General features: G+C 40.9%; 9 protein-coding genes across 9 annotated transcripts; 4 read left to right on the plus strand and 5 right to left on the minus strand.

Annotated features, from left to right (window-relative positions):
* Positions 1–2,298: 2,298 nt before the first annotated feature.
* MELLADRAFT_93086 (uncharacterized protein) lies at positions 2,299–4,934 on the minus strand (the record flags this gene model as incomplete). The annotated part of the gene is made up of 6 exons (XM_007416060.1): positions 2,299–2,521; positions 2,610–2,875; positions 2,940–3,436; positions 3,510–3,794; positions 3,863–3,973; positions 4,028–4,934. 6 exons carry the CDS (start codon positions 4,932–4,934, stop codon positions 2,299–2,301), a joined length of 2,289 nt encoding a protein of 762 aa, XP_007416122.1.
* A 1,057-nt stretch (positions 4,935–5,991) lies between these two features.
* On the plus strand, positions 5,992–6,831 carry MELLADRAFT_67641 (uncharacterized protein; the record flags this gene model as incomplete). Its single annotated transcript, XM_007415997.1, has 3 exons — positions 5,992–6,022; positions 6,108–6,212; positions 6,239–6,831. 3 exons carry the CDS (start codon positions 5,992–5,994, stop codon positions 6,829–6,831), a joined length of 729 nt encoding a protein of 242 aa, XP_007416059.1.
* A 17,380-nt stretch (positions 6,832–24,211) lies between these two features.
* MELLADRAFT_93089 (uncharacterized protein) lies at positions 24,212–25,561 on the minus strand (the record flags this gene model as incomplete). The annotated part of the gene is made up of 6 exons (XM_007416059.1): positions 24,212–24,539; positions 24,606–24,727; positions 24,789–24,941; positions 25,007–25,206; positions 25,282–25,429; positions 25,493–25,561. 6 exons carry the CDS (start codon positions 25,559–25,561, stop codon positions 24,212–24,214), a joined length of 1,020 nt encoding a protein of 339 aa, XP_007416121.1.
* Positions 25,562–33,461: 7,900 nt separating this feature from the next.
* Positions 33,462–34,724, minus strand: MELLADRAFT_67642 (uncharacterized protein; the record flags this gene model as incomplete). The annotated part of the gene is made up of 1 exon (XM_007416058.1): positions 33,462–34,724. One exon carries the CDS (start codon positions 34,722–34,724, stop codon positions 33,462–33,464), a length of 1,263 nt encoding a protein of 420 aa, XP_007416120.1.
* A 14,830-nt stretch (positions 34,725–49,554) lies between these two features.
* MELLADRAFT_39614 (uncharacterized protein) lies at positions 49,555–50,714 on the minus strand (the record flags this gene model as incomplete). Its single annotated transcript, XM_007416057.1, has 5 exons — positions 49,555–49,898; positions 49,966–50,027; positions 50,101–50,214; positions 50,295–50,507; positions 50,611–50,714. The coding sequence occupies 5 exons, from the start codon at positions 50,712–50,714 to the stop codon at positions 49,555–49,557; spliced, it is 837 nt and encodes a 278-aa protein (XP_007416119.1).
* Positions 50,715–50,968: 254 nt separating this feature from the next.
* Positions 50,969–52,244, plus strand: MELLADRAFT_67644 (uncharacterized protein; the record flags this gene model as incomplete). Its single annotated transcript, XM_007415998.1, has 5 exons — positions 50,969–51,183; positions 51,250–51,311; positions 51,453–51,915; positions 52,010–52,097; positions 52,167–52,244. The coding sequence occupies 5 exons, from the start codon at positions 50,969–50,971 to the stop codon at positions 52,242–52,244; spliced, it is 906 nt and encodes a 301-aa protein (XP_007416060.1).
* Positions 52,245–56,053: 3,809 nt separating this feature from the next.
* Positions 56,054–59,564, minus strand: MELLADRAFT_50335 (uncharacterized protein; the record flags this gene model as incomplete). Its single annotated transcript, XM_007416056.1, has 11 exons — positions 56,054–56,364; positions 56,443–56,574; positions 56,670–56,816; positions 56,896–57,156; positions 57,224–57,330; positions 57,407–57,425; positions 57,508–57,846; positions 57,967–58,239; positions 58,308–58,699; positions 58,767–58,969; positions 59,083–59,564. The coding sequence occupies 11 exons, from the start codon at positions 59,562–59,564 to the stop codon at positions 56,155–56,157; spliced, it is 2,565 nt and encodes an 854-aa protein (XP_007416118.1).
* A 2,236-nt stretch (positions 59,565–61,800) lies between these two features.
* Positions 61,801–63,772, plus strand: MELLADRAFT_117990 (uncharacterized protein; the record flags this gene model as incomplete). The annotated part of the gene is made up of 10 exons (XM_007415999.1): positions 61,801–61,853; positions 61,948–61,969; positions 62,038–62,065; positions 62,146–62,292; positions 62,357–62,461; positions 62,573–62,617; positions 62,696–62,759; positions 62,846–63,041; positions 63,138–63,498; positions 63,576–63,772. 10 exons carry the CDS (start codon positions 61,832–61,834, stop codon positions 63,621–63,623), a joined length of 1,038 nt encoding a protein of 345 aa, XP_007416061.1.
* A 1,346-nt stretch (positions 63,773–65,118) lies between these two features.
* On the plus strand, positions 65,119–65,751 carry MELLADRAFT_93094 (uncharacterized protein; the record flags this gene model as incomplete). The annotated part of the gene is made up of 1 exon (XM_007416000.1): positions 65,119–65,751. The coding sequence occupies one exon, from the start codon at positions 65,119–65,121 to the stop codon at positions 65,749–65,751; it is 633 nt and encodes a 210-aa protein (XP_007416062.1).
* Between the last annotated feature and the right edge of the window lie 6,027 nt (positions 65,752–71,778).

Raw genomic sequence — 71,778 nt, forward strand, 5'->3', positions numbered from 1 at the left:
ACACCATCAAGGCTGGCTATGGAACGGACCCCTTTTGTATGCGAGTTAACAAGACCTTACCGCAGCGGGAAGGCACAGAATGGCGCAAAGAGCTAATGTTCATTGACGGTAGACTTGTCATTCCGGATGTCAGAGGTTTGCGCAAACAACTCATTCAACAAACTCACTTAGCGTTAGGACATTTAGGAACCCTCAAGACACTGGCACAATTACGCGCTCAATTCTTTTGGCCTGATATGACAAACGATGTGAAGTCATTAATATCAACATGTGACAGTTGTCAACGATCAAAAGCACGTACCTCGCTACCGTCGGGAAAACTTCAAGCCACAGATGTGCCAAAACTCCCAATGGACGACATGTGCCTGGATTTCATCGGACCTTTCCCCAAAGTCAGAGGATACGACATGATTCTCTCCTGCACTTGTCGACTAACGGGCTTTGTACGGGCCATTCCAACTCGTCAAACGGACACCGCAGAAAAAACGGCTCAACGCTTATTCAGTGCATGGTTAGCAATTTTCGGTGCTCCAAAGAGCATGATAGGTGACAGAGACAAAACCTGGACATCACGTTTTTGGCAAGAATTACACCGTTTACTACAGATCAAAGTTAACCTCACTACAGCATACCACCCACAGGCAGACGGCCGTAGCGAAAAATCAAACAAGACAATAGTGCAGATCTTGAGGCAAATGGTGGAGAGTTGACACGGCCGCTGGTTCTCGTCATTACCGGCAGTGGAATTTGCTATGAACAGTGCATTGAACATCGCCACAGGGGTCTCACCGTTTGAGTTTGTCTTTGGTAGGAAACCTCCACTATTCCCAGTCACCGGAAGCTTACAGTCAACTGGCCCGGAGGTATCTAAGTGGATAGAAGACCGACAATCAATGTGGGCCCAATACCGGGACAAACTATGGTCCAGCCGAATCAGTCAGGCAGTACATTATAATAGCCGGCATGGGAGTGGTGCAGTGTTAGAATTAGGAGACTGGGTACTGGTGGACAGCAAAGACCGACAACAGGTGGTAGGCGGCAATGGAAGACCAACCTCAAAGTTACGACCCCGCTTCGACGGACCTTACGAGATCAAAGAAATCTTAAACGGGGGCCGCAATTTCAGGTTGAAGCTTGACAATAACGACAAATCTCATGACGTTTTCCACATATCAAAGCTGAAAAAGTACCAATGGAGGGAGGAGGAGTGCGATGCAAAGGTGTCAAAGTAAGTTCCTCCCATAAGTATGGCCTGCCGGGCAACTACGCCAAATAAATTGTGTATAAAACATTACCTTGGCCACACATGTGAGCACCGATTGGGCGTCTGGCTTGTTTTGTTTTTACCACAGACACCACTGGCGAAAACAATCATCTTCAAATACTTCAAGATCTCACAGCAAGTCACATCAAGATGCAAGCAGTTTTATTTATTCAATTATTTCTTCTATTCATTTCTTTTTTTTGGGGGTTACATAATCTTTTGGATAAATCTTCAAGGGTAAATCAAGGTGGATATTATTCAGGTTTCTTCCGTGTTTTCTATTTTTTTCTTCTTTTCTTTTCTTTTCAAATTTCTCTACAATTTTTTCAATTCCAAATTTCAAGATGTCTTGTGAATTTTAGGGGCGAGTTATGCCAATTTTTCTTTTCTTTTTTCTTTTGAATCAGGTTATGGTGTTTGAAAACTCTTTTTCTTAGGAGGGGAGGGATGTAAGGTATTACATATAGGATCATGGCTTAGGTGTATGGGTTTAGATAGGTAGTTGGATTACTTGTACTCGAAGATGCCCTAGCTCCATGAAGACTCTTCTTCACCAAATACTCTTCGGATGGAGCTAGGTGAGCTTTCATCTCTTATTTCGATTTCTCTTATTTCTTTCTCTTAGAGCGTGTCTGATGTATGTTTGTGTGTTGACCGAATACTCTTCGGATGGAGCTAGCTAGTTGTCTTATCTAGGAATAAAGTTGGGTTATAGATTACATCTGGAGCTCAGCTCCCGTCGCGCCTCTCTTAGTGAAGACTTGACTCTCTTGAGTCTTACAATTTTCTCATTGAATATCACATATACTTTTATTTTATCACGCCTTATTTTTGTCAATCCAGCACATACTTGACTACATACATATCCATCACCACGTATCCATACGCCCTTTTGGAAAATGACAGAACAGGAAACAAACACAATTATTGATTTACGAAAAAGGACAAGCTGCTTCTGAACAAACGGTATGTAAGGTTTGTGTCATTTGGAATCATTGCTTGGGTTTAACCACCGAATGACCCACTTGCTTGAGTCAAACAGCCCCATCTGAAACACTGTTGTCCAAACTTACATCATGACCACCTTGCATTTGTTGCATACTAAGCAACCCCATGGCTGTACCCCGTGGTCTGTGTAATTCTGGATTGACAGGAAGCAAACCCAGTGCTTCACATAATGGTGAACATACATGAGAATTGGCAAAATGCCATACACCCTTCTCGCTTGTGTTTTCTGCTGACCACCACATCTTTGGACTGTTCAGAAGAGATAGGGGAGAAAGTGAAAAAATTCATCTCAGCTCATCCAACCAATGTAAGTCTAAGTCAATATATGATGACATACTTGCTGTCCACCATCTGGAAGCCTGAGAGCAGATTTCCGTCGGCAGAGATTTCACTCAATAAAGCTTCACCTTTGTACAAATGAAAAGTCCAGTGAGACCAAGCATGCAAGGCCTGAAACAGCGGATCATTCTCTGTGTAGGTGAGTTTTGATGTTGGGCTAACATATTTCTTGGGTGACTTGTTGTCCGCTGTCTCAATCATCCATAAATCATTAGGCAAAGGTGATGACCACAAATTCTTAGAAACTATGAGGAGTTGAACAACCTAGAAGCAGAACACAATAAGTGACCCCATATGAAATGTAGTGTTAGTCATTTTCAAAACTGACCTCTAACTCTTTTAAAAGCTGAGCTAAAGGCGGAGGCACCTCAGCCTTTCCGGCTACAAAACTTTGGAAGTCGGAGAGAAGTTTGGCAGCCTGGACAATCATCTGGAACTCTTCCATATAGTTCAAAAGCTTGGTCCCTTTCAAGTGTCGTCTCGCCACAATATTGATTATAGAACCTTCAAATAAGATTTGTCCACCATGCCGGTCTTCCAGCCCACTTGAAGGGAATAGGTTACCTTTGTCAACATGGAAGATTGCTCGCCATGGTTTGATTGATATTCCCACTGCTTTCAAACTCTTGAACGTCGGGTCACAGTGAGCAGGACACTCAAGGCTTAGGTCCGGATCTTGTGTCACGGGTTGCAAATGTAACGCAAGCAAGACCACGTTCTTCCCAAGCAGGGCTTGTGTGGAGTTTGCCCAGGTAGTTGAGATTGGAATAGCAATCTCCCCCAAGAAACGTAGGTCGGGGGTACCGTTATCAGCAGATTGTAGGTCTACAGTAAAGCAAGAAACATCAAAATTCATATTAATTTGATTTTTTAATGTTTCAGACAAATCAAAACATACCAGACCCAAAGATGCGTGAAATAAATGACATATCTTGCACAACAGGCCGGTTGACAATCATGCCTTCTAATTCTCCAGTCACAGGGGCATCAGTAATGGAACCCCAGAATGGTAGGGTGTCATTTGATGGGTCGAACCACCAGGATGGAATCTTAGATCCCTGGGATGTGACACTTAGATTGCTGGTGGCCTTTGATCGGAGCTGATATGGTGTATCAGTTTCTTGAAGGGATAGTCGAAGAGCATCTTGTACCCGCTCAAATTCATTGTCGTCCTCATAGACACCTGAATAGAATAGAATGTAATAGATGTCATCTTAATTACGTAAAGATTCATCAAGACGTCAAACTTACTTGAACTTTCACTCATTGCTGCCGTTGATTTACCAAAGTCTTCTGGCTGGTCTTCAAGGTATCCGTGCAACGAGAGACCCAAAGAGAATGCAGTCAACCAATTGAAATCGGCTTATGTGACCATTTTTAAATACAACGCCGGAGTGAATATTAGACTAATGAGACATTTTGGAGCAGGACCCCGTTGAGCCTTGTGGTTGGCCAATTGACTGAAATGGGCTTGAATTTGTTCATATGACATGTGATCTCTTCCAATACCAAATGAAACGTATGTGTTGGAAAATTCAGTTGGTATAGGAAAGATGTGATGCTGGCGACCCAGTTCTGCTGAGGGGAAATCTATACCAACGCAATATTGTGTAACGTCTGCCCAGGCAGCTCTAGCAAAAGGGCCTGGCCACCTTTTGTCCGAAACAGTGATCAAGTTTGAGTATGTTCTGACTCCATTGTCTTGTGGACATTTGATTGGGACAGTAGAAATGACAAGTTGAGCGGTGACATTCAGTGTATGAGTAGCCAGACCGGAGAAGCCGCCTGGTGTTGCTTTGGCGCCACCCCCTCTATGGAGACTGCTGGAACCGACTTTATTGGATTCTGCACTGTCCAAACGTCGTTGGCGTCCCCAGATGTTTGACTGTTGTTCACTCACGAGGTCAGGGTGTTGTACATCAGGAGGACCCAGATTTGACAGACGGAATTGAGTTAAATTATTCATGCGAGGCGGTTCAATGTAGGTTTCGGATGCCCGAGGACTTTTAGCACTAAGGTTTGATCCTAACTGGGAGGATGGATCCACATTACATCGGGGAAATCTTTGCGGAGCTGGCGAGTTTCCAAGGTCTTTGGCTAAGCATGGGCAACAGACAGGCGGTGAACCAGTGAGCTGTGGATATCCGATTGAACATGAGTCACAGTGAACAAGCTTGACCCCTGGAGTGTCACGCGCTGCAATACAGTAACCACAGAATGTGGTGCAGAGGCCTGGTATCAACCGGCTGCAAGAAGAGCAATCAAGCTTTCCGGGTGGGGGTGGGTCCCAGGCGTTGGCAATGTGAGGTGACAAGGTGTTCATGGTTTGAAGTGAGATGCACAATTTTCTAGAATCACTTTTGAAAAGCTCATTGTCTACAATTTATCATCAGGGCAAAATGTGGTCAAATTTTTTGTAAGCATCCTGGCTTGAAAGATGCATTCCATAAGGGGAAGAATGGTTTTAAGGGGTAGTTTGGTCAGCAGCTCAAACATGATTTTGGAATGCTTGATCACACTGCCTAGTGGACCTTTTCGGAAAGACAGAACAGTGCGGTTGTGAATTGGATACTTTGGTAGCAATACAAATGAAACACTGGGGATTTGTTTGTAGACATCTCAGATAACAGGATTCCGACACATCCAAATATGAAATTACATGATCTTGATATGTGATGTTATGATCACAAACCTAATGACCAGGATGAACATTGGATCACATTCAAAAATTCATTGATTTTGATATGTTCCCTTTTGATGAGCAAATCAAACCATATCACCACAGCCCACAAAGCGGAAAAGTGCCAGGCTGAAAGCGTGCATGCAGCCTTTGGTGTACCTTTCTACGCAAGGGTCCCGTATCATCAGTGAACTGAAAATTACAATGCGCTCATTGATCAAAATACATAAAACCGGGATAGTCCATTAAGAGTGCAGCTGGGGTTTAAAAATTTGAATTGAATCTGGTCAAGGCGTAGACCTCAGTGAACTGAAAATTACGATGAGCTCATGTATCAAAACAAAGAAAACTGGAATAGTCAATTGAGAGAGGAGTCAAGGTTTTACGCATTGAATCTGCTCAAGGCGTAGATAATGCCTTGGCTACTCATAATGATATGAGAGCAAAAACATGAGGGGCCGAAAAAGGCTGGACATGTGACAAAAAATTGATGGCAAGCAGGAAAAGTATTATATAAGTGTCCAAGTCCATGGGCAAACATCGATATTATATTCTATTCACACAGACCATTTTTACTCCATCATCAAATACCAACCTTTCTATTTTCAGCCCCTTGTCCAGAACCTTTTTTTTGAGATCTTATTGTACTTGTCTTCAACAGCTTTTCTTTTGATTATCCCATCCACATACTGGCTCCTTGATGGCGGCCTTTGAAGACGAATCAAATACAAGTGAGTATTTAATTGTGCTTGTTTTTTTTTGAATTAATTGACATTTTAACGACTCATGAATGAATTTGTTTTGACTTGTCTTCAGCCCAGACAAATCCGATATGGGAACTTCCGTTCTTGCACTTTGATGAACAAGGAAACCAAGTGGAAGTTATCAAGGATAAAACTCTTGAAGACTGTGTGGGATACAGTGAGTTCACACCTCATTTTTGAAAGATAAGCCACCTCAACTGATGTTCTGCGGTGATTTCTTGTGTGGTTGGGACCCGGTGGTTGTGGAAGATCATCCAGAACCACCTTTGTCCATAGGCTGGACTGATTGTGAAGTCAACCCACCCATGGACATTGTGGCACAGAGACCCGACAACAGATTTGCTTTGATGATTCTCCTGCTCAACGATGACTACAATGGTGTGGATCCAACTTACGAGTTCTACCATACAAGAGTGGATTTCAGAGTCAATGAACATGAGCTCATCCATAGATACGATTTCCGCGCAAGATACTCAGCCCAACTTATTTTTGATGAAAACACAGTCTTGGAAGTAGTTGCTCAAAAGACTTTCACCGGCAAAGGTATCACCGTGAATCTTCCCCATTATTGCCGAACAGCTCAGGTTTTGCTTCTGGCCACTTGGCTGGTAGCCAAATTCAAGGAAGAAATGCAATACATGAATTTGACCAGTCCTCAACGCAAATTGCTGCAGTGTTTACGAGTTCATCCTGCTAACTACCACGAAAATAATGTGTGTCCATCAAACTCACAGTGCTTACTCTCCGTAGGTTCTGTCACACTGTGTAATGTATGAAAAAAATCCAAATGAACATTCTATCCTTGCACGTGATATTTTTATGATTGAAGAGTGTTTGGATGTACCAGCATCGACCATCAAGAGCATCATCTTGATTTTAAGGCTATAAAGAATGACACTATTACACTATGCCAGATTGCAAATTTACCGCTGAGTTTAGAAAATTAGGCAAACATAGAAAATTATACACACAGCAGAAGGGGTCAGAAACATATGAAAAAATAAGGGTTGCAAAGCCCTGCATGTGCCTATCATTTTGCATATTTTTTCATGTTTTTATGGCAGCAGTGTATATCAGGTCAGAAACCCAGCTTTTGTCCAAAACTGGCACTTATTTAGTCACTACTCTTGTGGAATTTTGGTTCACCATATGTAATTTCTTTGCATTCTGAATGCTGAATGTTTGATTTACAATGTATACATTGGAATGGGCCGTATGCATCCAAAAATGACTAAGGTACAGCAATTACAGTCCCCATCAACAAAGCAAGAGAAGCTTATAAATCGTTGCCGCAATGGTTTTAGCACCTAAATGAAAATTGTAGATCCTAATTTGTTAACACATGTAGTTTGACCTTTAGTCCATTATCAACGTCTGAAACAATTAATAAGAGATAATCAGGTGTATCTCAACACATGGCTGTGGGTCAAGAATCTGCATATGGCTCTTGATTGAGACTTGATTTACCTGAGATTACAGATCAGTCAATTATTAGTTTGCTTATTGCAACCTGATGGCTAAGGACTGAACATTCATAATCTATGTCATTTGGCTTCAATTTGATTGAAATTGACATTGAATCTGAAGTCAAATTTGATACAGTCAGCCCATGCAAATGCATACTCACGCAGATGTGTAATACACCAACGTGCATAAGGCCTGGTATGGGCTAAATTTCCAATCATTGCATAATTGAATAATACAAATACAGATGTGGTGGCTGTGCTGTATAGAGCCATGAGCTGGCCCCGGGCTTCAAGGGATCTGAAAGCCAAAATCTTGATTGGGGCAGTTGTATGTTACACCCATTATATCATTGCAGTTGTAATTTACATCAATTCTATCATTCCTCAACTTGATCCAGCGTGGCCATTACCTGTTCATAATGCATCACTTTGTGCTCCATGACTATACTTTTTTCAAGTGAGTTCATTGGACATAATGCATAATTGTATACATCATGGTCATAACACATGAGTTTATGCATTATAACAAAACCCCTCAAAATGAATAGTTGGTCAAAATGCATAGAAAAAACCATCTTCCCAATTCATGCATTGGCACGGGTTCAACTGTAGAAGTGGAACCATAAATCAAGGTATTCTTGTTTTATCATACTTCACAACAGGATGAATCATCAAAAGACCAAAGTGTTTGTTGAAACCTATAACAAATATCTTCAATGAAGTTATGTCCAAGGCTTCATCTGGAATCACTGTAAGATGTTTAGTTATATTGCTTTGATATAATGTGTTTGGGCTTGAAGATTCAGAACCAAAATGGAGAAACAAAATACAACTGCACCATATAAAACAAACTGGCATGTCTAGTCAGGATCAATATATGCTAAGAGTTTTGAAGATAGGTTGGAGCTAACTTCTTTTTGAGGTGATGAGTTCTGGGAGCTCTGCTACTCAATTATTCAATTGAACTAAACAAATAATTTGACTCTTTGAAGGTGTAAGATCGTATCATAGATGAAGACAATTATTAGATAGGGACTGGGTTTTCCAAATCAAAATGTGGTTGATCTGACACATTATAAAGAACATCTGATGGATTTGTGTTTGAGTTTCATCAGCATTTGCTTGAATCCTCTTTGTTTACTGTTGTTCTTGAGACACACATAATTTTTTAATTCGATTATTTGAAACTTTCTGTGCCCGAGACCACTCCACTAAACTTTAAGATAACCAAAGAGGTCAACTTGATTCATATATCAAGTTGAACTCTGATTTCAAAAATAGGAAAGGTTCCAACTAAATAATGGAATCAAAACCAATGTGGATTAGCCTTGGTCCACTTTTCTTTAAAATGGTTGTTGTTGTGAATTTTTAGTGATGATGTGCATAGGTAGATTGAGTTTGTCCCATTGTAGTTTTTTCTGATCAATTGACAATCAACTTAAAAATGTAAAAACAATCTAGTCTAGCTTCAAACTACTATAATTCTGAACCAATTTCCAGCCCTCATACTGCAACATTGATTGCAGATGAGTGACGAGGCACGAGGCATTGATCCCATCCATTCCGAGTTGTGAAAGCTCCTAAGGTATGGGCTCAGCTAGTCTTACAAAAGACAGATTCGGCCCTAGAGTGAGTACAAAACCATACCAGGTCCCCAGCAGACCTGCTCTGGATTATAACATAATCCAGGCCGCAGAAGTATCTCCCAGAGAAGAGTCTTGCTCTATCGCAAAGTTCATCGAACTCTGAATCACCTTGACTACTTCCGCTACTCTCATCCTCACGCTCCTAGTCATACCTCTAGGATTATTTTCCCTTGACGTGTGAGAAGGTAGCCCCTTTTTCAAACTCTTAATAAATCTTGTGATCTAGCCGTAGGAACCAAGGCTTGCAAGCTGAGATCACTCCTGAACCGACACCACCAAGTTTGGATGAAGAAGAACAACAACAATTTGAAATTGAGACCAAAGAAGAGGAACAAGCAAGAAGAGATAGAGAAGATAGGGAACAAGCATTAGAAGAGATGAGATTGAAGAAACAACAAAGAAAGAAACATACAGAATTCATGCAAGAAAATCAATAAATTAATCAAGAGAATGACATGAGCAACATCATCTTGAATGACTTCAAAGAAATGAGTCATTCTGATAAATCATTGTCATCAATAGAAGAAGTACCTAGACAAGAACAAAGTAAGCATTCAAGATTCATCTTTGTTATCATTATCATACGACCCTTTGAAACTTGTGATACAATCCAAGCCATGCAAGCAAAGAGTTCAACTATGTTGATAGGACGTGATATAATCCGTCGGAAATGTGATATATTCCATTCTTATAAACGTGATCTATTCCGTTTGATCAAGTTGTTTATAAATGTGATATAATCCGTTGTTAGAATTCACATAGAAGATGTTTGAAACTTCATTCAAGTTATTGTATCCTCCAAAAATTTGAATCTATCCGAGTTATGCCTCAGTCTTCTGGAAGATGTGAAGCTGAATCTGATCTGAAAAAAATGTTATAATAGAAATTTCTGTAGAAGTTGCAAAAATGGCACTTGCTATGGGAAATACAAACATAGTTGAAAGGTTTTTGAAACCTATAGAATCTCCAATTGAAGTAGGATCAAAACTCGATGTGAACCCTCTAAAAGGTTATAAAGAAGGACAAGTATCAGATTCCAGTTTAAGATCTTTTACCATTTATTGGCACGAACACCTCAAATAGATGGACATAAATTTTCCACTTACAATATTTAATGATTGGTGGATTGAAATGGATCAGAATGTGGCGGTGTAGAACTCCTACGCTGTGGAGCGTAGGCAGAGCCTCGAGGGGAAGAAACAACCCAAGGGGAATAAACCGCCAAGAGCCGTAACCAAAGCGCCGTTAAGCTGCCCTCAAATTTTTCAATGAGACACTTCTTCAAACCCTACTACCACCCAAATAAGCTTTCCAACCTTGAATATCCAATCTACAAGCTTTTGTTCCGCTTTAAGAATTCCCGTAAAGGTCCTACAGTTCAAAAACAGATGTAAACAAGCTGTTTTTTACTATGTTCCCCAATGCAGGTCTCCAAAAAGCTTCCTGCAGCAAGTAAAAATAATAATAATAATACTTTGAAAATCCTCCAAAACCTTGTTCTTCAACTTCTACTAATCCCAAAACTACCCTACACACCCTATCCAACTTTAAACCCAGCAATTTGCACCTGTAGCAGTGCAAAAGGTACCCTAATACCCTAGGACAAAACCCCTAGGTGGCTAAGTGAGATAAGTAAAAAAATAAAAGGATCCCACTATTTAGAGCCCTCGGAGCAGTATCCGGCGCCCCCTCTCGGGTCGGACACCAGGCTACAAACAATTTAGCTGCCCCTTTTTTCAAACAGGGCTCCTTGTTTGAAAAAATCGGGCTTCCTCCTCAAATAAAATTGCCCCCTACTCATCCTCCAATGTCCATTGACCTCGCCGTTTTGTTTTGTACACGCTACGTATATGTACAGTCCAAGTATAAGGATAGAAGCTAAGAAACTATGTCGAGGGGAGAGCAGAGTTTCTCAGTTCACTATAGCGTCCGATGAGCCACTATTGCACTTGAGTACACAAGACCATGGCATATATGTATCCTAAACTCAAGGAAGGTATACATAGATTTAGGGGGTTCATACAACATAAGGAAGAATTGAGGGAGAGACACAACATCAGATATAGGAATCAGAACTAGAAAGCTAAAAGAGCTAGAAAGTCGAAACGAACGAGTAGGACAGGAGAGCTACAAAAACAAACACGAAAGGCAACACAAGTATAGAGTAGAGTGTACAACATAAGAGACAGACTAGTGACTGTGAGGCCACAAATTCAATTGTGCTCGATACTTGCACTTGACATCGTCTCCCATTCCTATCTAACCTACTCTTTGTGCCCCGTTGCTTGTTAGCTCTTCGTCTATGATCTCGCTCATTGCACCTTGAAGGTTTAGAAATGCGTAAAAAACAGCAAATCAGTTTTAAAGCCTCTCAATTCAAGTGGAATGAAATGCGGATGATTTGAGCAGTTTTTTTGTACAGAGCAAGACCCAGTCTCACAAGCAATAAAGGGGCTGATAGCGCTACCATATGAGCATGACGAAAGGCAATTGATGAGTGATGTTCATTGAATAGTCCTTCATGGTATACTACATACGCACAGGAAGTAAAGATGAAGATATCTGTCAGCTTCAGCGATACATGGGAGGATATGGGAGGTGAGGGTTAGATCCCGAAGAGCAGCCACTGGAAGGTGGTCCAATGTCACATTGTATTTCAGTACTCGGAAGCTTGTGACTTTTTCCGAAAGGTTCCAACTAGCCGTACGTTCCAATTGAAGTATGCTTCTTCCCGTAGCTCTTTGATTGGGTTGTAGAGCTCTTTGATTTTGTTGTTGAATCCATTCATCATCTTGGTCATGATTTGAGTTAGACCATTTGATTGAGCTTCCTAATGATAGGGACCTTAGTTCGCTCATCATAGAATCTGTTTCATTCAACGTAGGATGGTCCAATTTTTTGGAGGGGGAGTTCGGATTGCGTTCACCGGTATCCGACGGTTGTTAATGAGGCATAGAGAAGGGGATTTGATGATTAAATGAAGAATGAGGTGAAATATGGGTGATTGAGCGATTGGGTGATATTTTGAGCTTCAGAGACGGAAGTTGCTATTATGGGTATGTGTCCCTTACTTGAGGAGCCAATGTCTGTGCAGTGATGGGGCCGGTCCGGGCGCGAAAGAACTTGGGCGCCCTTTTATTTGTTTTAATAAAGTTTTGTTGCCCCATCAAGGATGGAAGGGCACCAAACAGGTCAATTAAGAATTAATCAGGGGCTCTATTTGCGAGTTTGCGCCCTCTTAGAGAGCCCTTGAGGAGCCCCCAAGGTCCGACTGTGCGAAATATAGGCTGAAAATAGTCGGGTGTCAGCGGGTCACACGGGTTTTGGTGAAAACCCGGGGGGCTCCGGATATCAGCCGAGGGGGCGCTAAATAGTGGGATCCAAATAAAAATAATAATCCAAATTTCAAAATCCCCAGTATAAGGGTTTCAAAAAAAATCTTCGATAACGCTCTTCTTCAACCCTTATATTCAAAATAAAGGTAAGACCTTTATTTTCTTTTCTTGTTCTCTCTACCAATGCGATAAAATAAAAACTAACACTCGAGTATGCTTTTTTTCATTATTACTTCCTCTATCTTAGACTCCGATCGATTAAAAAAGAAACTCTAACGAAAGCTCAAAGCTTCGATTCCTTCCAAATCGATAGGACTTGATAATGATCAAAAAGAAAAAAAGAAACTTTCAAAAACCTCTTCCTACGATAAGACAAGATCCTCACACACAAAACCAAGAGAAACAACCTTTATACCCAGCACTCGATCCTCCTACAACCTATCTAAACCTAATGTAAGTTCCATCTTTTGTTTCTACTAGGCAATTAGGCGGCGGGCGCCGCCCTGGTTTAAAAATTTTCATTACAACTAAATTCTTATAGGACTAATTATAATTTATCTTAGGTCTAATGTATATAAATTTATGGATCACTTTCATGTGCTTTCTCTTACATCTGTAATGACACTCCATCCATATTAGGCCCACTCTGATTTAACATGGCTTTGCAGGTTTGTTGAAATTTAAACTTTCATTAATTTCAATCACATTAGATATATATTACACTCATAGTGTTCAGTAGAACAATGGTGAGTCTGTCTCATTTACATATTATCTATGTCCGCACTTTTTTTAAATTTCGAATTTTTGCCACTGTATGACGCACACATGCCAATTTATGAAAACAAAATTTTTGGGATAAATCAAGATAAAAAAATTAATTGAACACAAATTGTCATTCATTTCAAGTATTCATTCACTTTCATAAGTGTTCATAGTAACATTTAATTTTTTTCGCTTGATCTCCACTTCCTGTTCATAGCACTTAACAACTTCTTTCTTATAATTCTCCCATTCCTCATTAGTTTTTCCCTCTTTCATTTTAAGCAGCCCCTCAATTCGATTCAATAATGCTGCATTGATCTGAAGTGAACACCCAAATCGAGTAATCGGTGAATCTTTTGGCTTGATAGGATTCCATCCTTCATCGTATGTAGTTGATCGCGATGTGTGATGAATCTCATCCAAAGCCCAGATGCTCTCAATTACCCCATCACAATCATCTAATGCTAGTTCAGCATGATATTGATCTAGTATAAATTTAGTTCCAACTGTATCGCCAAGATAATCAGATAACTCCACCCAGTGCAATTCCCCCGTAGTTCGATTAATTCAAGCAAAAATTGCATAAGTGTAGACACTTGCATCTTGGTCGTCATGAGGATTGTTGTTGAAGCCGTCTCGCGTGACAACTACACTTGATGTGAACACATTTGCATTTGGTGACTTTGACCATGTGGTATCCGCGAAAGAAGGTATCTCATACTGCATTGCTAAATCCTGATTCGATTGAAACGCACCTAAGCAGAGTTCTGACATCCATTCAGCTAGAATCTCGTTGATGAGGGCCAGGTCAAACATCCGTTCTTCATCCTCTAGAATCAATTGTTCATTCTTGCTAGTTTTCGCATTCAAAGCAGTTACTCCTAATTGGAAGCCATCATATTAGTCAGCAAGAATTATTTAAATAAAACGATTGGCAGTATTGAAAGACAAAGACTCAACCCATTTTTCGGCCCTTATCCGATCCAGGACGAAATCCCGCCGATCGCATTTCACCCCAGTCAATCAAACCCTGCACTGCCCCGTTTGTTTTGACCTCCCCTCTAGCTAGTGTATGTTGGTACAGATTTTGGATAACAAATTGCATGTCGTCCTTTGTCTCGGAAGACATTTCCGAGAACGGAGTGAATCGATTTACTTGAAGGACTTTCCAAGTATCTGCATCAAGCAAAACTGAATTGCCAAACGTAATTCGTAGCCAAGCCTTTTTTGGTAAGGCGTTCAAATCGTGTCGCTTAAGGAGGTATATATGGCAATCGATTGGTATCCCAAAAGTTTTACTCAGCTGTGTACGAAGCGATTTGAAGGCAATGTCTCTAAATTCATCTCGATGTGGATGATTCCCTAGTTTGCGTTTAAGCCTAAGTGCACCTCTACTCTTATCCCGTTTCCGATTGTAAAGCGTACTACTGGAAGACCTTTTTTTCTTTCCTTTCTGTTTAGGCATGATTTTAGTTTGGGCTGTTCATAACGATAGAAGTTAGTCAGCTAATCAGACAAATCAGTTGAAAACTCTCCAGCATCCGACCCTGAATACAATAATAGTTACAGACTGATGAATAAAAAAGTTCAAGACTACGGTTCTCTCCCACCTCTGGAATACAGATCCTGTTATCTCGAACTTTTTTGATCACAGTTGTATAGCTAATAATTGACTATTCTGATTGCTGACTGTTTCGATAGTAGACTGGAGGGATGGAACATACCTTAAAAATATTTTTATCTCCGTCACAATTTACTTTTGAGTTTTTTACTGTCGATTTGATTTTGATCCTAAACACCATGCAAATCAATCAAAACTCATGTTAGTTTATATTTTATTCAAAAGGCCAATGAAAGATTTTGACATGAGCAAAGCTATTTAGCATAATCTTTAAGTAACGATTTGAGAGACACGATCAAAACTATTTAATACAATAGAAGTTTTAAATTCTCAAAACTTTATGATCATGGTTGTCGAGTATTTACTTATGAGTGTTGGATCACATACCAATAACCCATGAAACCAAAACAAATCTACAAACGTGACATATATAAAAAATAACATACTTGAGAATAAATGGTTTTTTATTGAATTCGATTGGTTCTATCGTCACTTCAAAATCGATTCGAATTCTATATGAAGGATTATTAGTCTCTCTTTTTATATAATTAGTATAGGTGAAAGACTAATGTAGTTGATTATCCGATACTTACACAGTCTTTGTTAAAAGTTGAAATTATAATAGTCACTGGCCGAAATGAATGAACGAAGTTTTATGGGAAATTGATCTATTTGGTCTCAAGTTACACTTTGATTCGAGTCGTCACAATTACTAATAGTTAAATATCTGAATAACTGATAACCAAGTCGTAAAAAGAGTATTATCGAGGAGCAATGCGTTCCGAATTACATTTGGTTGATCAAATTTGATTTCAATTTTCACTTGTCGATGAGCTTAAACCTAGGTTAATTAGGACCAATTATGAAAAGGCAGTTCCGCAGTAAAACCTGTACAATAAATCTTTAAAAAGAGCTTGAGAGGAAGCGGTACCGTAACCCTAACCTTTTTCTTTAGGTTAAATTCTGCACTGTGCAACCGCTAGAATTACTGCTGTTGATTTTACAATTTTGTAGGTAATGTTTAATTTGAGTACTTATACGGTACAACAAAGGCATTGATTTATTTCATTTCAAATATAATCAATGTATGGTTTACTTTAACAATTGTTTCAGCTTGGTTATTCCCGAGTTTTTGTTTTTCGAAAGTATTGCAAAACCAAAGTGAGTTATTATTGCTTTGGACAAATGCTTTAGTGAACAAATCCACATTTATTTTGTAATTCCTCGAATTATAGTGTAGGTTAATATATTTATTTATGTAAAATAGACTTAAATTAGTTATTCAAACGCAGACAAAGAGATTTGTTCATCACGTAATTAATTATTGATTGTAACAGATATTTTTCTGAAAGTAAAGTCCAATCATAAATAATTTGTTCAAATTTGTTTGTATACAATCAAACACTTGATTCGAATTGGCTTAGGGAAAGTATTATTATGATGTGTCAAATAGTTGTTGTTGGCAAGCTTCAGGTTGGATGGATACAACTTGCGCAGCGTATTGTTTGGGTACAACAACTATAGTATCAGGCTATTGACATTGACAACTATGTCTAAAACACGTTCTAATGGCTGATAGGTTTCAATAATAAAAGAATGGTGTTTAATAACGAATGGTGTTTTATAACGAGTGACTTAAACATATTGTGAATGTAAAAATTTTGTCATTATGTTAACAAAAAGAAAAAAGTAATAACTACTGGGTTTAAGTAGCCAAACCTATCTCTTCTAAATTTCAAGTCAATTGAACTTCAGGATGATTTAAAATTCGAGAAGAGTCACTGTTCAAATTAAGTATGAAGCGAGTAAGCATTCAGATCTAAATCAATTTAAATCAAGAAATTCAACAACAAATAATATTGAAAGACTTTGAATCAAACTTACATAGAATCATTTCATTAAATAATCGATTTGAATAAGAGAGATTGATACTATGAAAGATATGAGCAAATGTTATGGAAAATTTTTAGTTTAGATTTCTTTTTTACATAATTGGAGAGATTAATAAAGACTTACAGAGATTATATGCATTAAATCATTTGGATTTAATTGAGCAAAATCGGATGGAAGACGATGTTGTTAGTTGTTAATTCGTCCGATTCAGAAACAATTGAAACATGAACGTTTGAAGCACTTGTGCAACGCGAAAGGGCCACATACAACTGGCCATGAGAAAAGACCGATTTTGGGAGTAACACCGAGACCTTATCAAGACTTTGACCTTGAGATTTATTGATTGTCATACAAAAAGCAGGAGTTATTGGAAATTGATAGCGAAAGAATGGAATTGGACATTCCTCATTCCCTTCGTGTTTCAATTTGATTTTGGGTAGACTAATAACTGTACCTTTTAATTCACCTGTTAAGATCCTACATTGTAAAGCATTTTGATGACAATCAGTGATGAGCAATCTGGTTCCATTGCAAAGGCCCGTTTCTAAATTTAAATTACGCAACACCATCACTGAGGCCCCAACCTTTAATTTCAGCTTGTGCGATGGAAACCCAGGGAAGTTGAATGTGTTCAAAACATCAACTGTCACTGCATCGAAAAAAGTCTCATCTACCATATCTATTGACGTCGAAACATGGAACTCCCCTGGTAATGAACCCAAGACTGTTTCATTGATAATATTAACAGTAGCGTTAAGGGGCGTAATCATACATCTTTGCGAATATAACTCTGTCAAGCCAATCCAATCACGGTTGTGAATCATGTTGATCGCCGGATTGTATTCAGCATTTAAGATTTCAGGGTCAAATAGAAATGGTGGTCGAACAATAGTGACATTACAATACATCAACTGTACCATTTGTGTATAATCTTGTTGGAGATCGCCAGAGCCTAATTCTAACAGCCATTTCCCAAATGCAACGTTAATTAGGTTTGGACGTGCTGCTGAACCTCCAAGACGGATATTGACTGTCAATGCGAATTTCTCGATGTGATTCCAAAGGAAAGAGGCCTTTAGACTCGCCGCAGCTTGTTCCATGAGGTTTGATCTTCTCACAATTGGCAATGTTTGCCTGAAGTCCCCGGCGAACAAAACCACTTTGCCTCCAAATGGTAAATCTACTCCAGTTAAATCTCTCAAGGTACGGTCAACACACTCGATGGCATGCCGATGCTGCATTGCCACTTTGTCCCAAACGATGAACTGAACTTCCTGCAGTTGACGTCCGAGAGCTTCCAATGAAGTCACAGTACAAGAAGAATCTTCATAGACTGGTATGGGGATCTTGAATGCACTATGTGCAGTTCTTCCATTCAGAAGCAATAACGAAGATATTCCTGCAGCCGAGCAAGCTATGAATCGAACACCAGTTGAGTTACAATAATGAAGGATACAATTTAAGACAAAAGTCTTGCCTGTCCCACCGGGCCCATCTAAGAAAGCTAAATAAGGTGCTCCTTGATTAATTGATTCCAATATTTGATTGATGATAGTTCGTTGTTCTTCAGTAGCCACATTGAGCATCGCTTCATGTTTTCTTGCGCTTTCTTCCGGGTCGGTGATGTTAACACGATCATTCCTAGCTTCATCAGGTAATCTCAGTTCAAGCAGTAATTGTTCATTTACGGGAGACAAACCAACTCCAGCTAATGTTTTTTCCATTCCTGATAAAATCTTCTGCATCAAGAATAAAGCATAATTTTGAATCTGTGGTTCAGTAGGCTGGATGTGTGGATTTAATCGAATAATCCGGCGTTCACAATCGTCAGAAAGGTGGCCAATATGATCATCCCAAAGTTGTTGTGGATTGTCCGGTCCGCTTTGAGTGAGTATGATTCCCAGCATACGTCGCAATTGATCACCCGTTTTCCAAGTCACAGCCTCATTTAAACTCGAATGGTAATGATGATCACCGTGCAAGAGCCCAAGTCGATCTGCCGCCTCTCTGAAGGTATTGCATAGAACTCCCTCTACAGTCTGCAGATCGGAAAAAGATGTAGGGCCACGAACATGAGAGAGGAGTAAACGCAAATAATATACATCTCCATGTTTGATATTTGCGAAGTAAACTCTACCGATTGATATAACTTTATTTTGGCAAGGCGTAAACCGTTTAGTTTTCTTATTCCACCTAAAGTACTTCGCGACTTCTTGATACTTTAGAGATCGGGCCGTTTCGTTTGATCCGCGAAGGGGAACGTTTTCTCAACAAAGGCGAAAGAATTCTGTAAGCGTGGTTCTCTCCGCTCTGCCAGTCTCCATAGTTGCTCTAATTCCTAACTCATTAAGATAATACACTACTTGCTCATTCTCTAGATGCATAGCAAGACGCTGTATTGCAGGATATCGGCCTGCAATTGGAAACTTCAACAGGCGCCAAATGGCTAAATCAAAAAGAACATAAATCAGTGTATGTTCAAACAAATCAAGATGGAAAAAGGCAAAGCAAGAACTAACCTTCTGGAGCACTCAAAAAGCGTGCATTTACATAAGCTATAATCTCATCGACTCGTTCTTCATCTTCTAAATTAGCAATCGTTCGGTCATGTCCTTTTAAGATATATTTGAAAAGGTATTTAATTGCTCTGATGCTAATGGCTACTTCTACGTTAATATGGCAACCATACTTCAATATCAAAAAGCGGTTGTATGGAACTACAGAGCCATTGTCGTAGCGGTAACCAGCTTTGGCAAAAAATCGTCCATTATTGGGACGCTTATAGGTAGGGTAAGAGTTGTCATGAACATTGGTTGTTTCAAGGAAAGGGCGTGGGTATCCGGGTCTACATTCTGAACCTGTCCAACACTTGTAGTTTTGACATGGTCCATGAAGCATGAACTGGGTTACTAAATCACACATGAGAGGCTCGCTTTCGGGATCTGGAAGTTGAGCAGAGATAATAGAATCCACTTCTTCAGCCGTTTCGGGTCTTGAATCTCGGTCCAGGAATAGAATTAAGTGTACATGAGGGAGCCCTCGTTTTTGGAATTCAATTGAATAAACATGGGCTACACACTTTCTGAATCTTTCTCGTTTTGTTACGTCTTCAAGTAAAGTAAGGAATTTGAGATAAAAGACACGTGCAACTACATCGGGTCGATCCTCTGGCGTTTGTCCGGGATCCAGTGCCTCTAGAACTTCAGGCCATTGAGGGTTGGCCGTCATTGTGATGAAAAGACTTGGATTACCAAATTCAACTACCAAGCTCATCGTGTCCTGATATAATTGTTGGAGATGACGCGGTCCTCCTATAAACGTAGATGGTAATACTACTCTCCTGCCTATTATATCCTCTTGAAACTCATTCCCCAATGCCTCAATTGCCCCACTGTAAAGTGCTGCTCGAATTTCTTTTTGATGATAACGCAGGTATTGAAGGCGAGAGTGTTCGACACATAAATACATATCGACAACGAATTCTTGAAATAGTCGTCCAGCAGCAAGGATCACCGAGAAAGCAGGGCGTTTGAATAATAAATAGGCAAACCACTCTAGATTGCTGATGTCTCCTGTAACATCTGGCAGAAAGAGTTAAGTGAATGCAAAAGAGAAATTCACAAATCAATCGATTCAACATTGTTTGATTTCCACTCGAACTCAGAGAAAGCAGATGACTTACTTTGTTCATTAGAGTTTTGGTATGCTTCAGACCAAGTTTGCGATCCATATAAGAATAACAAAGGATACCTCAACGCGAAGTAACCAGTGTGTAATTCTGAAATACGCTGCAAATCACCTGATTGACGTTGTAATATGATATCACGTGGATGCGCACCAATTTGTCCATCGCCATCGACTATGGCAGCCACTTCATTTGCAGTTGGCCTGTTGTAACGTCGATGATCAGTTCCGGCGGCCGTGATAGTCTTGATCCTTAGGGTCCGAGTACTCCTTTCATCGCAAATAGCAGAAGCCGAACGGAAAACTTGAGCATACGGATTGTGTTCATTCAAGAAATTCTGAAACTGCATCAAAATTCTTGGCTCTAGTTCCTTGCGACAACGTCGGATACGAAGATTAGCCTCGTCTTCATCATTTCCACCGTAGGAAAGATTTGAGCGAAGCCTGGTTCTTCTGTCGGCAATGGGATCAAAGATCCAATTAGATCAGATAATTGCCCTGAGACTCGAAATACGTATATACCTCGTTTTCCTGCAACCGTCTTATCAATTTTGGCCCCAAGCGAGGTGAATGATAGAGCATTATTATATTTTTGAATAAGAATTCGGAAGTCTTGCGCCTCTACAAATCCAAATCAAATTAAATCAACTTCATAAATCATTCAGCAATACGTCTACACAATTTGCAAACCTTGATCTAAGCCACTTAACAAAGCCCTATAGAATTCCGGAATTTGCTCGCCAACGTCGTCAGGGAAGTATCGGAGTGGTAAATCTACAGCCCTTGCTGACAGCAATTTGATTACGTCGCAGTTATATGATTTGCATCCTTCTGACAACGTTCAATTCGCCATCTGAATGCCTTGCAAGCTGCACATTGATCGTTTTGTCGTCCAATATTTAAGGGGATTTCATTCGGGAAACGACGTAATAAACTCTCTTCTGAGCCAAGAACCTCGATCGGAATTGCAGGTCCCCGTACACGAGCCCTTGGTGGCATATTAAGCTGATTTTCACTTGAGTAATTGACCGAAGAAATCAAATCCAAGATTTATTTCAATCCAAAGTGGTTTTTGAGTGACTTCGCCTTTTATAGAAATGATTTATATTTTAACGACGAATTGCAGCATAAATCAAGAAACAATCCGAGGTTCCAAAATCAATCGCAATTCAATCAAGAAAGCAATAGAAGAGACTTACAATCTTAGACCAAAAAAGTTTTGAACGAAGCACATCAACCATAATTCAAAGAGAAAATTGGATACAATTCAAAATTCAATCTATTTTGAAAGCAAAAGAACAAGAGAAACATACCGAGTTGAAAAAAACTTTCTTTTGTAGCTGACTGAATTTTAAAATAAATTGGAAAACAGAATGAAAGATTCTGCAAATTAAGCATCTTAAAAACCTCTAAACAAAAACGACATCAAGAAAACTTACGAGCTAAGTAAGACTTGTCTAATTTGAATTCGCAATAGGATGAGTTTTTGAAAATTAATCACCTCGTTCAGGTGTGAAAAAGGTGGGTCTGTTTTAAAAACAGTGCGAATGATTAAGTAACTACCAAATTAAAGGGCCGCTATAAATTTGTACTTATTCTAATTTTTTCTGGTATTTCTGAGCGAGCGTCAAACCTGAATCGAAACTGCGAGACGGCCAGTTTATATCTAGATCAGTTATAAACAATAAATATAATAAATATGATAATATTTATTATTGTGATTGGCACTAATCTGGTCAGCTCTCGTTTTGAAATTTTGTCCATACGTTTGTTGATATAGATACGCCGAATCACAGTTTTAACGTGAATCTAGTCGCTTGGGTGCTTCCTAGTTGTGAGCTTGCTGTTCATGATGTAACCAAGCTTATACTTGAAGCTGTTTTCGTTTAATTCTAAGTATTCAAATACATAAAAGTTGAATTCAAAAGCGAGACCAATGTCGGAATTCCTGAAGAGACCAATAATAAGTATGTTCATCAGCGCTGCACGACTGTTATCGGCAAATCAAATGGAGTGATAAACCAATTATATTCTTCAAGTTGTTTATATTTTTCAAATTGATTATTGTCCGTCACTGTCGCACATTCACGAGTTGTTATCATTTGTTACAACGCCGTCCGTACGTCAATTGTCTCCGGTATGTCCCTACAGGCGGTAGTCGAGAAGTTCGTCGCAAATTGGGGTCAATCCTTTTGAAGGACAAACTTCAGGTTGATAAAGCACGCCAGGCGAGAATTATGCGATTGCCAATGCAGCATGATAAATCAAATCAGGTGATTGATTTGCTAGCGATTTCGTGTAATGCTTGTCGTCAAATTCTTATTGATATTGGACCTCGCGCTCTTCCCAAGGTGGGTTATTGAAATCGGTAAAGTAGTAATGCGGTTGAATTGAATGGATAAAATCCGAATCATAGATTCTGTATCAAATTTCCAGTTAGATAGATGTGCTTAATGTGACATATACAACTTAGGCCAGGTTGAGTTTCACAGCATTACACAAATATTATACTTAAATTACACAAATTGGAATATTGTGATCTCCAACGCGTGCTATTGCATTCGGATACTTTCTTAGTAGTTCTTTATTTTGATGCTTCAAACACAATCTTCCTTAAATTGTATATTCTCACGTCATATAGTTTCTGGACTAACATCATGAAGGCCCAATCTTGAGTTGATTCAACGGATGTTCCGCATGTGCTTTTAATTGTTTCATGATTTTTACCAAGCCAATGATCTGAACAGTCATCAAAATAATGTACAATTATGTAATATGTGTAATTTCTTAATTTTTCTAAGCAAACCTATGAAATTTTTCATGGGAGAGTTTTTTGGAGAATAAGTGGTTAAAATTTATTGTGGTATTTCAACATTAAAAAAACATGTCTCTTTGATTTGGACCTATACCAAAAGATTTCTCAATTTAAGCAGTCAAAGTAGTGTAATTGGGTCTATGTGAAGTTTAAGCAGTAAGCAGACGTGGACGCAGCTCATCATTTATTAAGTAAACCCATTATAATTTGAACAACAATGGAATCTGGTTTAGATAGAATATGGAAAGTAAATCAAAAGAAATCAATTTTTTATTTTCTAAGTTAAACATTTTTCATGTATAAATCAATCAAATTTTGTTTATTTCTAATATGAGAAGCCAAATGGAGAATTACAACTTTTTAGTTTTTTGGTGATGATTTTATCAGGTGAATGATGGTAAAGTTGAAAGCCCAATTTCTGAGTAAAAATAAAAGAAAGATGAATTTTTGAGATTTTGGAGTCATTTTTTCTTTAGTGTCAACTTAGTATTCAATCAATACTTGTTTTTGAATTGGGTTAAATAAGCAAATTGTAGAGACGCAAAGACCAATCATCTAAAGCAAAGAACAATTGACATCTTGAACATGTTACACTGTGAAAATAATGTATTTTTCCAAGGTGAAAAATGATTGACATTAATGCACAAAATGATTAATAATGCAGAATTAATGCAGAAAAATGCAGAATTAATGCAGAATTAATGCATTTTTAATCATTTTGTGAAATAAATGTAATCATTTTTCACCTTGGAAAAATACATTATATTTGCAGTGTTAGGAATCAAGGGTCAAAAAGGGGACGGTTTTTTTTGATCTAAGTTGAATAATACCGTTTGATCACCAATAGTTGCCAGGCAGCTGAGAATCCTTCACTAAATACAAAGCAATTCACGATATGTTGTCTAATAGGAGCTATGATAAGTGATTTGTTTGATCAACCTTCAGATGCAATGTCAAGTACTTTGTCGTTCATAGCACTTCGACGAGCGCGTGGAGCGCGAGGTCGTTTGGCTGGCGGAGCTGCTACTGGGCTTTTGGGTTTGGGAGTTACCTTAGATTTATTCTTTTTGGTTAGCGCCGGAGTGTCTTCTTCATATGATTCATCTGATGCTTTGTTCTTTGAGGGAGAAGCATTCGATTTGCTCGATGCTGAGGAAAACGAAGTTTCAGTGAAGTCTGAGGGGCCAAAGGGGATGCTCGCTTGCGAATCAGATGTGACCAATGGGGATTTGAATGCCGAGTTCACTGCTCTTGGATTGAATCTAAAATGACATGTATTTATATTTGACTAAGAATTCGGCGTCTAGACAGCAAAGATCATGACTAACTTGACAGGCTTGTGTGGGTTAACTTGGGAAGAGGTGTTACCACTCGTGGTTGCTTTATTCCCAGTCGTAGTTGACATTTCTGACTCATCAATATGTCCAGAAGTAGTGGAAACGCGGTTCACCTTTGGAAATAATTCAAATTAGTTTACAACATTAGTCTGGAAAACTGTAAGAAAACCTTACAATGACCACGTAACAATTAGTTTGCTCGTTGAAATCTTTGATGTACCCATGGAACAAGCATTCACGGCCAACCTTTATAACTTTGTATGTACCAGCAAGGTGAGGGAAAGGGCGGATTCGATATTCTATTTGGCTGGTTTTTGGAAGCTTTGTCTGCGTAGATAAAGACAATGCAGGTAAATATTAAAAAGGCCTGAAAACATGTCAAAAGAACTAACTTCAGGGTGATAGTCTGAATGCTCTACAGTCACAATTGTAGTAACTTTATCTTTACTTGGGTTCTTCGGAATTAAATGTTGGATTGAATCCTCCACGATCTCGGTTTTTTTAAGGACACGTCCTAAGGCAGTCATCCCTACAGTGTCGACTAAAGAATGAGGAAAGCCTTCTCCATTAGTTACAATTCCACGATCTGATGCTTCGAAGAATAGTTGATCGTTCCTAGTATCCAAAGAATTTCAAGGGAAAAATGCTCCTCTCAAATAGTAAATACTCTTGGCAGTTAGCTTGACGTTCTTTCCACTATACCCGATCGCTTTGATCTCGTATGAAAAACTTCGGTTGTGATTTGCTCCATTACAAGGAATGGATAAAATGTAAGTCCGATATTGGCTTTCGCGTTGTGTTAATTCGGGCGTGATCTAAAACGATGAATAAAGATCAGTAAATGTTAGTACAAATAACCAAAGATTCGTGGGACATACTTTTTCTTCAATTTCGAAATTCCCAGCAAGATAAATCCCATGTCCAGTAATACTATCTTCATCAGACATAATAGTTATAGATCAATCTGAAAATGATAAAACAATAATTAAAATACGGAATTCCTTTGAAAGATCCAAATTCAAAAGCAATTGAGGCAAAAATCAATCTGTAGTGAGAAAGTCCATCTTGAACTTGGATTAATTTTAGATGAATTAAATGTTGTTAAGCGCAAATATTTAAGTACGGTTAAGGCACTAATCAAGCAGAAGTCAATCGAAAATTAATCAGTGAATACGAATTAAGAACAGGTCAAACACAAACTCACCATCTCGAGTGCAATAAATAGAACAGATATATATATCGTTATATAGACAGATAGATAGATATAGATAAATAGACAGGAAAGATATAAAACAAACCTGTGATTCTGAGTACCGAGTTTTGAAGAGTTTTATTAATATGATGAGTGAGCAAGTTAAGCCTTGAGTGAAGATCAATTTTTGTAAAAGTAATTCGGTATTCAAAAGATCAGTAAGTATCAATCAACACTTACAATATAATTTGGGTAATAAAAAGTTTGAACGAAATGGTATGCAATATTAGTTCGTTGATAACTATTATTTAATGAGTTTGATCATTAGTACGCACAATGTTGAATCAATTTTGAATACAATGAGGTGTGTCTCAGTTTTTGGGTGACGAAAGATTGTGTGGACATTTCGTCGTGGATCTTATATGTAGATTTCTTTATTATCACCGCTGTCGACACCAAGCGAAACAAAACTGCTGTTCGATTATTAGCGCGTCGATTCATGATGATTGATGTTGATTGAATTGATTGAATTCAGTGTGAATGTCCTCAAAGGATTTTCAATCGATTCATTATGATTTTCTAGTGACTTAGTGCATATGGCTTCATGGGTATACATCGCCTAGATATAACAATATATACGTTTGATTTGAAATGAATTTCTCGTTCATTCTGATATTTTGTGAAATAATATAATGATAATGATAGATACAGTAGTATCAACGCGTGTAGGCTTCAAGAAGGCAATCAGTTGAATCTTGAAGTTTCCACAATGATAAATCTTGATTGCCATCTGATATAAAAACGCTTTGTATGAAGATAAAAAAAGATGATGTGCGTGAATAAATTCGAATTTCAGTGGTGTTGTACAGATTTTGTGTTCGGTAGGGAACCTTGGTTTTGACAGTTGATGATTGAGGTTTTGAAAAGATACCTGCAAAAAGAAAGACGCAGGCGATGAATGTTGATTTGCCTTCTTAAGGAAGATTTAATTTGTTGAATTTCCTGTGTTGACGCGAAACGGAATCATTTGAAGACATCATCAGTCAGAAGATCTCAAAATCAATCGCTTACAATTTTCCAAATACTAATAAATGATAATGGGATTATAAGTTACAATAAACAGAGGAATCAGGCGAACCCGTCTATCGGCTGAGACAGAATTTATAGATTCAGGAAGCGATGTAAAAGCATTACCATCTTCAATATTGTCGTGAAAACAACTACGTCGATAGTAGTCCTTGTGCTTTGAGATACTTCGGAATACGGGGGTATTAGTATGAAATCAGTAACAAAGACGTACTAAAACATAAGTCATCTGATTGAAATTCATGGACAAACCTTTCGTCGATATCAAATGCAACGATTAGCATTGGTGTAGTCTAGTGGGTTTTGACCTATTCACATCTGATTGCAATTGTGAAAGGTATAATAACGAAGAAGTTTGATAGGTTGATTTGCGCAAATTCATTTTGGTACCGAATGTAAGTTGTTAAAATTTGCACTGTATCAGAACTTGTATGTCATCAGACTAAGTCGTGCATGACATTTATACTTGATCTGATATACAGGAACTTGATTTTCAAATGTAAGGTAATTTTTGTATCATGGATTTTGCTTTGTTTATTTTTTTTTCTTTTGGACAAATGATAATTTATTAAAAACCCCATTGAAATATTGAACGTAACAGAAGAGTGTCTATTTGACAGTTAATCTCAAATTTGGTCATATCCGATTGTGAGAACTTTGCTGAGTGTTATTGATTACACATACCTGTAGAATAACGCAATATAGATGCAAAATAAAAACATATCGATTTAGCTGGGTAGGTACAAAAGCATGAGTCGAAACAAACAAACACGTTGCACACAGATTTTTATAAGTTGAATTCTGATAGTCTAGGCACAATCACGTCTCTCAAACAAAATGATCATTCTACAGGGCGATCACGTTACGTGAGGCAGTATAACATTTATAAGTTTTACAAAGTAAATGATGTTGCTTGTCATTAAAGCTTTACTATGATATTGGTGTATTGACAATTAAGTGCTTTGGTTTTGGGCCCAAGTATTGCATTGCTGTTCAATATAATCATTATAAGTATGGGCTTGGGCCAAAGTAAAATGTAGGAATTGCTCACCAAAATTTGTTCGTAAGTCATTCTAGGTCTGAAATGGCAGGATAAATTTTGCGCTTGAAAGGCTGCAATCAATTCAGGATCTCGAATTGTTGACGTGTTGGGGGCTATAAAAATGATGTGTTTGAGCTTCATGGGCCTGATAGCGGGATTGTCGCTCATTGATGCCAAGATCCCCTTCCAGTTCGCTTTTGATTGGACATAATTGGTGATAAAAATTTCGATTGTTTGGAAAAATGGGCATTGCAACCACTCAAGATCGGCAGATCCAATGTGAGAATAAGAACAGCGTAGTATGCGAAGTCGCGGGAACGTGTAGAGAGCTAGTATTTCTGCGATTCGGCCTGGAAATGCATCTATTGACAACACTTCGATTGAATTCCAAAGAGCGAAGAGCACTGATCCGCCTTCGTTCTGGTTGTTGGATGAGGAGTATTCTAAGAATTTGATGTCCTTCCCCGCGGAACGGCAAAAGTTGATCACCGCGTGCATATTCGATTCATCTCCAGCAAAGAACAAATGTTTTAGATTGGGCAGCAAACCAGGATTGATATATAGATTGTTGAGCGAAAGAAAATTGATTGAGAGTGATTCTAAAGAGGGGACTACGTTGAGGAGAGCAATCAAAGAGTCGGAATCGTGTTTGATGCGACGGGCAATAATAGATTCGGACCCATTATCATGGCGGCGAGAGAGGATTGAGGAAAGAATGAGGACCTTGAGATTTGAGGCGCTTTTTGCAGCTTTGAGTATTTGTTTGGAAAACCCAACTGCACCAACAAATGCGAGTTTCAATTCAGTTAAATTGGGAAGACATAAGCCAAGAATTTGTTCAATTTCGAATATATTGACAACCGGCGATGGGTAACGATCGGGATGTATATTCACATGGACACAGTGATTTCCTGAATAGATTTCGGTAGAATTCGAATATAGTATGTGTCCAATGCTCAATCTTTGCAATTGGTGCATACCGAGATTAATAAAAGATAGATTTTGTTTTTTTAACAAGTTCAAAACCATGAACGGCCACCGTAAGTCAAGTTCTTGAAACACATAGCTCTTAATGGCATTATTCCATTCCTTATTGAGAAGGCGTAATTTCAATAGAGAGAGGAGGGATACATGGTTGACGTAATGACGATCGGCCGTGTTAATGAAATGAGCAGGAGTTGTAGCAAGATCCTGGTAGAAATAATGCAAAATGATGTCAAGAATTTCGACTGGTAAGTGAATAGGTTTCTGCATTGTTGAGGAACTTGTAGGGACAAAGCGTACGTGACCTTAATGATTGACATTGTGAACTACCTATTTTATAAGTCCAGACTGAAATAAAAAACGAAACTTGGAAGTAAATTCCCCATTGAATTTTTCGTGTGAATTGGGGTGTGTAAAAAGGATGAGCTGCAAGTCAGACCTTGTTACGTTGAAAAGCATTTTCAACATTGTTTTGATGTAAATTTCCGCGTGGTTCATAAATCAGGGCGATAACCCATTGCTAATGGATAACGGAGATGTCGGCAGTTGGAATTTCGATAGCTCGAGATGTGTATAAGGCAGATTGTGTGATATCGGGTAAGTTTGCGCGTGGCCCGCGTCTTATGTCGTGTTCTCGCATTTCGGAGCAAACTTGTTGAGACATGAGTTTTTGAAAGATTGACGAATGTATATAGGTCTTGGTAAATTCTTGTTGAAAGTTGGAGGCATAGGTTGAATGAGGGCGAGTGGTTGTCATGTTATACCAGATGCGATCAAGTAGTGACGATGGAAATGAACGTGAAAACCTTGAATCATGACGTTTGATTGCTGAAGAGACATCTCAGAAAAAAAAATGATTTGTGATCTGAAGAACGTATGTGTCATTCGCGCGACTCAAATAGTAAGAGTAGGGTTTTGTCTAAACTCTAGGGGGTTTAGGCGGTTTAGTTTTGCGTCAGGTTGTATTTGCTTCGGCTTTCTACATATTTCACTTGTATATAAGCCGTAACGTAACATACACACGTGAAGTGTAATTTTTTAATTTGTAGAGGACATGCCATTCAAGTGAGCACATTTGCTTTACTTACCGATTTATACAGTGTTCTCGCGGTTTGACACAAACTGGATTGGGTATATGTATACTAACTATAATTAGGATTTCCGGTTAGGCAAATTGAAACAAGAAACAGACTCAGGTGTAATACAGAATCTACTCTTTGAAAGAATTATTGGTTCAAGTCGAAATAATTCAGTCACGATGTTTTTGTCAACAACGTCATATAACGAGTATATTTAGAAAAATCAGTTGAAAGCTAAGATTTGGAATTACTTGTTGTGAGCTAGTGGAATCAATCTCTATTTCGAGATGTAGTAAGAAAAATACACAATCTGAATTCGACAAACATCTGAATTACAACGGTTGATTGACAGTTGAACAAACCGTATATCCAATTAGCATCAAATTCCAAATTGCTTTGAGGTGTGTGACTGATGTTGTGAAGTATTGACGCCCCTGGTGATCTTACTGAAATGCAAATTTCTGGGTAAATACTTGGATTTTTTGTTTCATGACTTGAAATTCAACGTACTTAATTAAAGTAAAGTTCCTTCCAATCAACGCCTGGGTGAACGAGGCTTGTCAATCAATCGTGTTGGTGGTCAGCTCCTATAGATAATAAACTATGTTAGTTCTAAATTTGCGAAGCTTAGTTATTAAGCAGAAACAGTGTACTTACCATTAAATCATTTAAATTCCAGTGAGTTCTGAAATGACACTGAATATGATGATATTTGAATAATGAAGTTAATTCTTCAGCCTTGCCTTTGATTATGAATGGGTCATGTGTGATAAAAATAATTTGCTTGAAGTTGGTTGGTTTAATGAGCAATTTCCCTTCAAGCACTTCGAGCCCTTTAATTAAATCCAAACGTGAATGCCAGAAATTGGTTACGAAAATTTCCATGTTTTGGAAGATTTCGAATTGTAGCCAGGATAGACCGTCTGAAGTGTGAGTTATATCAATGGTGCGTATGACTCTAAGTTTAGGAAAATTCTCGTGACGTAAATCGTTTGGAAGAAACTCAGGCATAGATTCAAAAAATAGGATTTCAAGGGAATTTCGCAAGGCTAATACTATCTTGATGGTTTGATCGTAACTTTCGATCGATGAAGCATCTAGGATTTTGATGTGTTTCCCATTACTTTTGCACAACTGGATTAGGGCAGCCATATTGTTTGGATTACACGTGACATATAAATGCTTCAGGCGTGGTAATGATGCTGGTTTTAGATTCAAAGGTCTTAAAAAATTGAGGTGAAGTGATAGTGATTCAAGTGATCTAGTGCCATTGAGCAGATCTCGTATTGATTCCGAATGAGTGATATGAGTTCCATGAAAATTATGGAGTACATTTAAGACTTTCAAGTTGGTGGTTCTTGCGAGGATGTCGATAATTTCGGGTGTGAAACTGATGGCAGATTCGAATTTGAGTCTTAAGTCCGAAAGAGTATGGTGACATAAATTTAGCATTTCCGTTACATGGTGGAGTTGAATTACTGAGTCATTCAATTTATATTTGGGAGATCCAGCATGATCGAGTGAATTCGAAGCCATTCCAAGAAATTCGAAAGCTAGTGTAGAATATAGGGCAGGCGAAACCACTCTCTCAAAACTAAGACGTCTTATGCGCGATCCGGTTGAAATGACAGCAGAATGTTTCCAATTTGTGAGGAAGCAAGAGATCACAGGCGTCGTGGCGAAAGAAAGATTATTGTAGGCGTGACGCAAGACTGCAATTGACCAAGCGGTTGCTACTAATCGGAAGTTAAGTAGTTCTAATAACAATGAGTGTTTCAGTGCCGGAGAATCAGCACTGTTGTTACGATTGATTGCTGGTTCGGACGAAGCGTCAATGGAATGAAGAAGAATTTGATTTATGATTTCCGCAGGAAAATAGTTATTACTACCCATGATTGATGCAATTAGTGTCGTTGCAACCAGGAAAAAAAGCGATGACATATATCTAGCTAAAAGTGTTCGATCTTTATCAAAGTCCTAGGTTATTCTGGGGAGAGGGATGCCTTGATTGGTTGGGGATAGAAAAACAAATGGGGTGTCAGATCGAAGGTTACTTGGGGTGAATCTAGAGTGTTATCAATAGTGAAGTGTCGTAACCGGTAGAACTTTACACTTGAGACGGGAAGAAAAAGTAAGTGTCTATGCAAAATCTCCAGGCGTGGAGTTGGCAATTGAAGTACGTACTGTTAATTGTGTAGGGAAGGAACTGTAAGTTGGTAAAAGTAACTTGGCTATGGAAGGTAGGATAGACGATCACATCAAATGAAAATCTTCAATTGGAGGGAAACGAAGAAACAAGGATTATGTTACTAACGTTCATTAGTAAGTCATTTGCTGGTTATGGATGTCAGATGTATAGGAGTATAATCATGGGATAGACCAGAGTGTGTCAGTCGGTCTTGATGTTCGGTGAGATTTTAAATCTATTCCGCATAGAAGATTCCGAGTGTGTCGATAGTAAGTTTTGTCATTTGAGGCAAATTTACGACCTATACGCTGAATCAGAGTAGAAGGTTTTGTTGATGTATTAGATGTGAAGTTGAGAAGCATGAGTACCCACGCGTTAAACAGTTTATAAGCGATTCATATGTGGAAGTGAAAGAGAACAAACCGTCACAGTGGATTGATGAGCACAAGGTGAGGGCAAGTGTTGTGAAGACTAAAAAATTAAGTTAGGAATGTTGGTACGAAAGACTTACCTGTGCGGTAACAGTAAAAAAGCTTAAGTCCTTACTGCTAGAGCCACGTTAGTTAAGTCTGTGGAAACATCACATGCAGTGTTGACTTAGTAATGCCATTGAATATATTTTTGATACATAAGCACCAAGCATATTTTGGTACTTTTTTTAAATTAGAACGGATGAATTGTCTTGTGATTAGTCATTCACAAGTCGAGTCGTAAAATGTTTATACATCTTGGATAACAATGCATGTTTCTGGGCAGAATGTTTGATTTAGAACCTTCTACCTGAAGCTGATACATAGGTGTCTTGTGTTTGTGTAGAATTAATTAAGTAATCTTATGTTTGTCGTTAAGATGGGATGTGATGCAGTCTTCAGCAAATAGAAATTTGGGTAGGTTTTTAAAGAGAAAATGGATTACATTTATATGTACGTGTTACTTGATGTGTTGGTGATAAAGCAAAAAGGTTGAATTGAATAGAAAGTATACATAGGACGTGGTTCTTATATAGATCAAGCACTATAAAATCCATCTAAATAATTACGGCTGGTTTGTATGTGTGAGGTCGATTCCAATCATCGATACCCACCCTGAGTAGATTTATGACTAATAAAACATGTTAGTAAAAAATCCAAGCTCTGGGACCAAGAAAAAAGATGAACTTACGTAATGTCAAGTGAAGGAAAGTCTACCAAGGCTGAAGATGTCACTCATTGTTGATCTTGTTAACTAACTCCTAAAGTCAATAAAGAGCATGAATGGAGGGTTAATATTATTTGAATCAGTCAAGACGCTTCGATGTACTTACAATTAGATCAGGGAAAGTACATTTGGAGGTGAAGTGGCAATATACGTCATGACGTTTGAACATTTCCGATAAGCTTTTGTCTTCACCCTGTTTGGCTTCTTGATTATTCATAACAAAAACAATGTCTTTGAAGGTTATGGGCTTTGTGAGCAATCTATCCTCAATTGCTTCTAAGCCGGCGCGGTAGTGATCATGTGAGTGCCAAAAACTGGCTACGAAGGTATGCACGTTTTGAAAAATTTCATAATTTAGCCAAGACAGACCGCTCCTGGTGTGAATTACGTCGATAGTACGAATGACTTTGAGCTTCGGAAAAATTTCAGTTTGAATATCAGTAGGCAAAAGATCAGGGATGGACTCAAGGAATAAAATTTCGAGCGAATGTTGTAGGCTTAAAACTACTTTGCTGATGTGGTCGCGGTTTTCATGTGCAAATGCTTCTAAGCACCTAATATCATTACCATGGTTCTGACATAACTGGACGAATGCTTTGGAATTGTATGAGTTGCATGTTAAAGACAGGTGCTGTAAATGTGGTAGTGATGCAGGTTTCAAGTTAAGAGGTCTTAAGAAGATGAGGTGGAGTGATAATGATACGAGGTGAGTAGCAGCATTTAGCAAGTCCCTTATTGACTCTGAATGATTAATTTGGAATCCACGTGTGTTGCCAACTATGATCAAAGCTGTTAAGTTGGGAGTCCGTTCAACGATCCTAATGAATTGAGGCGTGAAACTGACAGGAGAATCAAAGTTGAGTTTCAAGTCGCTAAGCGTGTCATGACATAAATGGAGGGCTTCCTCAACGATTGTCATCGGGATCACTGGTTGATCAAATTTGTATCTGAGGCACGCCAGGTAACGAGATGAGGTCGAAGCTTGACCAATACTTTTCAAAGCAGACTCGGATTGGAATGCGGGGTAATCAACTTGGTCGAATGTGAGGGACCGCACACGAGATGCGGTTGAAATTATTGAAGAGTGTTTCCAATTGTTAATGAAGCATGAAATCATCGAAGTTGAGTTGAAGCGAATGCTATTGTAAGCGTAAGGTAATACTGCGAGTGACCAGGTACTATTGACTAATCGTAATTTAAGGAGTTGTGATAGTAGCGAGTGGTTCATTGGCGCTAGGTGAACAATGTTCTTGCAATTGATGACTGAGTCTGAAGATATATCGATGTAGTGAGAAATGATTTGGTATACAATCTCTACAGGCAGAGAGTGATTATTAGGCATTGTTGACATATGAATTGCATTTAGTACAGGATGATGTAGTACGATGAAGTGAGATAAGTAAACTTAACTGTGTTTGGGTTAATATAAGGAGCGCAGATGATAAAAGAGAAGTTGGTATTGTGGTTGATTGGGGGTTCGAGATAAGTATTGGGGTAAACTGGCATGAGTTGTTTTCATGCGAGCTGAAAAGCATGAGGATAATCTTGTGTCATGAACACTTGATTGGAGAGACGGTGAGTGAAAAGAAGTCTATTTGATGTTGATGAAAATAAGTCGTGCCACATCGACAGATGGAGACTGGTTAATCCACGGGAAACTGGAAGACAGGGTATCGGGGACTGGCTAAATCTCATGCAGTATCTCGTTTGTCTTGATATAAAGTGATGTCCTTCGAAACATGAATCCGCAAGCCTGGGCGGAGAATAAACCCAAGGAGTTTGTTTAATCGGTCAGTGCAAGAATTTTGAAAATTGTCAGTTTGTCTTTGAGCGGAAATTGTTGTGGAAGGTAGGTAGGTGATGTGATCAGACGTAAGTGAAGCAGGCAACAGACTATTTGAGAGACAGAAAGGTACCATTGAAATTAAGTCCTAGGAGTAACTTTAATCCAGTTTTGGACAATGTGGCTAAGACTTTAATCCAGTTTTGGGCGAAGTGGGTTTGGCTTTAACTTGTATGATCATTCCATTCTTCTAACCACTTCTGACTCTAGTTGAATTGCTTTTGTTTAATAGATATGCTCTTATTTTTCTTCCCTGTTCGGTTCTAGGCTATCTCCTTGTTTCGTTTTGCCGATTTCAATCGGAAACGGCCATTTCCAAACGTGGCTTCATCATGCCCTGCCCTAGTGTTCACTTGTTACCACCCATCACCTTACTACCTTCTTCATCACCCTGACTTCAAAATTGAAATTGATTTTTCGATTTGGACCAATTCAGGTAAGTCCCTCTTCCCTTTTATCTTCTTTAGCTTCTAACTCGTTCTAACCTGTTCTACCTCCTCAGCCTTCACAACCCTCTCCATCCCTTTAGCTCAAAATCGAGATCAAATCTCGATTCTGACCAAATTAGGTAAGTCTTTCCTTTTTTTCTCTTCTGTAGCTTCTGCCCCTTCTGACTACCCCTTTCTCTTTTTGTTTTCATGTACTCTTTGTTTAGTTTAAACCATCCCGATCGATCGATTTCTAGTGTTTGTGTTTAAGGCTCAGCCAGCCGTTTTTTTTTCTTTCTTGCTATGTTCCTGTTTAGTTTAGTCTAGATGTTGTCAGGGATTAGTTTGGCTGAGGATGATGTAATGAAAAAAAACCAAAAATGCGACTTTTGGAAAAAGATATGCTGAGCTGAGAGTGCCCCAGATAAAAAAATAAAACTAAAACTAAAAATAAGCTATAAAAGGAGGCCTTCAGATAGCCTTTCAGAAAACTGCTTTCCACAGCGGCAAGTAGTATGTCAAAGAAGAAAGATAAGCCAACTGGACAAATACCAAAGAATGAATGGTACATGATGTTTGCAGAATGGACAAGGGCAAAACAACTCATGTTAAAATATTTGAGAGAAAAATATTGGCATGTAGATATAGCAAAAGGGTGATGTCTAAACTTCTGCTTAATTCAGTGTATCGAATTGAGGTTGAAACTTTGTATTACAAAATTCAGGTTGTAGAAACACTTTGAATACATAGAAAGTTTAAGCTTGAGACATGGAAGGATTACAGTGTTCCGGTACGACATAATGGTCCAGACAGATGTTATGTGTAATCACATCAATGGAGCTCCTGGAGATGCCGGCGTTCTGAGACCAATCTTCCTAGAAGAAGCTTTAGCAAGGACATTGCTGTTGAGAGATGGTAGACACTTATTATTAGACAATTGTAAGCTTTTTCTATTGTCAACAAGAATTCTTAGACAGGAAATAATTTTTCTGATTGGAAAATTTAGCCTATGCAAAAGGAAATGTAAAAGAACCTTTCAGCCCGATCACAGGAGGTAAATACCCTGAAGGGAAAACACACAATACAATAGATGCCCTGATAATTGATGAACAAGAAGAAGAAGAAGACAGCTATTTCCTAAAACCCCCTCCTTTCAATACAAGTCATAGTGCAAATTGTTGAGGCTGGAATGGCGTGGCGCCCTAGATGGCGCGGCAACCAAGCCTAGCTCACCTGTTTTCGGTTTAGCCTGGATGGAAGGCTTAGGAATGTCTAGGAACATGTTTCTGTTCAGACCGGTTTCATCTAGTCCTCTAGCGTATTGTTGTAACGCCTCGTCGAAACTTGTTTCATATAAATGTTCCACGTTCTTCTCTAAACTTGTGTCTCTTTGTTTGTTTCGGTAGACTATCACTGACGCTAGTTCAATACGTTAGAACCTTATTCCTCTCAATGCTATTGTCACAAATCTTTGTTTGTTTCGGTAGACTATCACTGACGCTAGTTCAATAGCATTGATCTTCCCGCTCTGTCCCTCTACAGGTTATGAGCTATACTTTACCAGGAGACATCGACGAATCATTTGATACTGCCAACTCAAACTCAATCGAAGGATCAGGAAACAATCACAAAACTACCTCGCGAATTGAAGACTTACCTGAATCCGACATTTCTGACCAACACGCATTAACTATGGACAATGCAAATCAAGGTCTTATGACCAACGCCAACGATGGAGATCAAGTCATGACCAGCCAAGTTGCGCCAGTTTTACATCAAACTCACCAAAGTTTACATAACAATCAACAGAACGTTCACACTCAACAAAACCTTCATCAAACGATTCAGAATTTCTTTCAAGTCACTCCGGAAGCTGACGGAAGAATCAAATCATTCGCCACTATGTGGAAACATTGTCCAATCAAATTAGATCGTCTTACTCAATTAGCTGCTGACGGTAACAACTTCGATATTTGGGACGCCGACTTCAGAAGATTACTTAAATCTTTTGCTGGCTGCTCGACTTATCTTCAAGAAGGTGCCTTACCTACTCAGACCAGTTGGAGCGACGACTATGCTGAAGGAGTCGTAGGTCTCATGCATTGGACCATCGATAAACACTTAAGCCTTTGTCTTGATCAAGTTTCCCAAATTCCATGTGGGAGATATGCTTACCTCAAGGCGCAATTTTCAGGACAAACGTATGCTAGCAGAGTATCCTTATATCGACAACTTCATTCGACCAAGTACGACCCATCGTCAGAAACCATCGATTCTCATATTGCAAAGGTGGCCGCTATCAGACGCAAGTTAGAACGCTCGGGAATGATGATTGGGGATGATAATTACGCAGCTATCTTAGCTACTAGCACTACACAAAATGTAATCTTTACCGGGCGGTAAAGAAAACTACTGACATAGAAAAGTCCTGAGGCAACAGGAAGAGAGCTAAAAATCTGAAAAAATATGCTCCTTGTTCCTAGATGTTGGGGCGTCATGATGAGTATTTTTTTGTATTTTACACACGGATATGGGTTAATGTACTAACAATAAAGGCTGAGAATCATCAAAAACCCACCTGTAACAATACCTGAAATTTGGCCCTTGATTTTGAAGACAGGATTTTGGAATCTTCAAACATCAATAACTTTTGCAGTCCTCAATCAAATCACTCGGTTTGAAGTGCATTAAAAAGGTGAGCCTTTCCTCTACATTTTGCATTGAGACATCACATCTGTAGCTGGTCTAAAAAAGATCCTACAGAGATATTCATGCAGAACTGTTTGAACATATGTAGAGTGTTTAAATGACTAGATAGCACCTTAATAACATTATGAAGTGTGAAGGAGAATAGTTCAGCTTTTGAATGAACCAAAAATCGAGTTATTTGGAGCAGAATTGCCAAAGTTATTGAAGTTTTTAGACCACAAAATATTGTCTTCATACTCATGACCCAAATTTCAGGTATTGTTACATGTGAGTTTTTGATGATTTTCAGCGTTTATTGTTAGTACATAAACCAATATCTGTGTGTAAAATACAAAAAATACTCATCATGACGCCCCAACATCTAGGAACAAGGAGCATATTTTTTCAGATTTTTAGCTCTCTTCCTGTTGCCTCAGGACTTTTCTATGTCAGTAGTTTTCTTTACCGCCCGGTAAAGATTACATTTGGTGTAGTGTAGTTTACCCAGTGATTTTCCCAACGTTACTCACACTTTCGAATCAATAATCAGAGCTAATCCTAGAGCAACTATAAGCGGATCAAACATGACCTGGGCATTAGGAGCGGCAGATGTTGAACATAAGAGAGGAAATGTTAACGTACCTGAAGGATTATCTGCGATGGTGAAGAAGAAAGTTGATAAATCTAGTATCAAATGTTATTTTTGTAAGAAAAGGGGACATAAGGAGGAGGATTGCAGGACTCGCATCAAGGCTGAGAAGGACAAAGAGCGCACCGTGGCAGTGGCCTCTACTTCCGACACTCGAATTGTCGAACCACAATTCGCCGATCTCGATTTTTCTGGGTGTGTGGACGTCAGAAACATCATTGTTTCTCTGATACTGACATCGCACCTTCCATTATTGTTTTCGATACGGGGGCAACTCATCAAGTCTTTAATAATCGCACTTATTTCACCACATTACGCAACATCAAACCTCTTCCTGTGAAAATGGCAGATAATTCATCTTCATCTTTTATTACTGCTGTAGGAACTGTTAGAATATGCAATGTAGCGGACTCGTCAGAGTTCTTGAATGTTGAAAACGTTTATCTTTGTGAGAATTTGAGGCATAGCCTGCTGTCCGGTATTCAACTTGTTGAAGATGGAATTACCTTTCGAAACACACACAATGGAATCGATCTCTTGAAGAACAACTCCAGGGTGATGACGGCACAAAGGTCAGGTAGGAAATGGATTCTTCAAGCTATTCCCCATTCCGTGACCACAGCTGCTGTATTGGGTGACTTTATGCTATGGCATCGTCGCCCGGGTCATCCAAATGACCGCACTCTATCCAAGCTCATTTGAGATCAAGCATGTGTAGGATTACCGGAGAAGCTGACTAAGACTGTTGTATGTGAAGATTGTGCAATATCGAAATCGACAAAGACTTCGACTATCGGTCCATCACTCATCTCATATGATCAACCATTACAACTGGTAGTAGCCGACTTATGCGGCCCCTTCCCTGTCAAAACAGTTTCAGGATCCGAATATTCACTCGAAATCAGAGATGTTTACTCAACATTCATGAGAACGTACTTATTGAAGTCGAAGAGTGAAGCTGCAAATCACATCAAGATATTCATAGCAGAAGCTGAGCAGCGCACAGGAAAGAAAGTAATTCACTGGCGTACGGATGGGGGGGGGGAATTTCTGAACAATTCCCTTAAAACCTATTTTGCTGAGAAAGGTATAAAAACTCAAAATTCTTTACCCTATTTTCATGAGCAGAACGGGTCCATCGAACGTGCCAATCGGACAGTTCAGGGTGGTATGCGTGTATTACTCAGAGACTCTGGTCTACCACGTCGCTTCTGGGGCTTTGCTTTAACCACATCTACCGACCTTCATAACAAGACTCCTAACTCTAACACTGGTTCTAAAACTCCAACAGAACTATTCTTTGGATTCGCACCTCAAGTCGATCATTTAAGAATTTTCGGCAGCTGGGCCTTCGTTCACATTCCGGCGGAAAAACGCAAGAAACTCGACGACCGAGCATTGAAGTGCAGATTTGTCGGCTACCTTGAATCAAGCAAGGGATGGAGATTCTGGAATCCCTCAACTTATGAATTTCTCGACTCCGCTCATGCTAGGTGGCTCAACGAGAAGAATCCTCCTTTAACAACTACTGATGTCGAGGACTTTGCAGAAGGACCTTCGACACTTAACAACATCCTTCTATCAAAAGACAGCCTTCAAGCTCATGAAGAATTACGGAAACTCATTGAATCTTTGAGTGTCGACTACCTCCTCAATGATAAATCATTCACGGAAACAATTCGTGCTCAAGATATTGACATCCAATTACTTCAAGCAAAGGCTGTGGGGATTGCTTTGAAACTTCCAAGGAGTTATCAAGAAGCGGTTAATGGTGAACATAGTGGTGAATGGAGAGAAGCATGTAAAAGAGAAATAGAAGTTTTAAAAAGGTTAAATGTGTGGGAAGAAGTAGTGTTGCCAGAGGGGCAGAAGACTGTGTCGAGCAAGTGGGTATTTGCTGAGAAAACGGATGTGGATGGAAACGTGATTAAAAGGAAGGCACGGTTTGTTGTCAGAGGTTTTACTCAGAGGGAAGGAATTGATTTCTGGACACTTTTGCACCTACAGCTAGATTTACGTCATTAATGATAATTTTTTCAGTTACGGTCAATAAAGGGTGGTTTATCAGGGGATTCGATGTTGTGGCAGCGTACCCACACAGTCCTATCGACGAAGAAATCTATGTCCGGCCTGCAGAAGGTATTATTTTATCTGGACCAAACTTGGTGTTACTTCTCAAGAAAGCTCTTTATGGAACAAAACAGGCTGCAAGATGTTGGTGGAAACACTTCTCATCCGTACTTGCAGGCATGGGATGTAGGTACTGTGTCAACGATCAAAGCTTATACGTTCTGCATTACAAAGATGCTATCGCTCTTCTATGGATACACGTCGATGATGGAGTCATTTGCGGTTCATCCATGGAAATCATCTCATTCATTCGAGAATCTCTTCTCAAATCATTCCAAATCACTTGGAACGACAATTTGGAGCAAATCGTAGGGATCAAAATCAATTACTCGCAAGATGGAATTTTCTTATCTCAGCCTACCCTAACGTCAAACATCCTAGAAAAGTCTCTACGCCAATGATAGCCAATCTAAATCTAACTACTACGGACAAAAATACCCCTGGTCTCAACATTTCCTCTTACCTATCAATACTGGGATCATTATCTTATCTTGCTATCAGAACTAGACCTGATATGTCATTTGCTGTTAATTATTTAGCAAGGTTTTCATCAAGACAGAATGAAGATCATTGGTTGGCACTCAAACACTTACTCAGATATCTTAGCAGAACGAAAAATGAAGGAATACATTTCAGGAAAATGGTGTGTGGAGATAACTTAGTGACTTATTGTGATGCGAATTGGGGGGGGGGATTTTCAAGGTCAACTCACGGGTTTGTAGTTTATTTATTTGGTAATGTGATTTCATGGGCATCAAGGAGGCAGAGTTGTGTGGGTACGTCAACATGTCATGCAGAGTATATGGCACTGGGGGTAGCGGCAAGAGAATCTATATGGGTACAAAATTTATTGGAAGATATATTCAAAATGAGCTTCATCACGCCATTGAAATGCGACAACACGGCAGCAATCAAGGTGGCTCAAGACTTACATCTTACCAAACGATCACATGATGTAGCTCGGGAATTTCATTACGTAAATCAGCAAATCTTTGACGGTAATCTAAAGATAGAATGGGTAGACGGACCAAATCAGAAAGCTGATATTTTCACTAAATCTCTTGGTAACGTCGTTTTTCAAATGCACAAGAAAAACATCTGTATGAATTAATAATCGTAAACCTCTAAAAGGTTGAGGGGGGGGTGTTGAGGCTGGAATGGCGTGGCGCCGTAGATGGCGCGGCAACCAAGCCTAGCTCACCTGTTTTCGGTTTAGCCTGGATGGAAGGCTTAGGAATCTCAGGAACATGTTTCAGTTCAGACCGGTTTCATCTAGTCCTCTAGCGTATTGTTGTAACGCCTCGTCAAAACTTGTTTCATATAAATGTTCCACGTTCTTCTCTAAACTTGTGTCTCTTTCTATTGTCACAAATCTTTGTTTGTTTTGGTAGACTATCACTGACGCTAGTTCAATAGGTTAGAACCTTATTCCTCTCAATGCTATTGTCACAAATCTTTGTTTGTTTTGGTAGACTATCACTGACGCTAGTTCAATAGCATTGATCTTCCCGCTCTGTCCCTCTACACAAATAACGGAGGTTACCGAGAGAACAGTGGAAGAAATGAGAGAGGTAGAGGTTTAAGAAATAGATCTACGTCCCCATATCATAAGAAAGAACCTTATCAAAAGAAAGATTACACTGAGACTTATCGAAAGAAGGATTACGCTTGTGGAAGTGGTGGTGGTAGATTTGATAAAGGAAAGCAAGTTCATAGATCCACTCAGACAAAGTTGACCGTGAACCTAGACAATCAACTTCGAAAGATCAGCCAATGTGAGCCTCCAGAACTGTGAAATCTATAGATTGTTGTTCTCCTTTTAAAACTTTTGTAATTTGTAATTGGAATAGTGTTCTATGATGTGATGAAATGAAATCCTAATTTGTATTGTTTGAAAACAGTGACATTCCAAGAGCTAAAAGATTAACAGAGAGACAAACGGTGCCAACAACGGAAAGATCTCCAAAACTGCTGTGGCCAACAGAGGTTAAAAGTGTGATGAACATTAACAAACGGGAGAGTCAATTAAAATTATATAATTTATTCAAAAAATACGAGTATCTTCTGGATGGATCTAAAAATGGTTTTCACCAGGGGGTACCATATCACACGATAAAAGATATGAGGTACCATTGTCCACCAAATCATACACCAGCAAAAAATGCAAGAAATAAAATCCAACAAAACATCAAGAAGGAAGGATATGCCGGAAAGATGTTTGGTCCATTTACAAAAGAGGAGGTTTATCAAAGATTAGGATTCTTTTGAACAAGTCCTTTAGGAGCAGTTGAAAATGGAGATGGGTCCTTTAGACCAATAAACAATATGTTGTTTCCCCGGTTTGATAGTGAAATTGCGTCTGTAAGCTCATTTGTGAATAAAGAAGAGTTCGAGACAACATGGGACAATTCTAAGATAGTAGTGTTGTTCTCCAAAAGATCAAAGGAAGATGTTCAATTGGGGATTTTTGATTCGGAAGGAGCATATTGTCAGATCCCAACACACCCTTCACAATGGCTTTACCTGACAATGAAAGACTTTGAAGAAATGATATAAATAGATGTGATGATTAACTTTGGAGGAGTTGCTGGCTGTGGTTCGTTTGGTGGTCCCGCCAACAGATGGAAGGAGCTTATGAAAGCTATATTCAAATTATTGGCAGTCTTTAGATGGGTTGATGATAAATTAATGATCAAACTCAGAATTTACAAAACCGTGATGCAAGAAATAGTAGTAGCTAGTGAAATCTTAGGTGTCAAGACAAACAAAACAAAATACACTGAATTTGCTGATGAGCAAAAAATCTATAGGATTTATATGGAATTGTGTCAATAAGACAGTGACACTACCAGACAAGAAATTGCAAAAGAGCAAAAGAGAAATATATAAACTTTTGTTAAGGACGAATTGCTCGAAAAAGGAAATGCAGAAATTCAATGGCAAGTTGAGTCATCTGACTTTGATACTGCCACAAGTAAAATGATATTTGGTTGAAAGTTTTGCTTGGGAGGCTAAATGGAAGACACCAGGAAAGAGGACTATTCCAGAGAACATAAAAAAAGATTTGTACTACTGGAAAAGTTACTTAGCGAACTTGGGCCCAACCCAAATCATTCCTGAACACATCATCAAGAATGTTGGTTGGGTTGGGGACGTGTCAACTGAATATGGGATCGGTATTATTATGGATTGTACCTGGGCTCAATTTCAATGGCTGCCAGGTTGGAGTGAACCAGAAAGACGACCAAAGCAAAGCATTGCCTGGGCCAAAACAGTGGCCGTGCGGCTAGGCCATTTGATGCTAGCAAAGAAGATGGACCTGACCAACGGGACCGTGGCAGGATTCAAATTTTCCTGATTGAAAGACAACACCACGACAGAAGGTGCTGCCCAAAACAGGAAGTCTCGTGATTTTTGGGTAAACAGGGAATGGCAAGCCGTGCAAGACTTACTAGTCCAGCTAGACTGTGTCATCAATTTACTTAGGGTGACGTCGGCAGACAATGAAGCAGATAAGCTATCAAGAGGTCTCCACCCCTCAAAAGGGGTCGATAATCCAATGGAGATAGAGATCCCGTCAGATCTCTCTGGTTTGCTTGTCCAAGTGTTCCCTTCCCCACCATGTCCAACATGACTACAGCTAAATTAACATTACAACAAATCAGTCCTGGCGTACCTCACCCTCTTGACGCTGTGAGTGAAACGATCCTAGAACACAGATGGGCGCCATCCACCACACGACAATACGCAGCGGCTGTACAAAAAAAATTACCTTCATGGGTTGACATTTATTTCCCTTTCCAATGACAGCGTCGATCATCTATCACTTTGTTATTTGGGGCAGCAACACGGAACATGGACACTCAGTTCTCAGCAACACTATGAAACAATACCTGACGGGTCTTTGTATGTGGCACACGCTACACGCGGTACCCTTCCCGTCACTGGACCTTGACCAATTAAGATTTGCTCTCAAAGCAGTGAAGAAATGCAAAATCCCAACAATTAGGAGTACGGGAGCTGGTCTCACCCTCATGGACATTAACCTTCTTGTCTCAAAGCTTCCTGGAAATGCACTACCACAACTAACGCTCCAAGCAGTCCTGCTGGTCGGATTCTGGGGACTGCCTGGCTGGGAGAGTTGACGCTCCACAATGACCATCCAGACGTCTTCATCAGGCGGAAAGACGCAAAATTCTCTTCCGACTTCAAGCGAGCAACAATATGTCTACGATTAGCAAAAACAGCAGCACATAATGAGCTTCAGTTCCTTTGACATGAACAACAGCCAAACTACCTCGACCCCGTCAAAGCAGTAAGGGACATAGTGACACTTACTAGCGGGAGCCCAAACAATCCTTTGTTTTGTGGGGTCTTACACAATCAGCCCATGAGACGGACTACTGTCATGTCTTTTCGGCGCTGATATCAACCATCCGGCAATGAATACTGGTCCGGACACAGCTTGAGGATTGGAGGTGCTTCATTAAGAGTGAGCCAGGGTTGTTCAATAAAATCACTTGAGCGGGCAGGCCGCTTGCGTTCTTCAACTTACAAATTGTATGTTAGAAAGTATAGTTATCGTATACGTACTGAGACCTCCTTGCTAGCTTGTTCCCTGAACCATTTGTCGTAGTATTGAATACGTGCTGCTGCTTTGTGCCAATGCTTAAACTTGTCATTGTAATGAGGAGGTTTTCCTATGCCAGTAATTATCTTTGTGCCAGATGGTGCGTGTTTTGGGTGGCAGTGAGCTTGCCTCAATGAGATTGGGCTTCGAGCCCCTTCGCCGGGTCTTGGCTCATTTGAGCCTTCCCTCTCTGCAGATGGGTTTGAAGGGGCTCTTTCTCCCAGTCTCTTTGTGCGACTCCACTTTCAGGATGCCTCTTGGTGTGCTAGAATTCTGTTGCGAGTTCACAAAGCCCTGAAAGTGAGGTCCTAGGTTTCCACCCAAAACAGCTGGCCTCACTGCTGACCTTTCAGCAGCAAGTCCAGCTACACATGCCAAACCTACTAAGGAGACGGATAAGGCTGCCCATGCAGTGCTTATCCACACTATCTTCCTCCACGCCAGAAGACAAGAATGGATTCAAGGAAGGTATTACTATGCATGTTCTGCAACTGGCTATGTACAGGTGATTCTCTTTTCAGGGAAGTAGAGGAGGATTGACTTTGAGTTGAGTGATTAAGACCGTATTCACTAAATTCTTTCCTTGATTTCTCTCCTCACTTGGTACAGATTTGAGTCTTTTTGTCATGATACTTAAACTTGTCACTGTGATCAACATGACATTATATTGAATCCTGATCTGTGATGATGTAGCAGTAGATTTTCTTCAATTTGATTGGTCAATGGAATTTGCCAATTGGTGACACATTCCACAGTTTGATTTGACCAACATGAACAAATGTCAAAATATGAGAAACAGACTGATAGTTTCTTTTCTCTTACCCGCTCAAAACTTACAATCATATTGTTCCCAAATTAGATGAAATGCCTCCACACTTGGTCCCCAAAATGAAAATAGGGGTATTAGGAAGATGAGGAGTTTGATTTTGATCAATTTGATCAGATATTTGACGGGATAATTGGCTGGAATTCTGTCTTTTTCTGGGCATAGATGTTGGTATTTTGGATTGCATCTTTTGAAAACCTATGGAAAACATTGATAGAAGTGATGAGTGTATCTGCAAAAATACCTCATTAATTCAGATAGTGATTTGAAGGTCATAATATTGATGAAGTTGAGATTGATCAGCTTGATTTGAATGTTGTAGCAAATAATGGTGGCGTTTATATACAACTTGCCTTCTATTATTGCCACTTTTCTTGCAATTTGGCCAATGTAAACTTAGGCAGGAACACAAGGAAACTCCATTGTTGCAATGGACATGGTGTGGAATCAAAGATACAGCAATTCAAAATTGGTTTTCATCAAAAACTGTCCTTGGCTTTCCCTTTTTTGGCTACTGGGATGGCAGGCGCATCAGTGAGGACCACCATCTGCTTCTCCTTTTTTCTTTGCCCTTTCTCCATTTGTTTGTCCTTTAGACATTGACCTGCAAGACTCTCCTTCTGCAGATGATCACTCAATGGAGGAGCCATGGCTGTAGATTGAGTTTGCGAGGGTTCAGGGGGCGAGAGAATCCAGTTAGAGGTATACAACCTACACCGGGTTGTTGTTGATGCTGATAGATCTCCTCTGGCTTATTAGAGGTAGGTAAGTCAGATCAAGGTGAAGCAAGGGGTAAAACGCTAGTAGGACTAAGATGAAGGTTCTGTAATCAATGATTGTGAAGAGAGTGAGTAAAAGTCGAATAAATGAGGGACGATTAAGTAGGTAAACCTATGCCTTTTCCACTTGACTCAAAATCTAATTGTGATCCACCCTCTTCGCCTTCCTAGACTTCACAATCCGCTTGTAAAAGTTCAGCAAATTGATTTTCAGAAAGAGTCAGTTTAAACATAAGAGGTTGAGGTGATTGAGAATTGTTAGTTGAAATTGGTGGGAGTGGTAGATTGAGAAAGTGAGGTAGGGGAAGTTGATTGGTAGGTGATGTGGCCAACATGATGAGTTGTTGTTGTTATGAGTTGATATGATGAGTTGATATGAATGATATGATTATAGTCATGATGAGTTGTTATTCTTGATGAGTTGTTGGAGCTGAAGAGTAAATTAGAGTCCGTTTGGTTGCCTCCGACCTCGCAGGTTGACCCAGCCAAAATCTCAGGTGTACGCTTTGAGGCAGTTTGAAGCGTACACTTGAAGTTCTGCTGTTTGGTACAGACACCATGGGCAACCTTTGAGGAGTCTACCTTGGGGTCAGCCAGCCAAATTTGTCAACCTGCCAGGTTGGACGTTTTGGTCAAATCTTGCAGGTTGACCTGGCTAGTCCCATAGATCTGAAACCACGAGCTTGGGTATGTACATGGCGAAAAAATTGCACTGAAAAACTTGGAAAAGAATCATTCATAAGTTCCCTTTGGTTCAACTCGCTATGCCTCCTAAAACGACACAAAAGAAAGATCAAGGATTGTGATCCTCTCACCTTGACCTCAATTGCGAAGCAAAGCAAAGCAAGAAAACAGTGTGGAGTGGATGCACTGAGTGAATTTGGGGATAAAATTGTCTCGAGCTTGAACTCGACAATCGAAGCACCCCGCTCAACAGTGGACTCAATCAGCCTCAATGCAATAGCAAAGATAGAGAGTGATGATAACATTGATGCATTGATGAAGGCCAGGATAATCACAAGTTTGTCAAAAAAGTTTGAATGTTTGTTTTTTTCAAAGATGATTGATCATTGTTTTTTCAATCCAAGAGAAGACGGATGAGTTGGTTTTTTGCAGCTTTGAGTGATGTTGCACCGAACACATTCTCCGCGGGTACATGCCTTGAGGCAGACATGGTCTGCCTGCGGATCCGCAGGTAGACGCCTCGCAAGTCCACACCTGCAAGGTTGGAGGCAACCAAACGGACCCATAGCTCTCTTCAAAGCAAACCATTTCCAGATCCAAAATCTGGTGGAGATCACATTAGCCAATGCAACATCAAGTTCAAAATGGTTTACAGGCGTGGGTTGTAGCCTTGGCTTCAGTTTGTGGAAAGACTGGAGTGTCAGAGAGTAGTGGCATGTGGAGATGAAGATAGAGATATCAGGCCAGCAATAGCATTATGAATGTACCACAAGAATGAGCAGTGGCATAGCATCAAACACATAATTGATGTGGTCTGCCAAGGGAGAAGAAAGTGGCATGGCCTTAAATAATAATCATTCAAGTATCATAGCAACATGAGCATGGTGATTTTTTTCACACTAACATACTTTTCTTTATTATTATAAGGGATACTGCTATCCTATAGCTTAGTACTGCTGTACTATAGTAGTACTGCTGTACTATAGCACAGGTATAGTATAGTGGCACACTTGATATTTACAGGTCTAGAACAGGTCTGGAATTTTCCCTGGCTCCTGATCCCACAAGGCACCAGGTGCAGAGCTTGGCTTGAGGGTGGTGTGTGGTGGCGCAAAGAAAACAGATGGGTGCACCTGAGACAATTTGAAGGTGTGAGAGGGCTGGAAACCCTGGACATTGCATGGATAAGTTTCAAGGGTGCACTCACCTCCATTCAGGAGTATGCACCCCCTTTGACACACCCACACCTGACATGTACTGAGGCACTAAAACTGTGGCACGTCCACAATTTGGCCCACAGGTACTTCAAGTGTGGATGTATAATGCCTGAGTTTGTACTCACAAGAGTATTTGGAGGATCTAGTATGAGCATAGGTAAGAACTGTCCAAGTACTGGGTAGGCATCACTCAAGTCCCACAGTCAGTCAAGCCTCTCCACAATCAACAAAACTGTGATTGATGTACTAGACTTGTCAATTTTTTTTGCTGATATGAGGGACATTTTGAAATAACTACTCATAGCAAGAGACCAGCCCCTGCCCCACTCTCCCACCATTGATCCTTGATCAAGTCTTCATGTACAAGTATGACCTGACTTTCTTCTACCATATCCTCGGCTTTTGTTTTACTATCCACTGGGGGAGGATCTGTGACAGTCTTGGCTCTTGACCACAGCAAAATTGACCCTTTTTTGGAAATTTCGGGTTCGCCATTGTAGTTAATCTGAAACTTATCAAAAAGGATGCTGTGCTTGTCGCGTGATAACGTTCCTTTGAGTGAAGCGTGGGCTTCGGTGTGCGTTTGTTTTCCGCGCTGAACAAGCGCCCAAAAAGTAGTGTTGTAGAGATTATTGATGTGCGCTTCGAGTGAAAATGCAAGGTTGATCAACTGGTGGAGTGTCTAAAGTTGAATTCAGACATCGCTTACCATCCACTTGCCGCCACTTAAAATAGTCCCGTAGTTGCTGATCGGTTACATATTGGATGATTCTACATATCAAGAAGCGATCAACGTTAGCTCTCATGAGTGAAGCCTCATCAGTTAGGCGGCTTTCAGGCGAACCTTCCATCAAAGGTGGGTAGGTTATGCAATTCCAGAGGGCTTTCCGGAAAGTATTGAGGCCAGAGGTAAATATATGCAGCCGTAAATGTCGACAACACGGTCGTCAAGAGCTTGCTATGGCATTTGTAGACAATAAGTGGCGAAGCTGGGGATCAATCATTTACCCCATAGCTGAGAATGACGAGTGTACTTACCTGGCTCGACGGTTATAGGCATCACATCCTCGACTGAACGCAAAGCTGTACTCATCACTCTGACCATAAGCCAAGAATATACCTCCGCCATTGCCTTTCCGCCCGCGCACGCCTTTGCCAAGATCGGACTCCACCACACGTTTGGCCGCTTCATTCATGAGCGACAACGCTCGTTGGTCGTTCGGCTTCTCGAAAGCGTGGGCGCTCGAAAATCTGCATGTCAAACGGGAAAATGGAAGGAGGGCTATAGCGATCAATAAATAGAGGGTAGATTGATGTCTCGAAGTTGTCCGCCGCGGCGTTGGAGAAAGCAAACTTTGTGAACCCCTTCCCATCTAATCTGATGACTGCAAAGGTCTGCGGAAGTAATCGATCGTCGAGCTCAGATAAGCGGACATAACCAAATTTGGAGTTCGCCATTCGAGATGTGAGGCCAAGCAAGTTCTTGTAGCCTCAGGCAGTTGAAGTTGTTGACGCTGGTGAACCTTCGCATTATTTCGTTCCAAACTTGAAAAAATTGAGATCCCAATTCCGGTCTAGGCTGAGGTCGAAGATCTGGCCCCGTCTAGCACCCGACGAGCCCGTGAACCCAGGGAACGCACCCACCAGTGATCAACACCCGCACTCGGAAAGTAAATAAATTGGGTCTGACTTTGCGCACACCACCCCCAACAATGCCCACAGAATCTCATTCCACTTCCTCAGGCAGAAGAAAGGACAGCAGCAGCTCGCCTCGAACTAAGAGACGTGGTCATCATGCCTCATCCAACAACATCGAACCAATCCACCCTCAAGATGACTTTTACTTAAAATCTGCCGAGTTCAGACTATGGCTGAAGGAAGAAAAGAACAAATACATCGATCAGATTGATACTGATAAAGCGCGAACGTGAGTGAAGCAAATCGTTATCAGCCCATCCTTTGATAAAATCTGAATCCCCTTCGAATCACATAGATATTTTGCCAAATTTGCTCGACATTGGAACCGAGGGAAGCTTGATTCGATATATTATGAGTGTAAGCAATGCCATGTTCGTCATCATGAGAATTAGCATAACTGACGAGAGAGACCTGTGGACATCTTAAAAATGGCTACGCTTATTGCCCAAGGGCATAATGTTCGGGTGTGTATACGTTGCACTTAATCGATGATCAAAGTGCCCATTCATCTAAGGGCATCTACCACCGCTAGTTCATCACACACCTGGTCTTTTCAAGAACGTTCGACTCTAGAAAGGGAAAAGGCACAAAATGCTCGACACGAAGCCGTAGCTGGGCCGCTCAATCCAGCTCCAATGAGCCAGAAGCCGTTGATTGGCCCACCTCGTCCTCCTCAGATGGTCCCCGCGTCGACTTCCACCGCTCGTGTTCAACATCGCTCAGAAGAAGACGGCCAACAATCTTCTTCATCGTTACAAAGAAGAGCTGACGCTAAACGCAAAAGGAACGATGAACGGGAGGAAGAACGTAGTAATCGAGCCACAGGTAAAGATAGATTACTTGAGAAGAAGAGGGAGAAAAGGGAGGGAAACACAAACTACCAACGTGAACAAGAAGACAGGACAGCTGTTGATCTCGACGATCGAACCATGTTTGGCACCGACTCTTCATTCCAAGCTGCGTATGTCATATCTTCTTTTGACATACTCGTCTGTATAAGTTGCGATGACTGTCTAAAACGCTACAATGCCATTGTTTTACTTCGGATTGTGTAGTGTTCGAGAGAGAGATCGTGCTGCAGCCAGACGCAACAAAACAAATTTTAAACAAGAGAAACAAATGATCCAAGACCAAAAGATTGCTGTGAGTGTTTTTTCCTGACCATCGATCACTTCACCTCGCTCGTTTTCCGATCTCATTCACTTTGAACAGGTCATGAGATCGAAAGAGGATGATACAATGGCAATGCTAAGAGCCCTTGCAGACTCGAAGTTCAAGCCATCGGCTTAATGTATTAATCACACCCTCGCCCTCGCAGGTTTCCAGCGTACCTGGATGACACGCTATTTAGAAACAATTTATCTTTCTTTGATGTCTCATTGTCCGATTTGTATTACAATGACACATGTGTGTAGTATCTTCAGATGGCACATGTTCTCGATCATATTGTTCATTTGAACTTAGAGCATCTCCAACGCAGACCTGCAAACGTAACGTTTCAGACATACACGTAAGGTGTATTTTACGTTTGCAGGTCTAGGTCACAAATCGACCATCCAGCGCGGTCTGGAAACGTAACAGCTCACCATCTGTGTGAGCCTCAATATCCAGCAAACCCTGTTTCACATGGTCAGAGCATCCCCAACGCGCCGGGAACTGGAAACCTGGTACAGGTGTCACAAATGACACTTGGACACCTGTATTTCAGCTTCAGCTTCAGTAGGCAGCACCGCGCAAGCTGAATAAAAGATTTGGTTTTCTACCCCTGTCTAAGGATAGGACACGATCAGATCAATCGCATGGATTGGCCGCTTGATCTGATCGAGGTTGTGGTAATTTGTGCTTCAAGCTTTGAGATAGGACACGAAGGAACGAAAGAGGCGAGTTTCGTGGTCTCAACGTGTCCAAATCGTGAGAAATCACGTTTTCCGAGGTTTCCGGCTCAGCTAGAAACAATTGGAACAAACCGTATGTATTCCAGCTGGCGGAATAAACGAAGTCGCACCCATGGCCAACTGTGCGACCTTTTACTCGCGCTGGAGGCTGTTTTTCGGAAAATCTTTGCAAACATAATTTTGACATTACGTTTCTGTCAGAAATGCTAGGTAAACCCTATGTAAAGGTTACGTTTCCGGCGGCGCGTTGGGGATGCTCTCCACAGTGTCATCTGAAATTGCGCCGGACGTCCGGTGAGCTCCTTTTGCAGCAGTCGTCCGTCAATAATGCATAGTTTTTCGCCGATTTTTATCAACTCAGCCCTCTAGCGACGTCGCTCAGGACTTGATCAACTCAAGCATGAGTTTTCGTGCTTGAGCTGGACTCTCTGAGTCACTGAGCATTTTCGATGTCTGACTCCCACAGATATCAATTGTTATTGTCAACTTAGTTTTTACGGGTCGCCATCCAGAGCTGGACGATAGCAATGACAAAATCTGTCAGCCGGGCCGGCTCAAGTTTTTATCGTTCATACACTCATGTCTGCCGGCGACCAGTCGCACAAAGCCCATGAAAGTATGGCTTCCACAACCTTTCCCGCGTTGAATCGCGTATGATGTCCACTCACCTGACATACCCACTATGCATATGGTGATAAACAATTTCGAATTTCACGAGTATCGCGCCAAGCCTCCATCCATCCACAAAATTGAGCTGTGAAGGTGTACCCATAACCAACTTGAACCAAGCCTGACAAGTCATGCTCACACTCATCATCTTTGCTCCACTCACGATTGTCGCACTGAAGACCCAGTATCATCTTCTGAGACCAAATTTCCCGACAATCTCAGAATGCTTTCTTCAAAGGCAAGGACGCTCACTGTGGGAGAGATCAAGGTTCTTTGATTTGCCTTCTGAGACGAGTCTTTCAACTGAGTTATGTGGTGCCCTCCTTTCCTCGGGACCTTTATTTGTGGTTCACAAAGCTTATAGATTGTTTGCCTTTTGGGACAGCCCAATTTCTTTCTTCACATGTCAACTGCCGCACTATACGGTAAGCTGCACTGCTCTCAACTAACACGTGCAAAACAATTTGGACAACTCGGCAGGAGGATCTTTTGAAAATTATTTGACAAGGTTGTAATAGGTGATGTTGTATTTATATATCTTGATCTCTAGAACAACAATCAAGTGATTGGTCAGTTTGAAATCGATTTCTTGTGAAATGATATGGGTTGAAAATTACGCACATCTGCTAAATCATTTCTTAAATTTGTGCAATTGCTTGATTTAATTTATCAAAAAGACCATCCCGAAGTCCAATCTCAAGTACCTGACCTCTAGCTGCCAGTGCCTAAAGAACCGGGACAAACTCTTTCGAAGTAGATCTTTTTTCTTCTGAAATTAAATCAAAGACTCAACTTGTTTATTTAAGAAGAAACAATTATAATTTTATGACCAATTAATCCTAATGTATTACATATTTCTACACAGCTTAATAAAAATCATACTCGTCATTTCAAATTCCATCCTGATAAAATTGATGATGTACCCAAGTTTTGATTGATTTGATTCCATAAGATTTTGATTTTTTATCCGGTTTTGAGTGATCTCGTATTGGAGTTTACTGTTTGGCTTGACCTTTTTCCGAATCTAAAAGACCATTGCAAGAATGCTGGGAGCAACTGGCGTATCGGTCGAGATAGATTGTGGTGGTGAGGGAGAATCGTTTTGGATCTACTTCTCCCGAGAGCCTGCAACCAGCTCTTATCTCACGGGGGTTTCAGGGCGCATGTTGTGCGAGTGAAGTTGATTGTGAAAGTGATTCGGAGAGCTTTCACGGAAGGGTGAAATTCTGGGGAAATGGGCAAGTGCGTGGCACTGGCAGTATTGCCAGTAATCTCCCGAAGGCCGGGTGCTCCCATCTCTTTGACGGTCGGGTTGTCATTTTTTGGAAGAAGAGGGCCGGGTTGCAGGGATACTTACCCTTACATATGTACCTACCTGCATCCAGTGGCTAGGACTGTTCAAAGGAGAGTGAGGTCTATGGCTGGTGTTGAGCAGCTCGCACTCAGCCCGCTGTGCCCTGGTCATCCTCAGATGATGATCAGAGCTCTGAGTAAATACATAAAGGATGGGCTCGCCTTCCCAGGCTCAATCTCATCTGCGCAGGAGCGCAGGGGCGGGCGCGTTTTTGCGGAAAACACAAAAAAATCGGACTTTTTGTGAACTTCAAAGCTCACCGGACGTCCGGCGCATTTTCAGATGACACTGTGTCTCAGTACTTGAAATATGAAGTACCAACCGAATATTTGCAGCAAACTGTATTGTCCCAGTATTGGACGTACATTTGGCACATGTGGTGATAAAGTCACCACATGTGTCCTATTTTCTCGTTGTCCAACCAATTGATGGCTATTTGGTGGCTGGATTGGGTGAGGGTTTGGCAACTTGGGCAGCTCAAAACGACTCAAAAATTTATACCGATTTGCGCGTTGGATGGAACGAAGCTGGATATAAAATACAGCTGTCAAAGTTTTTCCAGCAAGCTTTTTTTGGCTCTGTATTCGGTTTACAGATCAGGTCCGCGGTGGAGATGCTCTTATGCAAAGTTCAATCTTGTCCGCGTCCATCTGTGGGACAATCTTAGTGGTCAAGCCTTTAAAGTCACAGGACTTATTCAAAGTCTTTGTTGTTTTATCTACAGCATTGCCTGATGCTGATACATACTCCTGAACTGGTGCAATTTGCTCTAAGCCGAACTTGGGAAGTGACGCGTTGCCTCGATCTATAGGTCTAAACTTCAATCTCTGGTACGAAGTCCATAGTTGACTAGGCCTGTAAACTTTGAAGCTCAACTCCACCTACATGTGGCCGAGCATTCATGATGACCATTTCCAATCTCTGCGCGGTCTGGTAGCGAGAACTAAGGATCATTGAAAGCCAGTCCAGGAGTTCAAAGGCAAAAAATAGCTTGTAAGTAGACAAAGATAGGATTACGCATTTTGTTCCGAAGAGCTTAGCCATCATTGGACCATCTGCCATCCTGATGATAGATACTAACAATTCTGGTATATACAACTTAGAATATCAACTGCTAGCTCCCAAGTGCGTCAAAGGAAAACCTGGCCAGAGAATGTACAACAATTCCTCAAGATAGGTATATGGATGAAGAAGCACTCCAGTTTCAGACGAAACAGACATTAAGCCGGGTATACATTATGAGTATATATATTGGATCATGCAGCACGGGGTTATACGTGTGTCAAGCGAAGAAGTATTGAGATTTCAATACGGCAGCAATCTCTAGATCTCCTTTGGGTGGTAAAGGTGGAATCAAACTAGCTAAATCAACATATCTCTTCTCCTGACTCATGATTTTGTCAACCTCCACACCCATATATTTTAAATCGCTCAACATCTTGGCACTCAAAGAACTCCGAGGGATCTTGTAGCCGCTATATCGATGTAAGGTCTGTTGGAGGATGAAAAGCATCAGAATTTTTCCATCGCTCTGAACTGACGTTCAGACTGAATGGTGTGGTTTTCTCACCTCTTGTGCCAAGTTTTCTAGAATTTTGGCCGTGTGAAGCCGCACAAACGCTTCCCTGAGTTTGACATTCATGACGTCCACATCTGCTGCATGAGTCCAGTAGGAGTCGTGTACGGAGGCAAAGGTAATGTCCTGTGTAGCCCAGGATTATTGCACAACATTTTACTATAAGTTTGGCGAAGAACTCAAGGCGAGATGAGCCATGTGTGGGAACATCATCCACATACCTTACAAGCAAGTGCTGTGAGCATCATGTGCGTTGCATCCAATGAATGAATGAAGTTAGGCGGAAAAGCCGAAGCCTGACCTCTAGAATCAGCCTGTGCAGGCTCAAACGGATCTGCGATGTAGACGGTCTGTAGTACAGTCGATATCTGAATATGGTGAAGACCGGTATATCAGTGCCTTTCGGCGCGTTAAACGATATCAAACCTGGCATAGTCGTGGGCGTACCTGGGTTCGATTCTGTGCTCGATACGGTTGACAGACCACTAGGCCTAGTGGAGTTGTCCATGTCATACTTGTCATTAACTCGGTCTCATCTTGTGCCTTCTGCGCATTAGCACTAATTGATTGTCCCGGAACGTCCACCTTTGTCATCAACAAGGATGCTCTTTCGGGTGGAATAGATTTTGCTACAAGACGAGCTACGTATGTAAGCCATCGCTGTATGGCGACGGCCCCACGAAATACTTCGCCAATGGATCGCAAGACCTGTCATGCACTAAATTCAGCATCGAACTTCTCATGATTGAGCCGTCGACGCAAACTCCAGGCTCACCAACGTTGCGACATATGCAGCCGATATGTATAAGTTGGGAACCGGTATAACACCTAAGTCTTTGAGTTGTCTCCGGATTTGTTCCCGAGCTCCAACAAATGTAACCCCTGCATCGAAAATGAAGAACCATTCACATTAGACTTCGCGAAATCGGAATGGCGAGGGCTTGAAACACATGCATACCATAGACTGTGGTCATCACCTGCATGAAAACCAAGACAAGTCATTATCATTGTTGAAAAACACGTTTTTGAACTCAAATCAAAGTCAAGCGGAAGACTAACGGTTTGTTTGACAACCTTTCTTTTGATATGACCTTTCAAGGCTTTAGCAATGTCATGTCCATTCTCAGCGTCCTGGTTAACCAGTTTGTTTACTTCGGTGGCTACCTTGCTGTAAACGTCGCCGGGACGAATACCAGGGATCAAGTTCACTTCACGACCCCCTTCAACATCTCCACCTAGTGCAGCATAATGTTGTAAACCATTGCAACTACCATCCTGATGAACAGGAAGACGCGATTTATACTTTGTTGGGTCATCGGAGCGCAAAGCTTCAGTAAGTTCGATACAAGCCGCCAGAGTTTGCCAAGGATCTTCAGATTTGAGCCACCATCCTGGGCCCTGAGAACAAAAATGTCGACTTTCAGAATTGACATGATAACAGTGCGGAGCTCAAGATGCAGCAAATGCTCGTATGGATTGGGAAATCAGGAGATATTTTGTAAAAGTCACAAGACTTACGTCCAATGGATGATCCGCCGAATCGTTGATGTCTTTTAAATGTCCTTCAGTAAATGCCAATCGCTCATCCAAACTTGCCTTGTCATACCCAGCCTTATTTGCGAGATGTACTTTGAGCCAAAATAATCCCCTCTCCCCTAGTTCCTTTCTCTCAGCAAATGTCAATAATCCTCGGGAGATGTCGTCACCAATGTGATTCAAGTTGGCTGGAAGTGGATACGCCCTACCACGAAAATCTACATTATGAGGAAAGTAGAATGTTTCATTTAAATACTAGTGCCAAAGAACTCTTCGTCAATACTATGCATATGATTTGGTTCAAATTGAGATGTTGCGCTTACAGCTCGTGCGATCTCGAGTTGATAGTTCACTGAACACCGCTGTCCATAAGCACTCCTTCGAGTAGCCAACAGGCTGCGGTAGATTTCCTTTCGCTCGCCTTCCATTCGAGGACTTTCTTGCGATCCGTCTTCCAGGGGATCGTTCTTCAGTAGCTCGGATTGAAGGTCGGATACATCAAGGTTAAGATGCGGATCACGGACCGGGATTCCGGCCAACTCTTTTCCAGAATTCCATACTACTGCCATGACATCAAAGACAGGCCGGTTGATGGCCCAAGCTGTTTGACCCAGCTTATCCAGTGCTTGAAATATGTCATCCAAGCCATTTAATCGGTGGGCCTCCATGACATGTAGGTGTTGCTCCGGCGAGTCCTTCGTTCGCATGAATGGTGCTGAGAAGGGTACACCGTAAGCATTGGCTAGAGTGACGCAAGGCAATCAAAACACATATCGACTCACCTGCATGGACAAGGTATGCCCCATTCTTCGGACTAGTCCAAGGCAATGGGGGCGATATCATTGGTAAGTATCTTGGATGCAAAGTGACGTTGGCAGGGTCTCGATCCAGCCTTTCGGCAACAGCTTCATTGAGTTTTGTCACTCCAACTCGTTTGCCATCAAAGTATTGAGTCGTTTGATAGAATGCGGGCTGTTCTTCCTTGCTATCCAAAGTTAAATGTACATCGTCACTCACAATAGTCAGTATACGAAGCAGCCTACTAGAGTCGACGCACAATTTCAAAGCCAGATGAAATTGGTAGTATCAGTCACTGACTAAATCGATCCATCAGGCATTACTTGAGATCTAGTGATTTTCGCTGTCTGTAAGAGACCCTTCATCAACATAGCTCCAACTTTTGCTCTTTGATTGATGGTCCAATCCGTGTGTTCACCCTGAACAGCGGCTAGATCACCAGCATATTTTCCAATTTCACGTTTCCAAAGTTGCCTGACGATTTTGTCTAAGCTTTTGGGTACATCTCCAACTTCTGGCTGAGAAGACTTGATAGTATGAAGCAGCTTCTTGTTCAGTTCGGGTATGGATTTCACAGATTGGGCATACCACTCGTTTTCAATCGATTTTCCCATGGCGATAAATAAGCCAATAGACTTTGCGCCGTCTGTGATGGTGCTGTTCGTCATCTCTCGGATCACTTCGACAACTGCGACCTTGGCGAGTAATGAGTTGTCTAGAACCCGACGAAAATTGATGTCAAATGCTGATTGTGGGCCCGTGCTTTTCAACGCTGCATCCATATCGCACTGATCAAACCACTTGACTAGATCTTGCCACCACCGCCACATCCATGCTTGTAAGATCTTTCCGCCGTCGCCGTTGCTTAGACCCACGCCTCGGCTTCGTACCTCTTTCAACCCTTCAAACCACTCTGCTTGAGCAGAATCGTAGCCAGAGTACTCCAACACCATCTGACGATCATATTTGCTTGAAAAAGCCGCAGCAGAAGATTCGGGTATGGTGGATACATTGGACAATAGATGACTCAGTCTCATGGGTATCATTCTTTCTGCTGACGGATCGTCGCGCTTCGCCGGCTTGAAAAGAATGATAATGTTAAGGGACTTATATAAATTGTGAGAGGCTGGATTGGGCAGAAATTTATACTCACTTTCCTCACAGGACTCAACTCAGAAGGCGGCGTGAGTGAAGACTCTTTGAAGGTGGATTGTGTGACATTCTGGTTCTGAAGAGAGTCTTTCCATAAGGCTTCGACATGCGCGAGTTCAGCTAACACATCATCACGGTTGGCACTAGTAGCTGCCCTTCTGATGAGCGCAAGCGCCTCGTGCTTTTCGAGCGGTCCGAAAAACGACTTCGTGTGTGATGTAGAAAACGTGATTGAGTTGAGAATATTTAGAAGGGTGGGCGCCTGGCTAAAGGAATTCATAGGAACATATTCATTTGATAATGAATGCGGTAATATCCAAGGCATGTAATCGAGAGCGGTATGTGAAGGTTCCTGTAGACTGGAGATACATGAGTGTCGTGGTATGATTAGATCGTAACAAATCATAGTGAGTCAGTGAACCGATGAGAATCAAGAACGTAAGTTGAACGAGCTCTTCAGCGTACCAGAGAACACCCTTGAGTACCCCGGCAAGGAGGTGATGATCAACTTGAGCCCACTCCAGCCCGTTATAACGAAAATTCAGAAGCCAATGAAACACTTCGTCTTCGTGCTTTTTCTGTCGCTCTCGATTTCCCAACTTTTCCTGTTTGACTGCTTCATTCAAGAGATTTCGTAGTAAGCCACTGAAAAGGGAAGTGTTGACGACTTCGTTGAGAGTTGGAAGATTTTTTGTCCTGGCTTCTTTCGATCGAAAAACTTGGGGCTGGTTATCAACGTAGCCGGATGGGTTGTCAAATGGGTTTTTTCTGATGTATCCCAAGCTTTTTTCGAGTTCAAGAATGATCGTCTTAGCTCTGGACAAATCTCCAATCCCCACAGCAACATTAAGTTGACTAAGTTGCTCTTGAGCTTTTGAGGATTGATGACCGTATTGATGCTGACTAAAGTCGATCAAATCAGATTTAGATCTAGGAGTAGCTGTCGGTGGTAATGGCGGCCGGAGGTATTGCTCTTGCGATTTTTGTTGACCATGGGACATTCCGAAGAGGATAGGTTTATTTACACTTTCTGTTTGATTGATTGAGCCAGATCGCCACCCCTCCTGCGGGTTTTCAACTCCATGCTGAACTAGATCGGAGGCGGATGAACTTGAATAACGTGAGTGTGGATGAGTTATCCCCTGCGAAGGGAAAGGCGAGGTTGAGAATTGAGGAGCGTAAGTTGTTGTCCTTCGTCGGCAAGACGCTATTTCACCACGTCTAGACTCCCTTTGTCCCCTCGTCAATAAGTGTTTAGAGCACTTGAGAATGTGCGTGCAGGGGGTCGTGAATGAGTTCTTTGTACTCCTTTGAATGGTTTGTGGTAAAGTCTGCGGTTCCTTGAGAGTACGAAGCAGTTCACGTAGTTGAAGTTGACGAATGAGAGCTGCTGAACGAAGTAACTTCATGGTGTTGGTGAAAATCACATTTTTTTAAATATCAGATTTCAAGTGGTTTCTTATGTTACAGGCGCAATGTGCGTTATGTAGAACTTATTTAACCCTAACTTACAGATGTTGTATTGTACACGCACGCACACAAGTTTAAAATCGCACAAATAAATATGTACCTGTTCCAACTTCCATGAGTCATGTTCATGACTGACTCTGCTCAAGAAAGCGTTGCGGACAAAGAGTCGCTGTTTGCATCTACATACTAAATAGTTATGCATGTGGAGCATTTACTGGGGTCAAACCAGACCTGGGCCCGGGCCTTGTCTTCGTTCTTGCCAATCATGACGTGATGTTCAAACTTAGTGGTGTCAGTGTGTAAATAACACGTGATCTGTACAGTCCTCCATCGTATAAATTGCAATTCGCCAGTGCCATTGGAATGATTTTAAACCAATCGTCTTCCGCGACTTTGGTAGCGGGCGAATCGAGCTTACCAATCAATCATGTCTGCTGATCGCGAGACCCGTACGTTTCAAGTATTTCACTCGCTGGTCAACTTGGTCTGAATATCAGACTTACTCAATGTGAATATGTTTTGCAATTCGAAATCATTGGCCAGTTTTGTCGTTTGGCTACCCAGCGTGAGTGCAGTGTCTCAGCTGCGAGTTTCAAGAGACTGATTGTGGTTCATTGTCATAATGTTTGACAGGACGTTGGTTGCCGAAGCGCTCAAAAAGGTTGGTCAACCAGCCTTCCATCAAAGTTTATTGCACGTCAATATATACATGCTCAAAACCATCCTCCTCGTTGGTTTCAGACAAACAACTCTGGCCTAGAACCCGCCTTGGATTGGCTCCAAAAGCACGAGGAAGGAGCACTTGAAGCGTCGGAGAAAAAAGACGAGAAAGCTTCCGACTCTGATGTAGCGATGGCGCCAAGCAAAAGCACGGCAGGACAAGCCAAGGTGAGAGAAGTCTATAAAGCCTCGTAACGTACGTTGTTAATTGATGATCTCATTTCTATTCTAGACCTTGAAGTGTACCGATTGCAACAAGATTTTCGCGAATCAAGATTTGGCTAGTTATCACGCCGATAAAAGCGGTCACATCAATTTTGAAGAGTCTACCGAAGAAGTGATTGGTATTTTACTGCTAAGTAGATGATTCGATGCTTCCTCAAGTACACCTCTTCATGGAAGTATGTCAGTGTCTCGTTTCTGAAATCCCATCTTTCGCCTGGTTCAGATCAAACTGGCTACTGAAGAAGAGAAGGCACTCCGCTTGGTTGAGGTAAGGTACCTCCTTTTCAGAATTTTTGACCTTCTCAGACCACTTTGGTAATTAAAATGCTTCGCCTTGACGATTCAGTTGCGCCGTAAGATGGAACAAAAACGTGCTGATAGGATGCGGACCGAACGTGTTCAACAAATCGGTGAGTAAACTATTTATCGATCGGGTGAAATGAAGCGAAGAGTTTGTAAAAATCGCTGTTAACAAGTTTACATTCTCCTTTATCAGAAAATGACCGTCTTCGAAGGAAAGGTGGCCAAGAACAAGCCGCCATCAAGCACGATTTGCAGCTCAGAGAAGCTGCACAGGAAGCGGCGCGAAAAAAGAAAGACAAGATAGACGAGGTTGCAGCCAGAGCCAGAGTCAAGAAGCAAATTGAAGAAGACAAGCAGCTCCGCGCGGAAAAAGCGGTCAACGCAAAAGCGTCTGTATTCGTTCCCTCCGTTTTCTGATTTGATCACCATCTCGGGAGAGCAACCAATTCGAATACTGTATTAACTTGCTTCTCTATATGCTGCAGCAAATTTGGCGGCGTGGCTCCAGCCATCAATATAACCTCATCTAGCAATATCGGCTCACGACCATCTATGCCTCCCTCCAAACCGTCTGCGCCATCTATGCCTCCCTCCAAACCGTCTGCGCAATCTAAGCCAGCCAGAGTCTACGAGGAAGGTAGACTTCAACTTAGGCTACCTGATCAAGAAAAAAAGCCAATCTCCTTGGAGACAAAGCCAGATCAAACCTTGGTTGAAGTAGTCGACATGCTCTTCGCTCACCCAGATTTTGTTGACAGCGCTAGACTTGACAAGAGAGCGATCAAGTTTTCTACTGTCTATCCTCGGAAGACATTCGATGACGGTGACATGGCTAAGTCTGTCAAAGTAGGTTGTTGTTTGCTGGTCTCCCTAATCTTCGAGGGCTTCGCTGATATGCTCCTCTCAAAATCCCATGAGCACAGGATTTAGGCTTGTTGCCCGCTGTTGTACTCATCGTGAGCTACAACTGAAAGTGGTATGGTATGTAGTATCAGTACTAGCGAATGTCCCACTGGCTGCCGATAGTATCTCAAACGCGAAGGAGCGCTCTTCTCCCGTCGCTGTATGAACTTATTTGTTTGCCTGACCAGTGCAATGCAAGTACACCATCAGTTCATGTAGTTAGAGCATCCACTATCATGAGGGTAATTTATCGTAAATTTTGCGTTCCTGAGCGCAAAATTTGATCATGCGTGTTTTACCAAAGTTGGCAACCGCATGAAATCCACTACGGATTGATGTAATGTCTGAATTACCAACGATAAATCACTGTAAATCAACCGGATCCACAGTGGTTTGATTTTGAAATGAAATATCTATCTTTTTCATAAAACTTCATCCAAAAAACCACCCATCACATGCCCGCTACAAATTCCTTGAAGACACATATCAACCATCTTTTAAGTCTTCAAACAACAATGATGAGGAACAAGAAGAACTTGACCAACTTGTCTTTGAATTCTTGTTTGATAGGCCTCACACACCACCTTCACCTCCTCAGACTTGAACCCGGATAGATCAAGATTGAGCTCAGGTATCTCACAAGACTTTAAGATGTATCTTGTACATTCAGATTTCAATGTGGCAGAAGTTAACAAGGACAACCATATCTTGTGGTTAGTTAATAATGATAATCTACACAAGTTTTATGTAAAGTTAAAACAAGAAGAGTGTGGGTCACTTTGATGATAGGAAAAATATCAACCCTTGATTGAAATTGATCCGATTTGAAGTATGATGTTCCAAAATATGTTGTATCGAAGTTGAGTTTTGAGGAAGGACTTCGAAGTTTGAATTTGAAGTCTTGAATTGTGATGTTTTGAAAAAAGTGTTTTTTTCACCCTTTGTGCCTGATTTTTTTCCAATGCCATGGCGGAGATTTATAAATTTTCAGACAACTTAGCAGATCGCAAATCGGTGAACCACCTCTAAAGGTGGTTCATCAACTTTAATTTTTACTTAAAATTTAATGATTGATGGCACCCAAAGGCACGACGGTACCATCTTTTTCCACGATACGGGTAGGATATCGGGTAACATGTGAATGGGAAATCCGTCCCGGTACTGGGATAGGTTTCCCTCGACGCACTCACAGGAAAATGTTGCAGAACACATTAGCCTGTTGTTGGTGAAAAAGGTATTGAAACAGTCGGCCTAACAAAGTTATCAAAATGGTTTGATGAAAAAATGAAAAATCTTGAAGGATATGTACCCCTGTCAATCTTTAATGCCTTATGGTTACAACAAGATTTGCTTCGCCAAGCCGCCCGCGCCAAAACAACAAAAGAAAAATTAGACGATTCTTATGTAGGCCTCTCTGTGCCTGAAGAATGGAAGATGAGCTTTGGTGAATGGGTCATGGCTTTTGACCTCTATGTATCTTACTTACCTCATTACGGACACGAAGACCTTGCCAATAAATTTATGATGCATAAGGAGAACATATTTGTGATTCAGTGCCAACAAATGTGCTGGCCAATGGCCTTTAGGTACGACTTAGCAGTTCGGACCACGGTGTTAACTTTCAGAAATGCAGACGGTGATTTGGCGAACCCGGGTATAAGGGACAAAACCTTAGAACAGAACGCCCTCCAAGACTCAGAGCGTTTACAAGACTTCCGCCGCGAATTCGCCGATGTAAATCCGTACGCTGAAGGTCAAGTGAAGCATCATATCAACCCAATCTCAGGTGAAGTGTACAAGAATCAATCCAACCAACAAGGCAACTCCTCTCAATTTAATAGTTTAAACAATCACGGAGTCATGTCTAGCAAGCCTAACGCCCGATCCTGGGCGTATGCCAACAATCAACCGGCCTATGAGGGCCCAGGCAGCTTTGGGTTTCAATCCAACTCTTGGGACGACCGTGGGAGAAGTGGTTACGGACAAAACACTCGAGGGCGGGGTTGTGGTGGAGGATGGCACGATAACTCCAACGGACATGATAACACCCCACCCGGACGTCGTAATCCAGATCGATATGAATCGTGTAGAGGTGAGAGCAGTGGCTCTTGGCGTAGAAATGAGAAACGCAATGACCGCCGTGGCGATGAGTGTGATTATAATACCAAGTTTGGAAATAATGGGAAGGCCAAGTAAGCCATTGAGATACTATTTTGAAAGATTTTTCCCTTCCGCTCTAGCCAAAATACGCACTGCTGGTATTGCCTGCCAACGCGTACATGTCCTCTTCAGTGCCATAGTTCTTGATTTGTACCCAGTGACAACGCCTGAAGCGACCCGCCACAAAAAGCGGTGGCGGGGCGGCGAGGGGGCGGCCGCCCCCGTCGCCGCTACGAAAAATTTTATGCAGCGGGTCCAATTGCCCCGCCACCGCCCTCCCCAGAAAAATCAACATGTAGCGGGACGCGGGATTGGCGAGGCGGGTCAAAATGACGCCCCGCAGCCGCCTGTCAGAGCAGTATGTAGCGGGTATAAACCATATAGTCCATCACCTTTCATTCCCTTTCCACCGCCAAGAAATACGTAAAGACCACTCAATCCTCCGACCGACCTCACTTCGACTCTTCCACACAAGAAACCACCCTCAATACATCCAACTAACCTTCACTAACCTCCACTTTGGTATCAGCACGTTTTCAAAGTTTGAATTGGGAGGGAACTCGGAGTCGAATCAGCCTTTAAGTAGCCAAATCTTATCATATCAACAATAACTAACAAGAACAAGATATCATCAGACATAGGTGAATGGGCATATTGTTTATCATTTGTTTTATCAGCACGTTTTCAAAGTTTGAATCGGGAAATCGGAGTCGAATCAGCTAAGTAGCCAAATCTTATCATATCAACAATAACAAGATATCATCGAGGTGAACGGGTATCGACTATCATTTGTCTTTATTGATTTCATTCATTCCTCACGTATACTGAAGTCGGATACTGATGAGATTCTAGCTTCGAGCTTGTTTTTTCTTGATCCTCATGAATGAGTTTGCCCGTGAAATCAAACCTGTTTAGAACGAGATCGATGACAACATATCATGATGGACCCTATTTTATGTGCTCAGGCCTCTATATAAGGTGAGTGGAGTGACTCTTAATCATTTTATTCTTCCCCAGTTGGACTCGCTTCACAAATTTTCCCTCAGATAATAATAAACTTACAATCATCTTACCATTTTATTTAAATTTTCAACGATCAAATCTCTATTTTGATTCTTTGATATAGTTTAGATACCATGTCTCTTTCCAACTCTACCCTTGCACCTCCTGGTTCTGCTACTAGTACTCGTCCTAATCTTTGTCCAAGAAGTCCTACTGGTCCTAGTGCTAGGCCAGGCTTCGTGATCCAGTCTCCCGATTTACGAGTCTCACTTTGCCATCCTTCGAGTGACTTACCCGAGTCCGATCTTGATCAAAATCCTGGCAGTAGTCCCCATCATCCAGAAGAGCAAGCTGATACCGATGAAGCATCTGTTTCCTCTGTTGATGACGAAGCTGTTTCCGTTGTGGAAATAACCAGCGCCACCGACTTCCTTGCTTCTGTGCGACACAACAAGAAGAAGAATGTTCGTGTTTGACGAGCAAAGGCCAAGGAAGTAGCAAAGGCGAAGTCTCCTCGTGGGCGTGGAAAGGGTCGTCCAAGAGGCTCTGGTGCCTCCGCCAATTTACCTCGAGCAGCAGCGAAGAAACGCAAGACAACTGTTCCTCCTGTTTTTGTAAGTTCAAAGCTCCATTTGGAGATTGTGAGCTATTGAAATTGATCGAACTGATCCTTTTTCATCTTTTCACTTTTCACTTCTCATTCTCATTGTCGTCTTTTTTCTTTCTCTTCTGTTTGTGTCCTTTTTCAAGACTGGTGTCCCATCTGGTGTCCATGTCGATCAAGACTCTGATGTAGAGATTGTGGATAGCGCAGGAGTTCGACGTGCTCAACTTGGGCGTGTTTTGAAGCTTTTGGAGTATTACTATCCTCCAACCCATGTGAAAGGCGAGGTAAGGGTTTCTTTTACAATATTAATATTTCCTCTTTGTGTAATGTTCTGCTCTAATCTTTGCTTTCTTTGTTTGTATGTTTCAGACAGGCGATGATCCTCGAATGTTCAAGTGTCGATGGTGTATGAGCAGGTTCACGCGTGGTCTTCGCACGCACTACAACCTTTACGCCCATCGGGATGGGGCCAAGGGACGAGCAGCCTGCCCTCGAAGATCTGTGGCAATCCAGTCCGGCTGCATCTTACCTCGCACCTGGGCTCAAGAGCAAGCTGATATGGTGGCAGTATCTAACGAAGCCAATGGCCAACCCACTCTCGACTCGTTTTTGTCTCAAGCAACCTTCAGCATTGATTTGTGTAACATCGTTCTAGTCCTTTGGATCTTGAAGCACGCTCTCCGGTTCAACCGTTTCTACGACATGCCGCTTCGTGCTGCTTTCAAGCTGGCCAACCGACAAGCCGAATTGAGAACACCAACCTGGGCCGCTGGTGTTGCCAAGGAGCTGTATCAAAGCTTAAGTTCTGCAGCGATATCTATGGTATATGTAAGTCCATTCTTTGCTTTCATCTCTCTTTTTACATTGTAGTGGTGGTGACGAGGCACTGAGGAACCTCCCAGGTCCATTTCGTGAGAAAGAAGCGGAGCACTCAGCTTCTCGCCTTACACGTAATGCCAGAAGCTGAGCCACGTGTCATGTGAACTCCCAGACAGCGGTTGGGACACGCCAGGCCGGCCCTGGATTACCTCAACCTGTCTAGGTCGAGGTTATCCCATCTCAGGATTAGAACCCCACTTTCGGTTCTGTCTCTCCTGAGATTCGTCTGCTTCCCCTAAACCGCGAAGTCCACATCATCACGTTCCCGCTTCCTTTCCTCCTCTCTTTACGAGAATCCTTTTTCGAACCTTTTTCCGAACAATGAGGTCAAGCAGAAGGAACTTAGGATTAGGTCCCGAGATTACACCAGAACCAACCCCGCCGAACTCAGAAGACGAAAGAGAAATTCAAGAATTTGAAATCGAAAATACATTTGAAGAAGAAGAAAGAAGATTTAGGGAAGACGAAGAAGAACGATTAAGAGAACTTAATACAGTTGAAAACTTATCGTCGGATAAACTATCGTCACAAGATGAAGAACAAGAAATCGTAACTAAGAAAGTAGTCAAGAAAATCAATAAAACGAAAGAAAAGAATATTAACTGGACTTCAGACGAAGATGATGACAAAGACGATTCATCAAAATCAGGTTCAAGCGATAAAGTGGTATTCATGGAACCAAGTAAGCAGCGAATTTACGTGATATATTCTGTAGCGTGATCTATTCCGCAACAGCTACATAATCGTGATTTATTCCGAAAACAAAGCAAAATATAAACCGTGATATATTCCGGCTCATACAAAATAAAAACTAATTGTTGCGGGTTCTTCCGTTTCATTTGGTGTAGTGTTAATAGATAAAGCTTACCAAGCTTTAAACTTAGGTAACGCCAAACTTGCGAAGAAGCTTTTATTGAAAATGAAAATGGAAGAGATGAGCAAGAAGGATATAGAAATTCCAAAAGAAAATCCTTTAGTAAAGTATAAGTCAGGTAGAACAGCGAAAAATACCTTAAAGAAGTTTACCGAATATTGGGACTCACACCTAAAGAAATTAGACATCCATTTTCCGTTGTCGATTTTTAATACAGAATGGATTGAGTTAGATAGCTTGGTAGCAAGTAGAAGTACTTCAAAGAAGAAAGACCGAGCAACTGGACAAATCCCAAAGAACGAGTGGTTCATGACCTTCGCTGATTGGACAAGGGCAAGAATCTTGATGGTAAAATATTTGAAGGAACAATATTTTCATAAAGATTTTGCGAAAGAGTCAGTAATGCATTCCGTTGACGAAGAAGACAATAACTAACTAAAAGTGTTTTTACAGCCTAGAAAAACATTTCGATTATGTCCAAACTCTAGGTGATAGACACGGTTGGATTGTTGCATTTAGATACGACATAGCGGTACGAAATGATGTTACCTGTAATCATATCGACGGAGCGCCAGGAGATCCTAGCGAACATAGACAAGAGTTTCTGGAAGAAGCATTAGCAAGGACGTCGTTCTTACAAGATGGTAGAATATTACCAAAGGATAATCGTTGAGTTAATAATTTATATAAAATTATTAATTATATATGCGCTGTCTGATAACAAACTTTCTGACTATGATTTCAGCTTACGCGAAGGGAAATGCCAAAGAGAAGTACAGCCCGATAACGGGGGTTCGTTACCCGGCTGGGAAAAGCCACGACTCAACAGATTTAGAAGTAGAAGAAGATGGAGATGAGAAGTTTTTGAGAGTTCCAAAATTCAAGAGGTCTGAGGACTTTAGGAGCAATAGACGAAATGACAAGGGGAAAGGTTTGAGATTTGATAGATCAGTTTCACCATACCAACGCCCAGAAAAATGGAAAGGCAGAAACCCAAATTACAAAGGTAATAATTAGTAAGTAGTGATATTGTCAAACTTCTGTAGAATGACAATGAGCTAATAGTGAAAAATTCTTGTTTGATCAGTGACGAGAATTTTGTTCCAGGTATAAAGAAGAAAGACCAAATTGAACTTAAGCAGAGTGAACCTAGACAATCGACGTCAAAGGAGAAACAAACGTAAGCGTTAGAAAGAGTCAGAGGCGTCATAGAATTTGTAAAATTTGTTGTTTAATTATTGTCTTTTGTATTATTAGTAATGAAAATGTTTGTAACGAATCTTTGAAAAGAAAGAGATCAGATTCCACCAAACACCTGAAAATATTTAAGAATGGAATAGATGAGACTTGGCCAACGATAGTGAAATGCGAAATGAATAAATCTGTTTGGGAGAGAGAATTGATAAGATTTGGCTTATTAGATGAGTATCAGTATTTGTTGGATGGTTTTACAGAAGGGTTTCATCAAGGGGTTCCAAAACATTCAATTGGTAATGTCAAATGGTACTGTCCCCCGAATCATTCGTCAGCAAACGAAGCAAGACAAAAGATCGAAGAAAATATAGAAAAGGAGGTTAAGAATGGAAGGATGTTTGGTCCGTTTTCAAAGGAAGAAGTCTACGCGAAACTAGGATTTTTCAGAACGAGTCCTTTAGGCGCGGTAGAAAATGGGGATGGAAGCTTCAGACCAATAAACGATATGTCGTATCCTAAATTTGATGAATTTATTCCTTCAGTTAATTCGTATGTTGATAAAAGAGATTTTAAAACAACCTGGGACGACTTCAAAGTTGTAGTGAAGTTTTTCAAAGATCAAAAAGGAGAGATATTAATAGGAATATTCGACTGGGAAGGTGCATATAGGCAAATCCCGACTCACCACTCCCAATGGCCATATTTGGCAATTATGGATTTCCATGGGAATATCTATATCGACGTGAGGATAGCGATTGGTGGCGTAGCAGGGTGCGGATCTTTCGGAGGCCCTGCTGATGGCTGGAAGAAATTAATGAAAGCAAAATTTATTTTAGTAGAGGTGTATCGTTGGGTTGACAATAATTTGATGATCAAGAATAAGAAAGACAGAGTATCTATGTTAGATATTGTAGAAGCAAGCGAAGAGTTAGGTGTAAAGACTAACGTCACGAAATACTCGGAATTCGCATTCGAGCAAAAATTTATTGGTTTTGTGTGGAATTGTGTTGATATGACAGTCTCCCTACCTGATAAAAAATTGCAGAAGAGAAAGTTAGAACTAGAAAGATTTTTGAGTAAAACCTGGTTCTCGAGACATGATGTTGAGAAGTTTAATGGGAAATTAGGCCATCTGACGCTTATTCTACCACAATTGAAATCATACTTAGCCGCGAATTACAAGTGGGTAGCTGTTTGGCGAACACCAGGTAAAAGAATGATGCCACCAGAAGTAAAAGAAGATCTTCTTTATTGGCAACGAACATTAGTCGATTTGAAGCCTACGAGGATAATGCCAGACCACATTATCAAGAATGTGGGCTGGGTGGGAGATGCATCTAGCGAGTATGGCATAGGAATAATTATTGGAAGGAGTTGGGCGCAATTCAAGTGGTTAGACGGGTGGAAAGAACCAATAGGCCAGCCTAAACGAACGATTGCATGAGCTGAGACCGTGGCGGTCCGCCTCGGTTTCTTGATGTTGAAGATGAAGATGGACGTAGCTGGT

Source organism: Melampsora larici-populina (assembly GCF_000204055.1).
Source record: "Melampsora larici-populina 98AG31 unplaced genomic scaffold MELLAscaffold_56, whole genome shotgun sequence".
In the NCBI taxonomy this organism is placed as follows: domain Eukaryota; kingdom Fungi; phylum Basidiomycota; class Pucciniomycetes; order Pucciniales; family Melampsoraceae; genus Melampsora; species Melampsora laricis-populina.